The 72,089-nt window shown below is 42.6% G+C and overlaps 1 protein-coding gene across 5 annotated transcripts; it reads left to right on the top strand.

Moving 5' to 3' along the window:
- The first annotated feature begins 29,799 nt into the window (after positions 1-29,799).
- On the top strand, positions 29,800-56,510 carry LOC120041692 (fibronectin-like). 5 transcript variants are annotated; one of them, XM_038986559.1, is made up of 12 exons: positions 29,800-29,906; positions 33,007-33,049; positions 33,240-33,506; positions 33,630-33,896; positions 37,565-37,834; positions 42,140-42,176; positions 46,152-46,375; positions 48,159-48,242; positions 48,320-48,751; positions 53,995-54,134; positions 54,377-54,486; positions 55,827-56,510. In XM_038986559.1, exons 1-12 carry the CDS (start codon positions 29,904-29,906, stop codon positions 55,957-55,959), a joined length of 2,010 nt encoding a protein of 669 aa, XP_038842487.1. In that variant the 5' UTR covers positions 29,800-29,903; the 3' UTR covers positions 55,960-56,510. The 5 variants fall into 5 exon arrangements, with proteins under 5 accessions (XP_038842487.1, XP_038842484.1, XP_038842483.1 ...); XM_038986556.1 differs by having other exon boundaries at positions 42,140-42,400; positions 46,106-46,375; positions 54,010-54,134; XM_038986555.1 differs by having other exon boundaries at positions 42,140-42,400; positions 46,106-46,375.
- Positions 56,511-72,089: the final 15,579 nt, after the last annotated feature.

Raw genomic sequence — 72,089 nt, 5'->3', positions numbered from 1 at the left:
TGTTTCCTTTTAAATGGTACCAAGAATATGCATATCCTTGCTTCAGGGCAGTTAGATTTGGGTATGTTATTTTAGGCAAAAATGGAAAAAACAGGTCCGATCCTGAAGAAGTTTAAGCCAGGTCTTTTATCCTCTGTGGCACCAGGGAAGCTCTTTTACATCTTATATGTTTTCAGTTTGGTCTTAGACATTACTAACCCAGGGACATACTGGTAACTGGGTAATTCACCATCATTTCACCCATCCTCTTTATAGGCTGCGTACTTCTGGACCATATTTAGATAATGAAAAATAAGCATTTCTGACTGGATTTATAAATCTGGACGAAATAAAGAAACATGGTTGAATAATATGTGAACTTGAACCATACATGTTCAGCTCTGCTGCCAGGTCATTAACCATCTGTACCACTAGGGGACAGCTGTGGTATTGTACTATAGGTTTCTTCAGCGTAATTATGTCAATCAGGAAACAGAACACAATTTCTGAATTGATCAAATGTTCCCATCCTCTTCATTAGCTGTGTACTGGTAACACAGTATTAAATGTTCCCATCCTCTTCATTAGCTGTGTACTGGTAACACAGTATTAAATGTTCCCATCCTCTTCATTAGCTGTGTACTGGTAACACAGTATTAAACGTTCCCATTCTCTTCATTAGCTGTGTACTGGTAACACAGTATTAAATGTTCCCATCCTCTTCATTAGCTGTGTACTGGTAACACAGTATTAAATGCTCCCATTCTCTTCATTAGCTGTGTACTGGTAACACTGTATTAAATGTTCCCATCCACTTCATTAGCTGTGTACTGGTAACACTGTATTAAATGTTTCCATCCTCTTCATTAGCTGTGTACTGGTAACACAGTATTAAATGTTCCCATCTTCTTCATTAGCTGTGTACTGGTAACACAGTATTAAATGTTCCCATCCTCTTCATTAGCTGTGTACTGGTAACACTGTATTAAATGTTCCCATCCTCTTCATTAGCTGTGTACTGGTAACACTGTATTAAATGTTCCCATCCTCTTCATTAGCTGTGTACTGGTAACACTGTGTTTTATGATTTTCTTTCTCCATCACATGTGTTGAATGTCTTATGAAATGTGATTGTAGTTGAGCTTCCTTTAAATAACTTGTATTTTGGTGTAATACTACACTTCTTAAATACAGGCTCAGAACCTTCAAACTAAATCAGAAATGTTGACATTTTCTCAATTTCAATCAAAACACATACAAATGCTTGCAATACCCATTGTGAAACACTATGATACATAATGCATATCCACAAATACATTCTGGTTCAATTAAATCATATTTTCTTCATTTAAATGTCCAATGCAGCCGTTTTTATCTCAATATCAAATCATGAAGTACCTGACGGATTGTTTTCAAGTGAAACAGTAAAGGAAAAACACAATAGCAAAATCATAAGTGTGACAAGTACACAGCACATTTTAATAACTAGTTATGTTCCGTGTCCTGAATGACCATATTAGACTGGAAAACCCTGGCAAAGTCCCAGCTATCCACTGGTGGTTCAGAGGGTTAATAATCTGGCTGCAGATCTGAAGATTACAGGTTCATATATTTTATACATGTTTCTTTCAAAAACAAAGAACTAAAACAACAGTACAGCTGGACAGCCGCAACCTAACGAATGTTCTGGGAACTTTCACAGAATCAATTTTGGTTTGCTGGGAAAACATTACTGGTACATTGTGTGACTACATTACCTGGAAACCTAATGAGAACGTTTGGGGAATGTTTCTGTGGTGGTTGTTACAGATGCTCTGGACAAAATTTTTGTAACATTAGAACATTCCAAGGATATTTCTTTAAATTTTTTAAAGATTGAAAAAAAGATTTTTCCAAGGATATTGCAACAACATCTTGGGATGTTATCGTTCTAATGTTAGATAAAACCCTAACTGAAACTGAAATGGGAATCTAAGCTAATGTTGTGGGAATGTTCCTGGTTTGCTGGGAGTGCACTTGCCCTGGTCAAAAGAAGCACACTTTACAGGGAATACAGTGCCTTTTCAGACACATCCATCAAGGACATTGTGGTTGTTGTGGGCCTTCAGATGTTGACATCTGTTGTGTTTCAAGACTTTACTGTGGCGTGGATATAGAAGCATACTGTACACTGAACCCAACTGACACACAATCTTATCCTGTGGTTGTGTTGGTCTGTATGTTAGAGCATGTTTGCAGAGAGACGGCCTTAGGCATGGCGTGTGTGTGTGTGTGTGTGTGTGTGTGTGTGTGTGTGTGTGTGTGTGTGTGTGTGTGTGTGTGTGTGTGTGTGTGTGTGTGTGTGTGTGTGTGTGTGTGTGACAGAGAATGCATGAGATGTATGTGTGATACATGTAAAAGCCTATACATCCATTCTGTGTGACTGCTCAGTAACCATGCATGATAACCATGCTCACCACATCTGGCCCAGAAGCGCTACATCCTGTGCAGGCTTCAGTTCCAGTCTAGCGGAGTAATAACACAATTGATTCAGTCAACAACACAACACGAACCCCGTACACTTGGGCTCTCTCTCAGTCACCTAAAACTCAGTCCTCTCCTGCACTGATCTGAAAGAAGTGACCAGGTGAAAGCCAAGCCAGTCTAAGCTTCCTTCCACCGTTATTGTTTTCAACTGTGAAGCCAATCAGTGCAGATGAAGAGGAGGAGACAATTGAGAAATAGCCTCTGGCCACGTTCCAGTAGCCAAACGTTGTCGAACGTTGCAGAAATGCCATGAATTAAGCAGACTTGATTCCTTATTCTACACATCCGACGGGCATGTTTTTCCTACACAGCATATTTCTACCTGAACGTTCCTAAACGTTGCATCCGGCTGAACAGGGCCCTTGGTCTGGTCACATGTCCACAGGTGACGTACCAAGACTACCATCTACTGGTCAATTATTGTACTGCTATAACTTTCCTTATGAAGACTAGTTTCTATCAATGATGTGTAATAACACAAGATGACTGACAGGGAGCACTGTTTTGAAGCGACTGCACAGTCATGTTGGTACTACTCCTCCATTGTAACCCTAACCCCTACCCTTACCCTAACCATAACCCTTACCTAATCCTTACCAATTTTACATTTCAACCTCAATGGGTTAGGGAGATCCCAACGTTCCAGGAGAGCACAGACCATTTTTTAACGTCTACATTTGTTTTTGACTAATATATTCTATTACAGAAACTTTAATTAGTACTTAAAAATTATATTAAGTGACCTGAACATAAACATTATATTTCAAAAATATATAAAACCATATTCCTTAAAATATATTTTAGAGAGTACTAATGTTACTGTCCCCACTACAACAAAAACACTTAAATACATTATTGAAATATAGTAGATTTAAATTCATTCCTATGGAGGACTGCTCCTACTGGGGAGTGGCAATATGGCCGACCGGTGGCTTCAAAGACTCTCATTGGCCAATACAAAGCAATCGCAATCCAGGGTTTATATACATCATTGGTTTCCATCTGTTCAATCTGACCTTTTTTTTCACACTGCGTTGTTAACTTATAACTGACACCATTAGAAGTGAAACACTGGTGTTACTATACTATTAGTACATTACAACACTTAGTAGTACAGCATACATACATCTTTAATCCCAACGTTGTAGGATCCCTAGCTGGCCTATTGTAGGATCACTAGCTGGCCTATTGTAGGGTCACTAGCTGGTCTATAGTAGGGTCCCTAGATGGTCTATTGTAGGGTCACTAGCTGGTCTATAGTAGGGTCCCTAGATGGTCTATTGTAGGGTCACTAGCTGGTTTATAGTAGGGTCCCTAGATGGTCTATTGTAGGGTCACTAGCTGGCCTATTGTAGGGTCACTAGCTGGTCTATAGTAGGTTCCATAGATGGTCTATTGTAGGATACCTAGCTGGCATATTGCAGGATCCCTAGCAGGCCTATAGTAGGATCCCTAGATGGTCTATTGTAGGGTCACTAGGTGGCCTATTGTAGGATCCCTAGCAGGCCTATAGTAGGATCCCTAGATTGTCTATTGTAGGGTCCCTAGATTGTCTATTGTTGGATACCTAGCTGGCCTATTGTAGGGTCACTAGCTGGTCTATAGTAGGGTCCCTAGATGGTCTATTGTAGGATCCCTAGCTGGCCTATTGTAGGATCCCTAGATGGTCTATTGTAGGGTCACTAGCTGGTCTATTGTAGGGTCACTAGCTGGCCTATTGTAGGGTCACTAGCTGGTCTATTGTAGGGTCACTAGCTGGTCTATTGTAGGGTCACTAGCTGGCCTATTGTAGGTTCTCTACCCACCAGCGGGTAAGCAGAGTATCGCACTTATGAAGTGATTTGCATCTCTGGTGGGTTGATTTGTATATGGCATGAGGATTGGCATCTAAAAGTGGGCACCGTGCCAGTAGGGTGAGCAAGTATGCTGTCTCACCACCCAAAACATGTTGGAGAGCCACCTGCCTGCTGAGTGCTTGTTGATAACTGGGTAGCTAGCCTGTTGTAGAGACACCTGTCTGCTGAGTGCTTGTTGCTAACTGGGTAGCTAGCCTGTTGTAGAGACACCTGTCTGCTGAGTGCTTGTTGCTAACTGGGTAGCTAGCCTGTTGTAGAGACACCTGTCTGCTGAGTGCTTGTTGCTAACTGGGTAGCTAGCCTGTTGTAGAGACACCTGTCTGCTGAGTGCTTGTTGCTAACTGGGTAGCTAGCCTGTTGTAGAGACACCTGTCTGCTGAGTGCTTGTTGCTAACTGGGTAGCTAGTCTGTTGTAGAGACACCTGTCTGCTGAGTGCTTGTTGCTAACTGGGTAGCTAGCCTGTTGTAGAGGCACCTGCCTGCTGAGTGCTTGTTGCTAACTGGGTAGCTAGCCTGTTGTAGAGACACCTGCCTGCTGAGTGCTTGTTGCTAACTGGGTAGCTAGCCTGTTGTAGAGGCACCTGCCTGCTGAGTGCTTGTTGCTAACTAGGTAGCTAGTCTGTTGTAGAGACACCTGTCTGCTGAGTGCTTGTTGCTAACTGGGTAGCTAGCCTGTTGTAGAGACACCTGCCTGCTGAGTGCTTGTTGTTAACTGGGTAGCTAGCCTGTTGTAGAGACACCTGTCTGCTGAGTGCTTGTTGCTAAATGGGTAGCTAGCCTGTTGTAGAGACACCTTTCTGCTGAGTGCTTGTTGCTAAATGGGTAGCTAGCCTGTTGTAGAGACACCTGCCTGCTGAGTGCTTGTTGCTAACTGGGTAGCTAGTCTGTTGTAGAGACACCTGTCTGCTGAGTGCTTGTTGCTAACTGGGTAGCTAGCCTGTTGTAGAGGCACCTGCCTGCTGAGTGCTTGTTGCTAACTGGGTAGCTAGCCTGTTGTAGAGACACCTGCCTGCTGAGTGCTTGTTGCTAACTGGGTAGCTAGCCTGTTGTAGACGCACCTGCCTGCTGAGTGCTTGTTGCTAACTAGGTAGCTAGTCTGTTGTAGAGACACCTGTCTGCTGAGTGCTTGTTGCTAACTGGGTAGCTAGCCTGTTGTAGAGACACCTGTCTGCTGAGTGCTTGTTGCTAACTGGGTAGCTAGCCTGTTGTAGAGACACCTGTCTGCTGAGTGCTTGTTGCTAACTGGGTAGCTAGCCTGTTGTAGAGACACCTGTCTGCTGAGTGCTTGTTGCTAAATGGGTAGCTAGCCTGTTGTAGAGACACCTGCCTGCTGAGTGCTTGTTGCTAACTGGGTAGCTAGTCTGTTGTAGAGACACCTGTCTGCTGAGTGCTTGTTGCTAACTGGGTAGCTAGCCTGTTGTAGAGGCACCTGCCTGCTGAGTGCTTGTTGCTAACTGGGTAGCTAGCCTGTTGTAGAGACACCTGCCTGCTGAGTGCTTGTTGCTAACTGGGTAGCTAGCCTGTTGTAGACGCACCTGCCTGCTGAGTGCTTGTTGCTAACTAGGTAGCTAGTCTGTTGTAGAGACACCTGTCTGATGAGTGCTTGTTGCTAACTGGGTAGCTAGCCTGTTGTAGAGACACCTGCCTGCTGAGTGCTTGTTGTTAACTGGGTAGCTAGCCTGTTGTAGAGACACCTGTCTGCTGAGTGCTTGTTGCTAACTGGGTAGCTAGCCTGTTGTAGAGACACCTGTCTGCTGAGTGCTTGTTGCTAACTGGGTAGCTAGCCTGTTGTAGAGCCACCTGCCTGCTGAGTGCTTGTTGCTAACTGGGTAGCTAGTCTGTTGTAGAGACACCTGCCTGCTGAGTGCTTGTTGCTAACTGGGTAGCTAGCCTGTTGTAGAGACACCTGTCTGCTGAGTGCTTGTTGCTAACTGGGTAGCTAGCCTGTTGTAGAGACACCTGCCTGCTGAGTGCTTGTTGCTAACTGGGTAGCTAGTCTGTTGTAGAGACACCTGTCTGCTGAGTGCTTGTTGCTAACTGGGTAGCTAGCCTGTTGTAGAGGCACCTGCCTGCTGAGTGCTTGTTGCTAACTGGGTAGCTAGCCTGTTGTAGAGACACCTGCCTGCTGAGTGCTTGTTGCTAACTGGGTAGCTAGCCTGTTGTAGAGGCACCTGCCTGCTGAGTGCTTGTTGCTAACTAGGTAGCTAGTCTGTTGTAGAGACACCTGTCTGCTGAGTGCTTGTTGCTAACTGGGTAGCTAGCCTGTTGTAGAGACACCTGTCTGCTGAGTGCTAGTTGCTAACTAGGTAGCTAGCCCGTTGTAGAGACACCTGTCTGCTGAGTGCTTGTTGCTAACTGGGTAGCTAGCCTGTTGTAGAGACACCTGCCTGCTGAGTGCTTGTTGCTAACTGGGTAGCTAGTCTGTTGTAGAGACACCTGTCTGCTGAGTGCTTGTTGCTAACTGGGTAGCTAGCCTGTTGTAGAGGCACCTGCCTGCTGAGTGCTTGTTGCTAACTGGGTAGCTAGCCTGTTGTAGAGACACCTCCCTGCTGAGTGCTTGTTGCTAACTGGGTAGCTAGCCTGTTGTAGAGGCACCTGCCTGCTGAGTGCTTGTTGCTAACTGGGTAGCTAGCCTGTTGTAGAGACACCTGTCTGCTGAATGCTTGTTGCTAACTGGGTAGCTAGCCTGTTGTAGAGACACCTGTCTGCTGAGTGCTTGTTACTAACTAGGTAGCTAGCCTGTTGTAGAGCCACCTGCCTCCTGAGTGCTTGTTGCTAACTGGGTAGCTAGCCTGTTGAAGAGACACCTGCCTGCTGAGTGCTTGTTGCTAACTGGGTAGCTAGCCTGTTGTAGAGACACCTGCCTGCTGAGTGCTTGTTGATAACTGGGTAGCTAGCCTGTTGAAGAGACACCTGCCTGCTGAGTGCTTGTTGCTAACTGGGTAGCTAGCCTGTTGTAGAGCCACCTGCCTGCTGAGTGCTTGTTGCTAACTGGGTAGCTAGCCTGTTGTAGAGACACCTGCCTGCTGAGTGCTTGTTGCTAACTGGGTAGCTAGCCTGTTGTAGAGCCACCTGCCTGCTGAGTGCTTGTTGTTAACTGGGTAGCTAGTCTGTTGTAGAGCCACCTGCCTGCTGAGTGCTTGTTGCTAACTGGGTAGCTAGCCTGTTGTAAGGCCTTGTAGGGCCTACTGTAGGTCAACCAAGATCATGTGGTTTACAAGAAACTGTATAGGACTTTAAGAAGTCACATGTTACCAGAGTGGAGTGTTAGGTGGATTCCTTCTTATTACCCTGACACAGCTCCTCCACTTCTCCTTTTCTCACACCAAACTTTCATATTTTCATCTTTCACTTTCCTCTTTTTCTCTTTAGTTTCTGTAGAATATTTAGACGTAGGTAAAACCTAAAGAAAGTGATGCATCAGCAGACTCATGTCAGGGCCCATATTTGTCAAATGTCTCAGTGCAGGAGTGCTGAACTAGGATCAGTTTATCCTTTTTGATCATTATGAATAAGGTAATGTTGGCAGGGATGACTTGATCCCAGATCAGTATTTCTTACATGCTTGATAAATAAGGGCCCTGATCTCTAGATTTGCTCTTACATTGAGTCAAGGTTTGGTTTAATTTCACTGAAGAAGATTGCCTGCACTGTAATACACACAGACCACATTATTTCACAAAATATTTATTTGAAAGTACGGTATAGACCCATTTTGGCATTGAGCCTTCCAAGTTTTCTAACGTTAGGGCATTTTGGAGTAGCAGAATTTTCAACCATTCATAACCCCAGGATTTGTGCTTGAGAGAGGGTTGTGAAACACTTCAGTGCAGCAGCCTGCAAATTTAACTTTCAGTTGGACTTGAGCTTGACTGAACTTTAGTTACATTTCCTTCCTGTTTCCAACCAACCACACATTCTGTTGTTGTCACATGATGTATCTGAACCTATCAGACAGTGGTACATCAGTTCATTATTTTTTGGCCTATCTTAATAATTCTCCATCACTACTATTGTGTTATCAATCAAATTCATTTATAAAGCCCTTCTTACATCAGCTGATATCTCAAAGTGCTGTACAGAAACCCAGCCTAAAACCCCAAACAGCAAGCAATGCAGGTGTAGAAGCACGGTGGCTAGGAAAACTCCCTAGAAAGGCCAGAACCTACTATAGACCAGCTAGGGATCCTACTATAGACCATCTAGGGATCCTACAATAGACCAGCTAGGGATCCTACAATAGACCAGCTAGGGATCCTACTATAGACCAGCTAGGGATCCTACTATAGACCAGCTAGGGATCCTACTATAGACCAGCTAGGGATCCTACTATAGACCAGCTAGGGATCCTACTATAGACCAGCTAGGGATCCTACAATAGACCAGCTAGGGATCCTACTATAGACCAGCTAGGGATCCTACTATAGACCAGCTAGGGATCCTACTATAGACCAGCTAGGGATCCTATTATAGACCAGCTAGGGATCCTACTATAGACCAGCTAGGGATCCTACAATAGACCAGCTAGGGATCCTACTATAGACCAGCTAGGGATCCTACAATAGACCAGCTAGGGATCCTAATATAGACCAGCTAGGGATCCTACTATAGACCAGCTAGGGATCCTATTATAGACCAGCTAGGGATCCTACTATAGACCAGCTAGGGATCCTACAATAGACCAGCTAGGGATCCTACAATAGACCAGCTAGGGATCCTACAATAGACCAGCTAGGGATCCTACAATAGACCAGCTAGGGATCCTACTATAGACCTGCTAAGGATCCTACTATAGACCAGCTAGGGATCCTACTATAGACCTGCTAGGGATCCTACAATAGACCAGCTAGGGATCCTACTATAGACCAGCTAGGGATCTTACAATAGACTAGCTAGGGATCCTATTATAGACCAGCTAGGGATCCTATTATAGACCAGCTAGGGATCCTACAATAGACCAGCTAGGGATCCTACAATAGACCAGCTAGGGATCCTACAATAGACTAGCTAGGGATCCTATTATAGACCAGCTAGGGATCCTACAATAGACTAGCTAGGGATCCTATTATAGACCAGCTAGGGATCCTACAATAGACCAGCTAGGGATCCTACAATAGACTAGCTAGGGATCCTATTATAGACCAGCTAGGGATCCTACTATAGGTCTGCTAGGGATCCAACACTAGACCAGCTAGGGATCCTATTATAGGTCTGCTAGGGATCCTACTATAGGTCTGCTAAGGATCCAACACTAGACCAGCTAGGGATCCTATTATAGGTCTGCTAGGGATCCTATTATAGGTCTGCTAGGGATCCTATTATAGGTCTGCTAGGGATCCTACTATAGGTCTGCTAAGGATCCAACACTAGACCAGCTAGGGATCCTGTTATAGGTCTGCTAGGGATCCTATTATAGGCCTGCTAGGGATCCTACTATAGGTCTGCTAAGGATCCAACACTAGACCAGCTAGGGATCCTATTATAGGTCTGCTAGGGATCCTATTATAGGTCTGCTAGGGATCCTACAATAGACCAGCTAGGGATCCTATTATAGGCCTGCTAGGGATCCTACTATAGACCAGCTAGGGATCCTACAATAGACCAGCTAGGGATCCTACAATAGACCAGCTAGGGATCCTATTATAGACCAGCTAGGGACCCTACAATAGACCAGCTAGGGATCCTACAATAGACCAGCTAGGGATCCTATTATAGGCCTGCTAGGGATCCTACTATAGACCAGCTAGGGATCCTACTATAGACCAGCTAGGGATCCTATCATAGACCAGCTAGGGATCCTACTATAGACCAGCTAGGGATCCTACAATAGACCAGCTAGGGATCCTACTATAGACCAGCTAGGGATCCTACTATAGGTCTGCCAGGTATCCTACAATAGACCAGCTAGGGATCCTACTATAGGCCTGCTATGCATCCTACAATAGGTCTGATAGGGATCCTGCTATAGGTCTGCTATGCATCCTACAATAGGTCTGATAGGGATCCTGCTATAGGTCTGATAGGGATCCTGCTATAGGCCTGCTAGGGATCCTACTATAGGTCTGATAGGGATCCTACAATAGGCCTGCTAGGGATCCTACTATAGGTCTGATAGGGATCCTACAATTGGTCTGCTAGGGATCTTACTATAGGCCTGCTAGGGATCCTACAATAGGTCTGCTATGGATCCTACTATAGGTCTGATAGGGATCCTGCTATAGGCCTGCTAGGGATCCTACTATAGGTCTGATAGGGATCCTACAATAGGCCTGCTAGGGATCCTACTATAGGTCTGATAGGGATCCTACAATTGGTCTGCTAGGGATCTTACTATAGGCCTGCTAGGGATCCTACTATAGGTCTGCTAGGGATCCTACAATAGGTCTGCTAGGGATCCTATTATAGGTCTGCTAGGGATCCTACAATAGACCAGCTAGGGATCCTATTATAGGCCTGCTAGGGATCCTACTATAGGTCTGCTAGGGATCCTACAATAGACCAGCTAGTGATCCTACTATAGGCCAGCTAGTGATCCTACTATAGGCCAGCTAGTGATCCTACTATAGGCCTGCTAGGGATCCTACTATAGGCCTGCTAGGGATCCTACTATAGACCTGCTAGGGATCCTACTATAGACCAGCTAGGGATCCTACTATAGACCAGCTAGGGATCCTACTATAGGCCAGCTAGTGATCCTACTATAGGCCAGCTAGTGATCCTACTATAGGCCAGCTAGTGATCCTACTATAGGCCTGCTAGGGATCTTACTATAGGCCAGCTAGTGATCCTAATATAGGCCTGCTAGGGATCTTACTATAGGCCAGCTAGTGATCCTACTATAGGCCAGCTAGTGATCCTACTATAGGCCAGCTAGTGATCCTACTATAGGCCATCTAGGGATCCTACTATAGACCATCTAGGGATCCTACTATAGGCCAGCTAGTGATCCTACTATAGGTCTGCTAGGGATCCTGCTATAGACCTGCTAGGGATCCTACTATAGACCAGCTAGGGATCCTACTATAGACCTGCTTGGTCGTCTATAATAGGCCAGCTGACTGCAGAATGCCACATGCATTAAAGTGAAGGGGGTGGGGGGGATAAATGTTGCCTCCAGAGTGATTAATATGATGTTACCAGCTAGGCCTGTCATGGACAGTTTGGTGAATCTGTTGTTGGCTAAAACCATTCTAGCACCCTCCTCCTCAACAACCAGTTGCTGAGTTACTGTAGGTCAGGACAGGAACAGGGTTAGAAAGTTCAGAACCAAGTTTGAACACTGAACATTGTTATAAAGTGGCAGTTGACAGGGATTTAAATAAGATATAGACACATTCAGTCTTCCAAGTGTTCTAAGCTTTAGAATTCTGGAGTAACTGAACATTCAACCATTACTTTTAACCTAAAGTTTACCTTTGACCCCTATAGTTTATGTGCTTGAGAGAGAGGGGAAATGAAACACTTCTATGCAGCATTCTGTAGCTTGAACTTTCAGTTTGACTTGAGCTCTACTTACTGCCTGTTAACCACATGTTACCTTATATCTGAACCTAACATCCAGTGGTATATTAGTTCATAATTGTTTGACCAAATTTAAAGGATATGCTGACGTTGACACAAAAGGTGGGGTCTCTCAGACTATAAAAAACTTGTGGACACATTATTCCAATCTTATATTGATGCTCATTCAGTTAACATATTTGTATGTATCCGTTTTCAACTCTCAAAGACTGTGGTAAGATTGTATTTCTCTATTTCACCAGATATGATCATTTTATGAGGTGTGTTAATTGTCTGATTCTTATGTAATATGTTAGTGTCTGAGAGACTAAGCAGGTGAACTGTAACTGGGACAAAGTACATATCTACAATACATGCGGAAAGTATTCAGACCCCTTGACTTTTTCCACATTTTGTTACGTTACAGCCTTATTCTGAAATGTATTAAATTGTTTTTTCCCCCTCATCAATCTACACGCAAAACCCCATAATGAAAGTATTCAGACACTTTACTCAGTACTTTGTTGAAGCACCTATGGTGAGTCTTCTTGGGTATGACTCTACGAGCTTGGCACACCTGTATTTGGGGAGTTTCTCCCATTCTTCTCTGCAGATTCTCTCAAGCTCTGTCAGGTTGAATGGGGAGAGTCGCTGCACAGCTATTTTCAGGTCTTGCTAGAGATGTTCAATCGGGTTCAACTCTGTGCTCTGGTTGGGCAACTCAAGGACATTCAGAGACTTGTCCCGAAGCCACTCCTAAGTTGTCTTGGCTGTGTGCTTAGGGTCATTGTCCTGTTGGAAGGTGAACCTTCGCCCAAGTCTGAGGTCCTTAGCGCTCTGTACTTTGCTCCGTTCTTCTTTCCCTCGTTCCTGACTGGTCTCCCAGTCCCTGCCGCTGAAAAACATCCCCATAGTATGATGCTGCCACCACCATGCTTCACCGTAGGGATGGTGCCAGGTTTCCTTCAAACGTGACACTTGACATTCAGGCCAAAGTGTTCAATCTTGCTTTCTTCAGACCAGAGCCTCTTGTTTCTCATGGTCTGAGAGTCCTTTAGGTGCCTCTTGGCAATCTCCAAGCAGGCTGTTATGTGCCTTTTTCTACCATCTGTCTGGCCACTCTACCATAAAGGCCTAATTGGTGTAGTGCTGCAGAGTTGGTTGTCCTTCTGGAAGGTTCTCCCATCTCCACAGAGGAACTCTGGAGCTCTGTCAGAGTGACCATCGGGTTCTTGGTCACCTCCCTGACCAAGGGCCTTCTCCCCCGATTGCTCAGTTTGGCCGGGCGGCCAGCTTTAGGAAGAGTCTTGGTGGATCCAAACTATTTCAATTTAAGAATGATGGAGGCCACTGTGTTCTTGGGGACCTTCATTTTTTGGTACCCTTCCCCAGATATGTACCTCAACACAATCCTGTCTCGGAGGTCTACAGACAGTTCCTTTGACATCGTGGCTTGGTTTTCACTCTGACATGCAATGTCAACTGTGGGACCTTATATAGACAGACCGTATAATGGTCTGAATACTTATGTAAATAATGTATTTCTGTTTTTTAATACATCTGCAAAAAAATCCAAAACATGTTTATACTTGTCATTATGGGGTATTTTATGTAGATCGATGCGGATAAAAAAAAAATACAAATCATTATACAATAAGGCTGTAACGTAACAAAATGTGGAAAAAGTCAAGGGGTCTGAATACTTTCCGAATGCACTGTATGTCAAATACTGAAGTGTGCTTGATTGAGCTCTACCACCGTGTATGTGTCGCTAGTTGGGTAGAGATTGGGACTATCCTATTGTTTCCTTTGTACTGGGTAAGCTAAGTCAAGTGACCTCAAGTATTTGCCTTGACGACACATAAGGAACAGATACAAACCTACACTAGAGCTGAAGTAACAGAGGAAAATATAGCATTTCACTTCTCGAAATGTAAGAGACAATCGTTACAAACACAGGTGGAGAATCCAACAATGCAGACCATGGATATTGATGAGGACACGTATCCCAACAAGCCCAGTTTTACATTTTCAGGTATCAATTCAAGTACAAGCACACAGCTTTTGTTCCTTACAATCCTGGATGATATAAGTATTTTAACATTACCAGAGAGAGTTCAAAGATCCTACATGATATTTCCCTGTGATTCAGCTAATTTTCAGTGGTGGAAGAGACCCTCTGGAGTTGCTGCAGTGTGTCTGGGGCTGCTGTGTGTTCTTCTATTGGCTGGTATCATAGGCCTGTCTCTCTATTGTAAGTTTATAATGCTGTTTTGTAAACTTTAATGGTGTGATAGTTAAACATAATTGAATATTTGATCAACTTTTCCCTTTTACAGATGGAGTCATTGATCATCACTGCTCAACAGAGAGAGACCAACAGACCAGTTACAGCCTTCAGACTAAAGAAGGAGATCAGCAACCCACCAGCTATCATAACTTGACTAAAGAGGGACAACAGCTACAGAGCAGTTACAACACCTTGACTAAAGAGAGAGACCAGCTACAGAGCAGTTACAACACCTTGACTAAAGAGAGAGACGAGCTACAGAGCAGTTACAACACCTTGACTAAAGAGAGAGACGAGCTACAGAGCAGTTACAACACCTTGACTAAAGAGAGAGACGAGCTACAGAGCAGTTACAACACCTTGACTAAAGAGAGAGACGAGCTACAGAGCAGTTACAACACCTTGACTAAAGAGAGAGACGAGCTACAGAACAGTCTCACCACAAGGACCAAAGACAGGGACCAGCAGCAAAATAGTCTTAAAGTTATGACTGCTGAAAGGGAGCAATTACAGAATAGTCTTAACTCAAGGACCAAAGAGAGAAACCAGTTGCAGAATAATCTAAATACCAGGACCACAGAGAAAAACCAGCTACAGAATAGTCTCACAACCAAAACTAAGGAGAAAGACCAGTTGCAGAATACTCTCACCACAATAACTCGGAAGAGAGACCAGTTGCAGAATTATCTAAATACCAGGACCACTGAGAGGGACCAGCTACAGAATAGTCTGAATACCAGGACCTCTGAGAGAGACCAGGTACAGAACAGTCTAAATACCACGACCTCTGTGAGAGACCAGCTACAAAATATTCTAAATACCACGACCACTGAGAGAGACCAGTTTAAAACGAGGCTTAGGTTCTATGGTGAGTGCAGTCTTTAATTTTCTTATTTTAGAAGTATAATTTTACTTCATACTTTTACATGCCTGCTGTTCTGTTGTGTTTATCTCAGAGAAACCCTGTCTGGATGGATGGTGGAAGTTTGGCACCAGCTGTTACTATGTCTCCTCCACGATGGACACAGGCGGGGGCGGTCAGAAGGAGTGCAGAACAATGGGTGGAGATTATGTTATTATAAACAGCAGAGAAGAACAGGTAATATATAATACATTAGTAATACTATAATACTACTGTTTCATTATTATTATTATTATTATCTCTCATAAGTTTTCAACATGTTTAATTCTGTGTGGTTACAGGGTTAATTCTGTGTGGTTACAGGGTTAATTCTGTGTGGTTACAGGGTTAATTCTGTGTGGTTACAGGGTTAATTCTGTGTGGTACAGGGTTAATTCTGTGTGGTTACAGGGTTAATTCTGTGTGGTTACAGGTTTAATTCTGTGTGGTTACAGGTTTAATTCTGTGTTGTTACAGGTTTAATTCTGTGTTGTTACAGGTTTAATTCTGTGTGGTTACAGGGTTAATTCTGTGTTGTTACAGGTTTAATTCTGTGTTGTTACAGGTTTAATTCTGTGTGGTTACAGGGTTAATTCTGTGTGGTTACAGGGTTAATTCTGTGTGGTTACAGGGTTAATTCTGTGTTGTTACAGGGTTAATTCTGTGTGGTTACAGGGTTAATTCTGTGTGGTTACAGGGTTAATTCTGTGTGGTTACAGGGTTAATTCTGTGTGGTTACAGGGTTAATTCTGTGTGGTTACAGGTTTAATTCTGTGTTGTTACAGGTTTAATTCTGTGTTGTTACAGGTTTAATTCTGTGTGGTTACAGGGTTAATTCTGTGTGGTTACAGGGTTAATTCTTACAGGGGTGGTACAGGGGTGAAACCGAAACAATTCAAAAATGGTTAGTGGTTATGATTAGGGGTTAAGGTTAGGGGTTATGGTTAGTGTTTAAGGTTTGGGCTATGGGTGGGGGAATGATGGAATGTTGGGGAACTAAAATGATTAAACACAACTCTGTTTCCATCAAGTACTCTCCCAGCTTGCTAGAGCATTGTGAACTGTCGTGGTGCAGTCGTCAGAGCAGAGTGCTTGGTCTGTGTGGTCTGAGCACGCTTCCCCTCTGGGCATCATGAGTTTGCACCAGCGTTCGTTTTGTATTTTTTATGTGAGCGCTGAGGAAGGAATATATGGAAGTACTCGGGAACTTTTCAAACATCCTAAATCACCTTGTATTTCTAGTGACCAGAATGACTACATTATACTACTACTACTACTACTACTACTATTATTTATAAAATGTAAAAGTGTTTCTCTGCTGTGGAGATTAAATAATGGCCATTGTTTTTCTTCCATAATTATATTATAGATATTTATCAATGGATTTAAGAAGAATGTCTGGATTGGTACATATAAAAAAGATGGAATCTGGAAGTGGGTTGACAGCACACCATTTAACACTACGTGAGTGAACAAGTTCTGAAGGACTTTTACACTATTTTTCTGTTGTAATAAATTACTTTCTACAGTCCGATAATCTCGTCCTCAACCAGCTCTCTCTCTCCCTCTCTGTGTTGAATGGTAGCAACTGAGCCTGGGGACTAGGTCAACTGTCTGATTCTCTATGTAGAATGGTAACAACTGAGCCTGGGGACAAGGTTAACTGTCTGATTCTCTCTGTAGAATGGTAACAACTGAGCCTGGGGACTAGGTCAACTGTCTGATTCTCTATGTAGAATGGTAACAACTGAGCCTGGGGACTAGGTTAACTGTCTGATTCTCTATGTAGAATGGTAACAACTGAGCCTGGGGACTAGGTCAACTGTCTGATTCTCTATGTAGAATTGTAACAACTGAGCCTGGGGACTAAGTTAACTGACTGATTCTCTATGTAGAATGGTAACAACTGAGCCTGGGGACTAGATTAACTGTCTGATTCTCTATGTAGAATGGTAACAACTGAGCCTGGGGACTAGGTTAACTGTCTGATTCTCTATGTAGAATGGTAACAACTGAGCCTGGGGACTGGGTTAACTGTCTGATTCTCTATGTAGAATGGTAACAACTGAGCCTGGGGACTAGGTTAACTGTCTGATTCTCTATGTAGAATGGTAACAACTGAGCCTGGGGACTAGGTTAACTGTCTGATTCTCTATGTAGAATGGTAACAACTGAGCCTGGGGACTAGGTTAACTGTCTGATTCTCTATGTAGAATGGTAACAACTGAGCCTGGGGACTAGGTTAACTGTCTGATTCTCTATGTAGAATGGTAACAACTGAGTCTGGGGGCTGGGTTAACTGTCTGATTCTCTATGTAGAATGGTAACAACTGAGCCTGGGGACTAAGTTAACTGTCTGATTCTCTATGTAGAATGGTAACAACTGAGCCTGGGGACTAAGTTAACTGACTGATTCTCTATGTAGAATGGTAACAACTGAGCCTGGGGACTAAGTTAACTGTCTGATTCTCTATGTAGAATGGTAACAACTGAGCCTGGGGACTAGGTTAACTGTCTGATTCTCTATGTAGAATGGTAACAACTGAGCCTGGGGACTGGGTTAACTGTCTGATTCTCTATGTAGAATGGTAACAACTGAGCCTGGGGACTAGGTTAACTGTCTGATTCTCTATGTAGAATGGTAACAACTGAGCCTGGGGACTAGGTTAACTGTCTGATTCTCTATGTAGAATGGTAACAACTGAGCCTGGGGACTAGGTTAACTGTCTGATTCTCTATGTAGAATGGTAACAACTGAGCCTGGGGACTAGGTTAACTGTCTGATTCTCTATGTAGAATGGTAACAACTGAGTCTGGGGGCTGGGTTAACTGTCTGATTCTCTATGTAGAATGGTAACAACTGAGCCTGGGGACTAAGTTAACTGTCTGATTCTCTATGTAGAATGGTAACAACTGAGCCTGGGGACTAAGTTAACTGACTGATTCTCTATGTAGAATGGTAACAACTGAGCCTGAGGACTAGGTTAACTGTCTGATTCTCTATGTAGAATGGTAACAACTGAGCCTGGGGACTAAGTTAACTGTCTGATTCTCTATGTAGAATGGTAACAACTGAGCCTGGGGACTAGGTTAACTGTCTGATTCTCTATGTAGAATGGTAACAACTGAGCCTGGGGACTAAGTTAACTGTCTGATTCTCTATGTAGAATGGTAACAACTGAGCCTGGGGACTAAGTTAACTGACTGATTCTCTATGTAGAATGGTAACAACTGAGCCTGGGGAGTAGGTTAACTGTCTGATTCTCTATGTAGAATGGTAACAACTGAGCCTGGGGACTAAGTTAACTGACTGATTCTCTATGTAGAATGGTAACAACTGAGCCTGGGGACTAGGTTAACTGTCTGATTCTCTATGTAGAATGGTAACAACTGAGCCTGGGGACTAGGTTAACTGTCTGATTCTCTATGTAGAATGGTAACAACTGAGCCTGGGGACTAGGTTAACTGTCTGATTCTCTATGTAGAATGGTAACAACTGAGCCTGGGGACTAGGTTAACTGTCTGATTCTCTATGTAGAATGGTAACAACTGAGCCTGGGGACTAGGTTAACTGTCTGATTCTCTATGTAGAATGGTAACAACTGAGCCTGGGGACTAGGTTAACTGTCTGATTCTCTATGTTGTATTGGATGATTTTCTACTCTGATTCTCTGTGTTGTTTATAGCTATTGGATGGAAGGGGAACCTAATAACTTGAATGACAAGATGAATTGTGTTGAGATCTCACAGACGGCATCAGACCCATTGAAGAGTTGGAAGGCTGCACCATGTACTTCAAATTACTGGGTGTGTGAAAAACCGTTCACACCATAGTCTAATTATAGTAGCTAATGTAAGTTCTTTCACTGTGTTAGGCTGAACCTGTTTTTGTTTCTATGTGTTTGAAAGATGTATTTGAAAAATGTATTCATGTCTTTAAAGAGACCAGAGCTATGTGGAGTTTGTTCACTGTTCATCAGGCTCAGGGGAGTGGAACTGTTGTTTAGTAGACTAATTGTGTTTAATTATTTTATTTCTTTACCATATTTACAATGGTTGTGGTGTGCATAATAACAATTTAAAAATATACTGTTTTCAAGTTTTTACAGTTATCAATCCATTTAAAATGTAGCAGTGTTCTATGTTTGCTTCCATTCTGTTCCATATGTACCATGTGTTCATTCTACTGATTAAATACATCTATATACTGTGATCCAGGTATCTAATTTACCTGTCAGGTATACTGTATTACTAAGTGTTGTTTTGTACTAATAGTAACTCCAGTGTTTTCCTTCTAAATGGTGTCAGTTATAAGTTGACATAGCACAGTAAAAATACTTTAGTTAATAGATAGAAAATAGTCTTTATAAGTAAAGTTATAGCAATACCAGAATGGACACTAGATGGGTTGTGTCATCCATGGACATGTGACCAGAGCCCGTATTCACAAAGAGTCCCAGAGTAATAAGAGTGCTGATCTAGGATCAGTTTTGTCTTTGACCTCTCTCTGGTTATGTCAGTATATATTTTTTACTGATCTTACCCAGTGCAAAGGAACCAATGGGATAGTCCCAAAAGTGCAAACTCTGCCCAACCAGCAACACAATACTCCTGTTGGATAAAATATTCACATTTAAAAATCTGTGCAGTATTCTGTAACATGAACTTTCAGTTGACTGTGAACTTTAGTTACACATAGTGTCTGTTTCCAACCACCCACACATTTTCTGAATAAGCCCAAGTTAACCACATGTTACTGTATATCTGAACCTATTGTCCAGTGGTATATTAGTTCATAATTGTTTGTGGTATATTAGTATATTAGTTAATTGTTTGTCTAAAGAAGATAATATTACACCCAGTGTAGGTTACTGACCCACAAGGACACTTTACTCCAATATTACACCCAGTGTAGGCTACTGGTCCACACGGACACTTTACTCCAATATTACACCCAGTGTAGGTTACTGACCCACAAGGACACTTTACTCCAATATTACACCCAGTGTAGGTTACTGACCCACAAGGACACTTTACTCTAATATTACACCCAGTGTAGGCTACTGGTCCACAAGGACACTTTACTCCAATATTACACCCAGTGTAGAATACTGACCCACAAGGACACTTTACTCCAATATTACACCCAGCGTAGGCGACTGGTCCACAAGGACACTTTACTCCAATATTACACCCAGTGTAGGCTACTGACCCACAAGGACACTTTACTCCAATATTACACCCAGTGTAGGTTACTGACCCACAAGGACACTTTACTCTAATATTACACCCAGTGTAGGCTACTGGTCCACAAGGACACTTTACTCCAATATTACACCCAGTGTAGGCTACTGACCCACAAGGACACTTTACTCCAATATTACACCCAGTGTAGGCTACTGGTCCACAAGGACACTTTACTCCAATATTACACCCAGTGTAGGCTACTGGTCCACAAGGACACTTTACTCCAATATTACACCCAGTGTAGGCTACTGGTCCACAAGGACACTTTACTCCAATATTACACCCAGTGTAGGCTACTGACCCACAAGGACACTTTACTCCAATATTACACCCAGTGTAGGCTACTGGTCCACAAGGACACTTTACTCCAATATTACACCCAGTGTAGGCTACTGACCCACAAGGACACTTTACTCCAATATTACACCCAGTGTAGGCTACTGGCCCACAAGGACACTTTACTCCAATATTACACCCAGTGTAGGCTACTGACCCACAAGGACACTTTACTCCAATATTACACCCAGTGTAGGCTACTGGTCCACAAGGACACTTTACTCCAATATTACACCCAGTGTAGTCTACTGACCCACAAGGACACTTTACTCCAATATTACACCCAGTGTAGGATACTGACCCACAAGGACACTTTACTCTAATATTACACCCAGTGTAGGCTACTGACCCACAAGGACACTTTACTCCAATATTACACCCAGTGTAGGCTACTGGCCCACAAGGACACTTTACTCTAATATTACACCCAGTGTAGGCTACTGACCCACAAGGACACTTTACTCCAACATTACACCCAGTGTAGGTTACTGGCCCACAAGGACACTTTACTCTAATATTACACCCAGTGTAGGATACTGACCCACAAGGACACTTTACTCTAATATTACACCCAGTGTAGGCTACTGACCCACAAGGACACTTTACTCCAATATTACACCCAGTGTAGGTTACTGGTCCACAAGGACACTTTACTCCAATATTACACCCAGTGTAGGTTACTGACCCACAAGGACACTTTACTCCAATATTACACCCAGTGTAGGTTACTGACCCACAAGGACACTTTACTCCAATATTACACCCAGTGTAGGCTACTGGCCCACAAGGACACTTTACTCCAATATTACACCCAGTGTAGTCTACTGACCCACAAGGACACTTTACTCTAATATTACACCCAGTGTAGTCTACTGACCCACAAGGACACTTTACTCCAATATTACACCCAGTGTAGGTTACTGACCCACAAGGACACTTTACTCCAATATTACACCCAGTGTAGTCTACTGACCCACAAGGACACTTTACTCCAATATTACACCCAGTGTAGGTTACTGACCCACAAGGACACTTTACTCCAATATTACACCCAGTGTAGGCTACTGGCCCACAAGGACACTTTACTCCAATATTACACCCAGTGTAGGCTACTGGTCCACAAGGACACTTTACTCCAATATTACACCCAGTGTAGGTTACTGGCCCACAAGGACACTTTACTCCAATATTACACCCAGTGTAGGCTACTGGTCCACAAGGACACTTTACTCTAATATTACACCCAGTGTAGGCTACTGGTCCACAAGGACACTTTACTCCAATATTACACCCAGTGTAGGCTACTGGCCCACAAGGACACTTTACTCTAATATTACACCCAGTGTAGGCTACTGACCCACAAGGACACTTTACTCTAATATTACACCCAGTGTAGACTACTGACCCACAAGGACACTTTACTCTAATATTACACCCAGTGTAGGTTACTGACCCACAAGGACACTTTACTCCAATATTACACCCAGTGTAGGCTACTGGCCCACAAGGACACTTTACTATAATATTACACCCAGTGTAGGTTACTGGCCCACAAGGACACTTTACTCTAATATTACATTTTGTTACGTTCCTTTTAACAAAACACCAATATAAAAAAATGTTATGCTTTTATTTCAACTCTAATAGACTGGTAAGATTTATTTTCTCCAATTCACCAGATATGATCATTTTATGCATTGTCTGATTATGTTGAAATATGTTAGTGGTTCTGGGGGACTGAGCAGGTGGAACCACAACTGTTGTCACGGCATTCAAGAGAAGAAGATGAGGACCAAGGTGCAGCGTGGTGCGTGTTCATATTTAATTTAATAACAACCGAACACTAAACACGAAAATGCCAAAAAGAATAACCGAAACAGTTCTGTCTGGTACAGATACGAAACAAAAAACAACTACCCACAAACACTGGTTGGAACAGGATACCTAAGTATGGCTCCCAATCAGAGACAACGATAGACAGCTGCCTCTGATTGTGAACCACACCAGGCCAAACACATAGAAACACCACAACATAGAAAAAAGAACATAGACTGCCCACCCTAGTCACACCCTGGCCTAACCAAAATAGAGATTAAAAAGCCTCTCTATAGCCAGGGCGTGACAACTGTGCCAAAGTTCAGTACATAGCTATGTCAAATACTGTGCTTTATTTGGGGGGGGGGATACGTACAGGACAATCAGTTTTAGAGATATTTTACTCAATAAGAGTAATGTGTTTCTAGTTGCGCAGAGTTTGCACTTTTGGGACTATCCCATTGGTTTCTTAGTACTGGTTAAGCTAAGTCAAGCTCAATTATTTACATAAGAAATAAATATAAAAGTAAGAGATGATCTATGCAAATGCAGGCGGAGAGGAAGTGGAGAATCCAACAATGCAGACCGGCTATTGATGATGACACGTACATGTACGCAAACAAGCCCAGGAAAAGGGGTGATGGCGTTTATGTTAAATATTAATGTATCAATCAATGCACACAAATGGAAACACACACACACACACACACACACACACACACACACACACACACACACACACACACACACACACACACACACACACACACACACACACACACACTTTAACAGGTGAGAGTACTGCAGTCAATATATGTTTCTTAATGATCAATAGAGCAACTAAACCCTTACAACCAGAGAAAAGACACAAGTATCTGACATAATACTCTGTGATTCAGGACATGTTCTGTGGTGGAAGATGCTGTTAGCAATTTATGTTATTCTTCAATAACACAAACTCCAAAGCAAATCAGGGGGAGAAAAATAGGTTTATTCAGAGAGGACAAATCAAGATGTTATGCTGGGAGGTAGATGTTCAGTCTCCCCTGTCCTCAGCTTTTCCCCACTGTACAAAGGAACAGGATGCCATTTATAACCCCCCACCCTAGCCTGGGGTTGGCCAATCAGAAGTCCTTGCAATACAACTTGGCCAATGGCCAAATAACCATATTCTTATAATACCCTCTAGAGTTTCTACACTGGGATCATAGTCTCGTTTGTCTACTGTAAGTTTACTATACATTAATAGTGAGTTACTGTTTGTTTTGACTGAAATATTTATCAGATTCAATGGTGTGACAGTTAGAGTTTGATGAACTTTTCCCTTTTACAGAATGTTGGGTTAAAAGGTTATTAAGGTTTGGGTTTGCTAAAAGGGTTAAGGGAAGGGTTAGCTAAAAGGGTAAAGGTTAGGGTCAGGGGAAGGGTTAGTTAAAAGGGTTAAGGTTAGGGTCAGGGGAAGGGTTAGTTAAAAGGGTTAAGGTTAGGGTCAGGGGAAGGGTTAGTTAAAAGGGTTAAGGTTAGGGTCAGGGGAAGGGTTAGCTAAAACGTTTAAGGTTAGGGTCAGGGGAAGGGTTAGCTAAAAGGGTTAAGGTTAAGGTCAGGTTAGGGTTAGCTAAAATGGTTAAGGTTACGGTTAGGGTTAGGGGAAGGGTTAACTAAAATGGTTAAGGTTAGGGTTAGGTGAAGGGTTAGCTAACAGGGTTAGGGTTAGGGTTAGCTAAAAGGGTTAAGGTTAGGGGAAGGGCTAGGGTTAGCTAACAGGTTTTGTGAAGGGTTAGCTAAAATGGTTAAGGTTACGGTTAGGGGAAGGGTTAACTAAAATGGTTAAGGTTAGGGTTAGGTGAAGGGTTAGCTAACAGGGTTAAGGTTAGGGTCAGGGTTAGCTAACAGGGTTAAGGTTAGGGTAAGGTGAAGGGTTAGCTAAAAGGGTTGTGTTCCAATAGATGTTGGAACATTGCTGCAGGGACTTGCTTCCATTCAGCCACAGGAGCATTTGTGAGGTCGGGCACTGATGTTGGGCGATTAGGCCTGGCTCGCAGTTGGCATTCCAATTGATCCCTAAGGTGTTCGATGAGGTTGAAGTCAGGGCTCTGTGCAGGACAGTCAATTTCTTCCACACCAATCTCGACAAAACATTTCTGAATGGACCTCACTTTGTGCACGGGGGCATTGTCATTCTCAAACAGCAAAGAAAATTGTTCCTCCTCCACCAAACTTTACAGTTGGCACTATGCATTGAGGCAGGTAGCGTTCTCCGGTTATCCCCCAAACCCAGATTTGTCCGTCAGACTGCCAGATGGTGAAGCGTGATTCATCACTACAGAGAACGCATTTCCACTGCTCCAGAGTCAAATGGCGACAAGCTTTACACCACTTCAGCCGATGCTTGGCATTGCGCATGGTGATCATATTCTTGTGTGCGGCGACTCTGCCATGGAAACCTATTTCATGAAGCTCCAAACGAACAGTTATTGCACTGTAATTGCTTCCAATTAAAGGTGACAGTCTGCACCTCAACCTTATAGTCATTGTTTGATTTCAAATACAACATTTTGGAGTATAGAGCCAAAATAATATAAAATGCTTCCCTGTCCCAATAATTACAGAGGACACTGTATCTCAAACCCGTTTTCAAACACTTTGAGCTGACCTGGTTAGGCATTTACATAATTGCTGGAACCGTGCTATAAAGGACTGTAATGTTCTGTATACGTTCCTACGGTGATCATAGGACCACTCATGATATGCAGGAAGCATGAGCTGTAATTATTGGCTTAATTAAAAATGATTCTAATTTGAGAATTCATGATGGTGACTTCACTAGTGAATATTATAAGGACAGTTTGTACATAGTATGGTTGGAGTCTGAGTCAGTCAGCATGATAGTGTGAAAAGGGTCAACTCTGTTTAATTTGGATAATGTCAACATGAATACATTGTCAAGATGTATTTAAATGTCCTTTGTGCCATTGGCACCATTTTCTCTTTGTTACAAAGAGTAGAAAGAAAAAAAGTTCCTGAATTCTCTCCTCTTTGGATACTCAAAAGCCTGGCTGGTCGTTTACCCAGTAAAACACTAGGGATGACGGCTAGTCTAGCGGTTAGGAACGCTGGGCCAGTAACACACTAGGGATGACGGCTAGTCTAGCGGTTAGGAACGCTGGGCCAGTAACACACTAGGGATGACGGCTAGTCTAGCGGTTAGGAACGCTGAGCCAGTAACACACTAGGGATGACGGCTAGTCTAGCGGTTAGGAACGCTGAGCCAGTAACACACTAGGGATGACGGCTAGTCTAGCGGTTAGGAACGCTGGGCCAGTAAAACACTAGGGATGACGGCTAGTCTAGCGGTTAGGAACGCTGGGCCAGTAACACACTAGGGATGACGGCTAGTCTAGCGGTTAGGAACGCTGGGCCAGTAAAACACTAGGGATGACGGCTAGTCTAGCGGTTAGGAACGCTGGGCCAGTAACACACTAGGGATGACGGCTAGTCTAGCGGTTAAGAGCATTGGGCCAGTAACCGAAAGGCAGTTAACCCCCGAACAACATCTGCTCCCCGGGTGCCGATGACATGGACGTTGATTAAGGCAGCCCCCGCACCTCTCTGATTCAGAGGGGTTGGGTTAAAAGCAGAAGAATGCATTCAGTTGTTTACCTTAGCAGCTATCCCCTTTCCCCACATGCAGATCAGAAGACGGTCTGATGATTTTCTGTAGCGCCTAGAGGTCAGATGCCAAGCAGTTGCCATAACAAGCGGTGATGCAGCCAGTCAAGATGCTCTCAATGGTACATCTGCAGAAATTCTTGAGGATCTGAAGACCAATGCCAAATATTTTCATCCTCCTCAGCAGGAAGAGGCATTGTCGTGCCCGCTTCACGACTGTTGGTGTGTGTGGACCACGATAATCCCTTAGTGTTGTGGACACCGAGGAACTTGAAGCTCTCAACCTGTTCCCCTACAGCCCTGTTGATGTGGATGTCTCCGTTTCCTGTAGTCCAAGATCAGCTCCCTTGTCTTGCTGACGTTGAGGGAGATGTTGATGAATATTCCTTAATTCCATTATTTTACTTTTAGATTTGTATGTATTGTGTGTATTGTTGTGAATTGTTAGATAGTACTGCACTGTTGGAGCCAGAAACACAAGTACTTCGCTACACCCGCAATAACATCTGCTAAAAATGTGTATGTGACCACTACATTTGATTTGGATTTGTTGTCCTAGTACCACACAGCCAGGTCTCTGACCTCCTCCCTGTTTCATCGTCGTCTGTGATCAGGCCTACCACCATCATGTCGTCTGCAAACTGCAAACTTAATGATAGTGTTGGAGTTGTTCACGGCCACACAGTCGTGGGTGAACAGGGAGTACAGGAGCGAGCTAAGCACGCACCCCTGAGGGGCCCCCGTGTTGAGGGTCAGCTTGGTGGATGTATTGTTGCCTACCCCCACCACCTGGGGTGGCCCGCCAGGAAGTCCAGGATCCTGTTGCAGAGGGAGGTGTTTTATCCCAGGGTCCTTAGCTTAGTGATGAGCTTTGAGTGCACTATGGTGTTGAACACTGAGCTGTAGTCAATGAATAGCATTCTCATGTTGCTTTGGTGTTCTTGGGCACAGGGAATAAGGTGGTCTGTTAAAAACGTGGGTATTACAGACTGGTTCAGGGTTGAAAATGTCAGTAAAGACATTTGCCATCTGTTCAGTGCATGTCCTGGTAATCCGTCTTGTGAATGTTAGCCTGTTTAAAAGTCTTACTCACACTGCCTTCAAAGAATTGGAACATAGTCTCCCGGAACAGCGAGTGCTCGCTTGCATGGATCAGTGTTACTAGACTCGATGCGAGCATAGACGGAATTTAGCTCGTCTGGTGGGCTCGCATCACTGGACAGCTCGCGGCTGGGTTTCCCTTTGTAATCCGTGATAGTTTGCAAGCCCTGAAGTCGGAGATTTCCGAGTTCCCAGGTGTTTTGAACGCGGCAATCGGGGATCTGTTCTCCACCAGCCACAACCTTCCTGGGTACATTTCTACATTTTGTCATTAAAAATATGAAAATAAATGTCCTAAGAAAGTGCTGCTCAATGACATAATCAAGCTGTAATAGCTCCAAAGGGAGCTGTTATTAGATTAGATATGGTAATTTATGAGATCAGATATGATATGGCAATTTATGAGATCAGATATAGTACACTGCCGGCCCAGACGGCATCCATAGCCGCGTCCTCAGAGCATTCGCAGACCAACTGGCTGGTGTGTTTACGGACATATTCAATCAATCCTTATCCCAGTTTGCTGTTCCCACATGCTTCAAGAGGGCCACCATTGTTCCTGTTCTCAAGAAAGCTAAGGTAACTGAGCTAAACGACTACCGCCCTGTAGCACTCACTTCCGTCATCATGAAGTGCTTTGAGAGACTAGTCAAGGATCATATCACCTCCACCCTACCTGACACCCTAGACCCACTTCAATTTGCTTACCGCCCCAATAGGTCCACAGACAATCGCAATCACACTGCACACTGCCCTAACCCATCTGGACAAGAGGAATACCTATGTAAGAATGCTGTTCATCGACTACAGCTCAGCATTTAACACCATAGTACCCTCCAAACTCGTCATTAAGCTTGAGACCCTGGGTCTCGACCCCGCCCTGTGCAACTGGGTCCTGGACTTCCTGTCGGGCCGCCCCCAGGTGGTGAGGGTAGGAAACAACACCTCCACCCCGCTGATCCTCAACACTGGGGCCCCACAAGGGTGCATTCTCAGCCCTCTCCTGTACTCGCTGTTCACCCATGACTGCATGGCCATGCACGCCTCCAACTCAATCATCAAGTTTGTAGACAACACTACAGTGGTAGGCTTGATTACCAACAACGACGAGACGGCCTACAGGGAGGAGGTGAGGGCCCTCGGAGTGTGGTGTCAGGAACATAACCTCACACTCAACGTCAACAAAACAAAGGAGATAATAATTGTAATTGTTTACCAAGATGACATTGAATGTTCCCGAATGGCCTAGTTACAGTTTTGATTTAAATGGGCTTGAAAATCTATGGCAAGACTTGAAAATGGCTCTCCAGCAATGGTCAACAATTTTTAAAATAATAATGTGCAAATATTGTACAATGCAGGTGTACAAAGCTCTTGGCAGTTTACCCAGAAATGCTCACAGCTGTAATCCCTGCCAAAGGGGATTCTAACATGTAATGAGTCAGGGGTGTGAATACGTATGTCAATTTGATAGTTCTGTACGTTCAATACATTTGCAAAAACATATTTTCACTTTGTCATTATGGTGTATTGTGTGTAGTTTAGTGAGATTTTTAAAATTATTATTAATTTTGAATTCAGACTGTAATTCAACACAATGTGGAATAAGGGCTATGAATCCTATCTGAAGGCACTGTACATTCAACTGTGTTTGGTATTATAGCACTGCAATCACTGAGCTGTTTGAATATATGGATTATTGCTGCAAGGACTCTGATTCATATAAGCATAATGACACAACTATACAGTATGGTAGAGAAAAGTGGATTGATTCTTTGTTCAAAATCTCAGCATTCTTTTATTGTAGAAAAGTGCATGAAACCTATTTCGATTAATCTGTTAAACATTAAACAAACAAAGATGTACACGATTTATAATTGAATACTTTTTAAAATAACAATTGTTTATAGGAAAATAAATGAACACATAAAAAATAAATACAACTCTTGAACATTATTTTGGTGAATGTTCCCAAATAAACTACAATAAGTCTGAATAAATAGAGAGGAAATGGAAAGAAAAAGGATGGAGGGAGAGAGAGAGATGAAAGAGAGAGGGAGAAAGGTGTAGAAAGAGCAGGTTGAGAGAAAATAAGTTCTGTCATTTCATCTCTGTGACCACTCTCTTTATTTCATAAACGCATTGAATATAATGAATATTTTATTGGGTCTCTGTACTGCTTTGAAATCATCCCTGAGCTTCTTCGCTCTTATCATGTCTGCTTTCTGACAACGTTTTAGGACCATCAGCTCCACAAAGACCTCTGCTCCCACCTGGAGGAACAACGGAGTGATTACAACTGTCACAGGAATGACAAAAAAAACAAGGAGGAATACTGTATGTTTTCTGGTCTGTTTGTTTGTATGTTAACAGCATTTAACCAAGAGCTGAAGACATTTCAACTTTATCAAATATTTTCATGTATAATAAATATTTTAAATAGAGTGCCAAGATGTATAAGCTGTTTTGTTATTTCCAGATGTTTTTAATTAGTTTGACTCCATTTTCGACACCACAAAAATGACAAATATCAGAACTACATACTCTGCCTCTTAGAAAACGTAGACGTGTTTTTTTTTACGGGGGGAGGTTGTATGTCCAAGTTCTTTCCTGTAAGAAACTGAAAGTAAATTCGACAACTATTTTATGTAGCTTCACCCGAGACTGCTCGACAGCAGGAGAAATGGTAGGTTAATATTTGTATTATATAAGTCAGGTGTCAGATCTTTAGGCGTCACTTCTTATTTATCCCAACGAAACGTGAAGATAATAAGGCCGATGCTCAACTTCTTGCTAATAAATGGCAGGTAAAAATATAGAATACCCAACTAGGCCCAGTATGGCGGAGGGCGCACAAAGAAGTCTACGAAACGTGTTCTCTTTTACACAGCGATCTGACGCTGATATGTCATCTATTATGCCGATATATTAATATATTTATTCAGTGTATTTCTTCCACACTTTGAAAGGAGGTCATGTCATTGACTGCGCTATAAGCAGAATTGAGTTCCGTTACATTTGTTCAGTGTATACCCATACTTGCTTTTAATTAGTAGGCATTTTAGAATGGGCGAAAATAGGGACTTTTATATTATGTGTGTGTTGTTATGTGTTAATAAAATTTAGACTACGTTACCCAGCAGGCTATGCGGGCGCGGGTTAAAGAATGCCTTGCATGGCTAAACATGGAGTTTTCTATCTGAAGTATATGTTCATTAAAAGTAGTTAAACCTACGCCCCGGTTTGTCATTATATAAGGAACAAACATAACAATGTGAAATTAGGAAAATAATGTAAAATTTCAAAATGTGAGTACTTTAAATGCCAGGATTTTATACTAATTTCGGCTGTGGTAGATTTCGACGAAGAGAATCTTCTTTACACACTCAGGTATTTACTTACTGCATACTTTTTTTTATTAAACAGTAAGTTCTATATAGTATTGTAACGACCCTGGGTTTATAAGCGCGGAAATCGACTCTGCCGCACGAGCATGCTTTTGCGGCACAGTCGATAGCGCGCCGGACCTCGGGCTAGAAGGTCGAGGGTTCGAGACCTGCTTCCTGCTGTTTCATTACAGTATGTAGATTTCAGACATGGCCTATGACTTCCCATACCAGCTGCTCCCAGTCAACCCAGACAAAACGGATGCGTAAAAACGGTAAAAATGCAGACAATTTTGGGGTTGAAGGTGGGACCATGGAGATAGATAGAGGACTCAACTTTGTATCTATGCCATTTAACATCTGAAATCATGGGCAACGCCATGGGGTATCTCCATTTTAAAGTAGTACATTTTCTTCTTCAGCCAGTGAAGTTGGAAGTCCCACCCAGTTGACTACATTAATACGATGAAATCCCTCAATGGCGCTGCTCATTTATAACATATATCTTTGGCCACTAGAGGCCTCTATTATTCTCTATGGTTGGGGCAGGTTGGAACATTTGGGCTAGAAAGGTACAACTTTGACGTCAATTATACATAAACTGTATCCCATCTAGCCATGACAAGGTTCGGGCAGATAGGTGTCTAGCCTAGGCCTGGGTCATTTCTACAATGCAGTGCGTTTTCTGTCTCCAGGAAATATCACTTTTTATTTAGTTTCAAATGTGGATTCCAAAATGCTTTAAATATAAGGTCCTTAAAAACTAAAATATGCATTCTGAAAGGGAATCGTATGTATTTTGAACATTATTCTTCAGTGGATGAAAGTGTTTTTGCCATGTCCCTGGGTGTTATTCATCAACTTCCGCAAGAAATATAAGCAATACAATATTGTATCTTTCTTCATTATTTTATAGTCCTAGTTAAATTCTCTCATCAATAATGTTTTTTAAATTATTTGGATTATTGCATTAATTATTATTGTGTTTAAGATGTTCTGTGTGTCCCTGATATCACTTTCCACCCTGTTAGTTTGTTGTAAATCTCCATTTAAGAAAACAACCATTTCCTAAAATGACACCACATTCAGGAAGTGTCATCATTTCTTTGGTGGGAAAACAATGGTCTAAATCTACATAAATATTAACACTCAGTTGTATCTATTTTTCATGATGTTAGTCTGTATGTCCCACTCATACATGTCTACCCTGTTAGGTTAAATAGAGAAAATTCACCAAATGTCAAAATGTTTGATAGAGAAGTTAAAATCCTGTTCAAGTGTCCACCATTGTGCTAGCTCAAACTTGCTCAGTCATACATGTCCTTTTTCTGATAGAATACTACAAAATATATTATAATTTTTTTCTCCAAAAGTTATGAGGTCCAAAAGGCACCACATTGTAGGAATGACCTGCCTAACACAATTTCCTAAAAGACAACAAAATAACCTAATTACATAATGACTAGAATTATTTATATAAAGTGGGCTAAACTTGCTTATTTATTTCATCTTTGGCTACCATTACAAGATAGCCTAGGTTACCATTACAAGACAGGTAGCTACTGTTTTATCTTGTTTCATTACTCAGGGTTGTACAGTACAGTTCTGAGGACGCTGAAAAGTTAGGTCAGGTACCGTATCAACAGAACTATTGTTGCCATGGGTGACGACACCGTCAGTGTTTTTTCCGAACATAATTTTTTTTAGAACACAATGAAACGTGCAATTGTGCTCGTTTCCTGGCACACTCTCCTTCACCGTGGCAAAACATTCAGGAGAACTTCAGTGCCCGTATAAGGGGGAACTCTGGGAAGGAATATACAGGTATCTGACAACATAAAGTATCTTAACAAGGAGCCACCATGAGCCAGAACAGCTTCAATACACCTTGGCATACATTCTAGAATAGTCTGGAACTCTATCAGAGGGATGCGACACCTTTCTTCCATGAGAAATTCCATCATTTGGTGTTTTGTTGATTGTGGTGTAAAACGCTGCCTCAGGCGTGGCTCCAGAGTCTCCTATAAGTGTTTCATTGGTTTGAGATCTGGCGACACACACCCTTTAAAGACCATATGCTCCTTTGAGACCCCTCTTTCAAAGTCACTGAGATCTCTTCTAGCCATTGTAGCCAAAATAATGGGCAACTGGACATTTTTATACATGACCCAAAGCATGATGGGATGTTTTAATGGCTTAATTAACTCAGGAACCACACCTGTGTGTATATACTTTGTGTCCCTCATTTACTCCAGTGTTTCCATTGTTTTGTAGGTTACCTGTATGTCAAAAGCAGTTGATGTGTCTTGACTTTAAAATATCTGTTGTACATTTAGCAAAGTAACAATTTCTATGTTGTTAAAGAAATGACTGATTCTTATTTTGTTCTCACACTTTAAGAGTTGTTACGGCGACCAGCACACAATGCTGTCCTCAGATGATGGTAGGTATGGAAACACAGAATAAACTGACACAAACTATATTATTTAATTTAAATCTACATTTAAGATGATACATTTACTAAGATATAAATTGTTGTCCCTTTACTGCTGGGATGAATAATACACATTTGTTTATGTAATTTTATTTTCAATAAATGCTGGTTTCACTCTCTCTCATTATTCCTTCACCAGTGCTGCCCCCTCCTGGTGACTTCCAGGTCCTGTTGCTGACATTAGATTCTGTGTCTCTGAGCTGGAGTTCTCCTCAGGGGCTGACAGGACCACAGACATTCAGAGTGACCTGGGGGTTTGACGGTGAAACAAGCTCAACAAGAGTGAAAGGTGGGCATCATCTTGAAATAAGCAGTCTCAAACCTGGTGAAAAGTACCAGTTCAACATGGCTACAGAGGGAGAAGATGGAAGACAAAGCAGATGGGTCTCAGCATCCCTATCCACAGGTACAGTAGGCTAACTTTTGTTTTTATTCAGACTACATCAGTCATTCATTACTAGAGACATTTTTGGACTCTGTCAAAAACAGCACATCCTCTATTCTAAACAAATCTTGGTTTTTGTTCCAGTGGTCCCACCCAGAGATTTAAAGATAGACCATTTGGGAGATACCTCATTCACTCTCCACTGGTCCAAGGCTGAAGGGATGGAGAAAGTCCCACAGCACTTCTTCATATCCAACTGCATCCCAGGAACAGACACCCTCACAGCCATTACTGACGACTGCCACAAAACTTTCTCAAACCTGCAACCTGGCACCGAGTACACTGTTAGTGTTACAACTGTGCTGAGCAATGGGGAACAGAGTGAATCTGTCTCTACAACAGTCTGCACTAGTAAGAGCTCTTCCCCCAATTACAGCTCATTATCTCTTTACCAGTAACTAGAGAGATTTTGTTACTTTACAAATAACATTTTTGTTTTGTTGTTAGTGATCTGTTTTTTTTGTGTGTGTTTTTCCCCCCATATCTAAAGCCTTGGCTTTATTCTACTTTTCCACCCTTAAGGCTATAAACATTTTATTAAATGTTTAAGTGATAAATATTTGTGAATATGAGGTGAACTAAAATGTTAAGGTAGAAATAGGGCTGTTGCGGCATATTGCATGTACAGTAACACACAGTTACATGACCTTTCAACATCATCAAATCAGAACCATGGACAGTGTAGTGACTTGACTTAGATAACAGTCCTCAGATTAATGTTAAACTAATCAATGAACTATGTTTCATTGTTACCCAATAAAATGAATCATGTAACACCTAACTCATTAGGATTTGGGGCACCACGAGAGCGGTTCTTTAAAGAGTTACCATCTCCCGAATTAAACTCTTAAAGGTCTTTACCTATCACATCTATAAACAGTCAACTTATGAATCATGACCTCGTATCATATCACCATTCGTAAACTCGTTGCATCTGCAAAAACCTGAGCCTTACTTATGTTTCAGAACTACGGAAATTGGTTTAATTATTTATTTAGATGCTAATTAAATGGGAACACAGGTGAAAACACACCCACTGTACAGGTTATTGACTGGAGACATAATGCGATGAAAACAGGTCCCTAGCGGAATTACAACTTTGATGCTCGTGAACAGTCATTACAACAGCCATATCATATGTGTCACTGTAATAGACTTTGCAGAGGTGATATGATGTTGAAATGTTGCTGAAATAGTAAAGGCAGCTCCTGTTTTCTTTGCGACTTCCGATAACTCTCCATGGTTCTAAATCAATAGTTGTTTAGTGATCCAAACATTTCTGAAACATTACTTTGGGGGGGGGGGGGTGCTTCCCCTGTGATTTTACCCACACACAGCTACTGAAATCGAAACAGATTTGACGTATTATACTGAACAAAAATATAAACGCAACAATTTAAATCATTTTACTGAGTTAAAGTTCATATAAGGAAATCTGTCAATTGAAATAAATTCATTAGGCCCTAATCTATGGATTTCACAAGACTGGGCAGGGGCCAGGCCCCCCCTTGGGAGCCAGGCCCACCCACTTGGGAGCCAGGCCCAGCCAATCAGAATGAGTTTTTCCCCACAAAAGGGCTTTATTACAGACAGAAATACTCCTCAGTTTCATCAGCTCTCCAGGTGGCTGGTCTCAGACAATCCCGCAGGTTAAGAAGACAGATGTGGAGGCACTGGGCTAACGTGGTTGCACGTGGTCTGTGATTGTGAGGCCGGTTGGAAGTACTGCAAAAATCTCTAAAACGATGTTGAAAGCGGCTTATGGTAGAAATATGAACATTCAATTATTTGTCAACATCTCTGGTAGACATTCCTGCAGTCAGTATGCTAATTTCACAATCCCTCAAAAGTCATCTGTGGCATTGTGTTGTGACAAAACTGCACATTTTATAGTGGCCCAATATTGCCCCCAGCACCTGTGTAATGATCATGCTGTTTAATGCCATGCCTGTCATGCTGTTTAATGCCACGCCTGTCAGGTGGCAAAGGAGAAATACTCACTGACAGGGATGTAAACAAATTTGAGAGAAATTAGCTTTTTGTACGAATGGAACATTTCTAGGATATTTTATTCCAACGAATGAAACATGGGACCAATGTTGCCTTTACATGTTGCTTTTATATTTTTGTTCAGTATTGTAAAGGCAAGATTAAATTGAGAATAGTCTGATGGGTGAAAATATGATCACTTGATGAGAGAACAGTGTGTGCAGTCTGAAGCTTTTTTGCTTGCATTCTGTCCCTATAGTCCTATCATGCAGCCCATATATGTTTTGATTTCTAAGACATTCTAAGGTTTCTATAGTTCACAACTAAAGTTGCCAAATAACTTTAAATCTAGCATATAGGACCTGTTTCAAATGATCACTTTTACACTCAACATAGCCACTTCATATGCGCACCGGCTCTGGATTGGGAAAAATATCCTCTCTATTTTATTCAGCTAAGTTCAATTATATTCTTCTTACTATAAATGTATATAATATAAAATAATCGCACAGGACTTAAGCATATCTTGTCTGCTAAATGAGCAAGCCTACAGTCTATGGCATGGCACATGGCCAGATAACATACAGTAGGTCAAATCTTCTGTTCTTCTGAAATACATTGTCTTCATATCATAATGTTTCTTTAGTCCTCCTAACATAAATCATTGATTATTGTGATGGTGTATATTCAATTATTTTGACTTTAAAAAAAAAGATATAGATATTGCAAAGCTATGCATCATATCCCAGGCGTTTATTTGCATATATCACTGGACACAACAGGCAATTATCAGAGCCAGGCTTCTATTTGAGCCAGGCGTCTATTTCCTTTATGTACACAGCTTTTGCTCATTTGCATAGTTTAATTCGAGGATTCACTTCCAGCATTGTAATACATGTATTTATTTCCTGTACTAAATGAGTTATCATTTACACGTCACATTTATTTGGTCTTAGTATGCCTCTATTTCGATTCTAAAAAATTACTTCCTTTGACAGAATAATTATTCTCATCTTTGACTGTGCATTTTCAGCAGTTCTTACTTGCACCACTAGAGGGCGATCAGCCGATTTCTTGGAGTCTACTCCCGAAGCTCTTCACTTTTTGTGCTTGCCAGTTAGCAGTTGGCAGCTGTTAGCAGCCAGTGGCTAGCAGTTTCTTACTGACTATAAACATGGATGATTTCCATAATGATTGCATAACCAGCTGACAAAATGTCATGACCTCCACATCCCTAGCTAGAACATCTTAAAATATTACAGCAATCTTAGTGAAACACCTAGCAGCCTAATCAAGATATGTTGTACTGTTGGGGAGGCTGAAAGAGGCCTAGTTCAGCTATTATCTGAGAGGAAGTTATGTATGTCTTTATCAAAAGCTTGAGGACTTTCTTTTTTTTACAAGTTTTACATTTTTCTGATTATACAATTTGTGAGAAATGTTAAGTGGAACATCTATTAAACATTTCATTACATTTGAGTGTACAAAACATTTTTCCCTCAGAAGAGCCTCAATACGTTGGGTCATAGACTCTACAATGTGTGGTAAGCGTACCACAGGGATGCTGGCCGAAGTTGACTGGCCAAATGTTTCCTACAGTTGGGTCAAGTTGGCTGGATGTCCTTTGGGTGGTGGAACATTCTTGATACACACTTGAAACTGTTGAGCGTGAAAAACTCAGCAGCATTGCAGTTCTTGACCCAAACTTATGCTCCTGGAACATACCCTGTTGAAAGGCACTTAAATATTTCTGTCTTGCCCATTCACCCTCTGAATGGCACACATAAAATACGTCTCAATTGTCTCAAGGCTTGAAAATCCTTTAACATGTCTCCTCCCCCTTCATCTACACGGATTGAAGTATATTTAACGAGTGACATCAAAAAGGATCATAGCTTTCATCTGGATTCACCTGGTCTGTCATAGAAAGTCTGTCATGGAAAGTGCAGGTATCCTTAATGTTTTGTACCCTCAGTGTATATCTGGACTTAAACTGTAACCCTGACAATAATGTATTGATTTTCCCTTAGTACTTCCTGCTCCAGAGCTGCTGAATGTTGACTCAGTGGACACCACATCAGCTGCTGTTAGCTGGAGCCAGCCACCAGGATTGGACCAAACCCAACATCATTACCAGATCTCTTACCGCTGTCCAGGGACAGAACTACACATCACTACCACATCTTCACCCAGCATCACTCTCTCTGACCTGAAACCTGCTACTGAATACTCAGTCACTGTCTGCACTGTGCTGGAAAATGGAAAGCAAAGTCAACTCGTGTTAACAACCTTCACCACAGGTAAGTACCCTACTTAAGCATTATTTCTGGTTATCAAAATGACTATATGTGAATTCCCCAGATCTCAAAATGCAGTTTGGTTGTGAAATTAGTAAAAGTTGTTTATGCAGTGCATTCTTAAAGTATTCAGACCACCTGACTTTTTCCACATTTTGTTGCATTCCAGCCTTATTCTAAAATGGATTTAATATATTTTGCTTGTCAATCTACAAACAATACCCCATAATGGCAAAGCAAAAAATGGTTGAGAATTTGTTGCAAATTTATTACAAATAAAAAACAAATACCTTATTTACATAGGTATTCAGACTATTTGCTATGAGACTTGAAATTGAGCTCAGGTGCATCCTATTTCCACTGGTCCTCCTTGATATGTTTCTACAACTTGATTGTAGTCCACCTGTGGTAAATTCAATTGATTGGACATGATTTGGAAAGGCACACACCTGTCTATATAAGGTCCCACAGTTGACAGTGTATGTCAGAGCAAAAACCAAGCCATTTGGTGGAAGGAATTGTCCATAGAGCTCGGAAACAGGATTGTGTCGAGGCACAGATCTGGGGAAGGGTACCAAAAAACGTCTGCAGCATTGAAGGTCCCCAAGAACACAGTGGCTTCCATCATTCTTAAATGGAATAAGTTTGGAACCACCAAGACTCTTCCTAGAGCTGGCCAAAACTGTGCAATCAGGGGAGAAGGGCCTTAGTCAGGTAGGTGACCGAGAAACCGATGGTCACTCTGACAGAACTCCAGAGTTCCTCTGTGGAGATGTTAGAACCTTCCAGAAGGACAACCAGCCCTGCATCACTCCACCAGTCAGGCCTTTATGTTAGATTGTCCAGACGGAAGCCGTTCCTCAGTAAAAGGCACATGAAAGCCCATTTGGAGTTTGCCAAGAGCCACCTAAAGGACTCTCAGACCATGAGAAACAAGAGTCTCTGGTCTGATGAAACCAAGATTGAACTGTTTGGCCTGAATGTGAATCGTCATGTCTGGATGAAACCTGGCACCATCCCTACGGTGAAGCATGTTGGTGGCAGCATCATGCTGTGGGGATGTTTTTCAGCGGCAGGGACTGGGAGACTAGTCATGATCGAGGAAGAGATTAACGGAGCAAAGTACAGAAAGATCCTTGATGAAAACCTGCTCCAGAGCGCTCAGGACCTCAGACTGGGTGGAAGGTTCACCTTCCAACAGGACAACGACCCTAAGCACACAGCCAAGACAACGCAGGAGTGGCTTCGGGACAAGACTGTGAATGTCCTTGAGTGGCCCAGCCAGAGCCCGAACTTGAACCCGATCGAACATCTCTGGAGAGACCTGATAATAGCTGTGCTTTGATGCCCCCCATCCAACCTGACAGGGCTTGAGAAGATCTAAAAAGAATGGGATTAACTTCCCAAATACAGGTGTGCCAAGCTTGTAGCGTCATACCCAAGAAGACTCGAGGCTGTAATCACTTCCAAAGCTGCTTCAACAAAGTACTGAGTAAAGGGTCTGAGTATTAATGTAAATGGGATGTTTCAGTAGTTTTTTTCATCAAATGTGCAATATAAAAAATAAAAAAATGTTTTGTCATTATGGAGTATTGTGTGTAGATTGACAAGGGGGGAAAAAATTATTTAAAACATTTTAGAAAAAGGCTGTAACGTCACAGAATGTGGAAAAGTTAAGGGGTCCGAATACTTTGCGAAAGCACTAATATCAGAGTTCACACTTTCACGCTTTTCACGCTTTCATGCTTTCGAATAGCCCCGACGATATGCAACTTTTCAGGGAAGTTAGAAACCAATATACACAGGCAGTTAGAAAAGAAAAGGCTAGCTTTTTCAAACAGAAATTTGCATCTTGTAGCACAAACTACAAAAAGTTCTGGGACACTGTGAAGTCCATGGAGAATAAGAGCACCTCCTCCCAGCTGCCCACTGCACTGAGGCTAGGAAACACTGTCACCACCGATAAATCTGAGATAATTGAGAATTTCAATAAGCATTTTTCTACGGCTGGCCATGCTTTCCACCTGGCTACCCCTACCCCGGTCAACAACTCTGCACCCCCCATAGCAATTGCCCAAGCCTCCCCAGCTTCTCCTTCACCCAAATCCAGATAGCTGATGTTCTGTAAGAGCTGCAAAATCTGGACCCCTACAAATCAGCTGGGCTAGACAATCTGGACCCTCTCTTTCTAAAATTATCCGCCGCAATTGTTGCAACCCCTATTACTAGCCTGTTCAACTCTCTTTTGTATCGTCTGAGATCCCCAAAGATTGGAAAGTTGCCGCGGTCATCCCCCTCTTCAAAAGCAGAGACACCCTAGACCCAAACTGTTACAGACCTATATCTATCCTACCCTGCCTCTCTAAGGTCTTCGAAAGCCAAGTTAACAAAGCATTTCGAATCCCACCGTACCTTCTCCGCTATGCAATCTGGTTTCCGAGCTGGTCATGGGTGCACCTCAGCCACGCTCAAGGTCCTAAACGACATCATAACCGCCATCGATAAAAGACAATACTGTGCTGCCGTATTCATCGACCTGGCCAAGGCTTTCGACTCTGTCAATCACCGCATTCTTATCGGCAGACTCAATAGCCTTGGCTTCTCAAATGACTGCCTCGCCTGGTTCACCAACTACTTCTCAGATAGAGTTCAGTGTGTCAAATCGGAGGGCCTGTTGTCCGGACCTCTGGCAGTCTCTATGGGGGTGCCACAGGGTTCAATTCTCGGGCCGACTCTCTTCTCTGTATACATCAATGATGTCGCTCTTGCTGCTGGTGATTCTCTGATCCACCTCTACGCAGACAACACCATTCTGCATACTTCTGTCCCTTCTTTGGAGACTGTGTAGACTAACCTCCAGACGAGCTTCAATGCCATACAACACTCCTTCCGTGACCTCCAACTGCTCTTAAATGCAAGTAAAACTAAATGCATGCTCTTCAACCGATCGCTGCCCGCACCTGCCCGCCCGTCTTGCATCACTACTCTGGATGGTTCTGACTTAGAATATGTGGATAACTACAAATACCTAGGTGTCTGGTTAGACTGTAAACTCTCCTTCCAGACTCATATTAAGCATCTCCAATCCAAAATTAAATCTAGAATCGGCTTCCTATTTCGCAAACAAAGCATCCTTCACTCATGCTGCCAAACATACCCTCGTAAAACTGACTATCCTACAGATCCTTGACTTCGGCGATGTCATTTACAAAATTGCCTCCAACACTACTCAGCACATTGGATGCGGTCTATCACAGTGCCATCCGTTTTGTCACCAAAGCCCCATATAGATGACCTGGACGAATATGAAGCGAGGGCCAGCCAACGAGAGCATACAGGTCGCAGTGGTGGGTAGTATAAGTCTTTGCTTGGTAAAGCCCCGCCTATCTCAGCTCACTGGTCACCATAGCAGCACCCACCCGTAGCACGTGTTCCAGCAGGTATATTTCACTGGTCACCCCCAAAGCCAATTCCTCCTTTGGCCGCCTTTCCTCCCAGTTCTCTGCTGCCAATGACTGGAACGAAGTGCAAAAGTCACTGAAGCTGGAGTCTCATATCTCCCTCTCTAACTTTAAACACCAGCTGTCAGAGCAGCTTACATATCATTGTACCTGTACATAGCCCATCTGTAAATAGCCCACCCAACTACCTCATCCCCATACTGTATTTATTTGTTTATCTTGCTCCTTTGTACCCCACTATCTCTACTTGCACATCCATCTTTTGCACATCTATCACTCCAGTGTTTAATTGCTAAATTGTAATTATTTCGCCACTATGGCCTATTTATTGCCTTAACTCCCTAATCTTACCTCATTTGCACACACTGTATATATACTTTTCTATTTTGTAATTGACTGTACGTTTGTTTATTCCATGTGTAACGCTGTGTTGTTCTTTGTGTCGCACTGCTTTGCTTTATTTTGGCCAGGTTGGCCAGTTGTAAATGAGAACTTGTTCTCAACTGGCCTACCTGGTTAAATAAAAAAAATAATTCCGTTCCTGTGAGTCATTATGTCATAGGAATTGATCTGCTTGCTTTAACGTTATCAGTAGTACAGTATTAAACACGTGTTATTGTGGAGAGGATTTATAAATTACACCATTCTTTTCATTTATATTAATTAATGAATATAGCAGAAACTCTTCATTTTTTTTACATTACATATCTGACCTCTGTTCTGACTTCTGCTTTTGCTTCTTTTATCAAAAGGAATTGCAAGCTTATTTTTCAAGTACTATTCTACTTTTCCTTCTGTAGTTTCTAGAGATAAACAATAGCCCTGACAAAAGTTTATTTCCCCTTAGTACCCACTGCTCCTGTCCAGCTGACTGTTGACACCACATCAGCTGCTGTTAGCTGGAACCAGCCACCAGGATTGGACCAAACCCAACATCATTACCAGATCTCCTACCACTGTCCAGGGACAGAACCCCACTACACTACCACGTCTTCACACAGCATCACTCTCTCTGACCTGCAATGTGGTACTCAGTACTCTGTCACTGTCTGCACTGTGCTGGAAAATGGAAAGCAAAGTCAACTGGTGTCAACAACCCTCACCACAGGTAAGGAAGTACCCTACTTAAGTATTCTGTCTGGTGTCAAATTTTGACTAGTTATCAAAAAGACAAATGTAAATGAACAAATCATAATTATGTGTCTGTTTTATGTTCCCAGAAGACAAATACAGTCATCACTCCCAGAAAAGGGAACTAACAAAGATAATCACTTAAACAACCAAACACAGAAAGGGTTTCAAAAGGGGTTCTGAACGACACCAAGGGGTGCACACTGAAAGATGGCAAAGCCACTAGTAAGGGGTTCGAAAAGCCACCCACCATGGATGCCCACTAAGGTTTGTCTCAGATAAGCAAACACCAACTCAGGATCTGGAGTAAAAAGGATATGGAGCTAAATAAACAGGAGTTTGTCTATATGCCGTGGCCACCCTAACATGAGGTGTAGGTCTCCATACATCTCCATCTGATGAACTGAACCAGCAGCTCTTAAATACCAGCAGGGCCATATTTTGGCCACAAGATGGCAGCGGTGTATTTTAAACGTTTTGTGCTGATCCAATGAACCATTGCATTTCTGTTAAAAAAATTGTATCAAGACTGCCCAAATGTGCCTCATTTGTTTATTAATAAGTTTTCATGTTCAAAATTATGCACTCCTCAAACAATAGCATGGTATTCTTTCACTGTAATAGCTGCTGTAATTTGGACAGTGCAGTTAGATTAACAATAATTTAAGCTTGCTGCCAATATCAGATATGTCTACGTCCTGGGAAATTTTCTTGTGACTTACAACCTCATGCTAATCGCATTGGCCTATGTTAGCTCAACCGTCCCATGGAAGGGACACCGATCCCAAAGAAGTTTTAAATACCAGCAGGACCAGCAGCTCTTAAATACCAGCAGGACCAGCAGCTCTTAAATACCAGCAGGGCCAGCAGCTCTTAAATACCAGCAGGACCAGCAGCTCTTAAATACCAGCAGGGCCAGCGGCTCTTAAATACCAGCAGGGCCAGCGGCTCTTAAATACCATCAGGGCCAGCAGCTCTTAAATACCAGCAGGGCCAGCGGCTCTTAAATACCATCAGGGCCAGCGGCTCTTAAATGCCAGCAGGGCCAGCAGCTCTTAAATACCATCAGGGCCAGCGGCTCTTAAATACCAGCAGGGCCAGCAGCTCTTAAATACCATCGGGGCCAGCGGCTCTTAAATACCAGCAGGGCCAGCGGCTCTTAAATACCAGCAGGGCCAGCGGCTCTTAAATACCATCGGGGCCAGCAGCTCTTAAATACCAGCAGGGCCAGCGGCTCTTAAATGCCAGCAGGGCCAGCAGCTCTTAAATACCATCGGGGCCAGCAGCTCTTAAATACCAGCAGGGCCAGCAGCTCTTAAATACCAGCAGGGCCAGCAGCTCTTAAATACCAGCAGGGCCAGCAGCTCTTAAATACCAGCAGGGCCAGCGGCTCTTAAATGCCAGCAGGGCCAGCGGCTCTTAAATGCCAGCAGGGCCAGCGGCTCTTAAATAGCAGCAGGGCCAGCGGCTCTTAAATACCATCAGGGCCAGCGGCTCTTAAATACCAGCAGGGCCAGTGGCTCTTAAATACCAGCAGGGCCAGCAGCTCTTAAATAGCAGCAGGGCCAGCGGCTCTTAAATAGCAGCAGGACCAGCGGCTCTTAAATAGCAGCAGGGCCAGCGGCTCTTAAATACCAGCAGGGCCAGCGGCTCTTAAATACCAGCAGGGCCAGCGGCTCTTAAATACCATCAGGGCCAGCACAGCTGTAACAAATACTGACTAACAAGGTGACTCCAATCAGAGCGCCCAGCCTAGTCAACCTCTAAATGGACAGAGAAACTGAAACTCGTAACAAAACCGAAACCCGTAACAGTCAGCATGGGATGTAAAGGTCCAGTATCTTCCCTGATGATAAATATATGATGGTGAATTCCCCAGATCTCATCATGCAGTTTGGTGCTGAAATCATTAAACGTTGTTTATAATACAGTGTCTGAGTTCAGGATTTCTTCCATTTCTGTGAGTCATTATGTCAAGGAGTTGATCTTCCTCTGCTTGTTTTAACTTTATCAGTAGTACATTATTAAAACACTATTTATTGTGGAGGGATCTAATATTACAACATTCTTTTCATTTATATTTATTCTTGGTGTGGCGGCAACAATCTTTCAGCAGGACAACACCGTTACTAAATGAATATAGCAGACACCCTTCATTTGTGTTACTTTACAAATCCTACTAAATGAATATAGCAGAAACCCTTCATTTGTGTTACTTTACAAATCCTACTAAATGAATATAGCAGACACCCTTCATTTGTGTTACTTTACAAATCCTACTAAATGAATATAGCAGACACCCTTCATTTGTGTTACTTTACAAATCCTACTAAATGAATATAGCAGAAACCCTTCATTTGTGTTACTTTACAAATCCTACTAAATGAATATAGCAGAAACCCTTCATTTGTGTTACTTTACAAATCCTACTAAATGAATATAGCAGACACCCTTCATTTGTGTTACTTTACAAATCCTACTAAATGAATATAGCAGAAACCCTTCATTTGTGTTACTTTACAAATCCTACTAAATGAATATAGCAGACACCCTTCATTTGTGTTACTTTACAAATCATACTAAATGAATATAGCAGAAACCCTTCATTTGTGTTACTTTACAAATCCTACTAAATGAATATAGCAGACACCCTTCATTTGTGTTACTTTACAAATCCTACTAAATGAATATAGCAGACACCCTTCATTTGTGTTACTTTACAAATCCTACTAAATGAATATAGCAGACACCCTTCATTTGTGTTACTTTACAAATCCTACTAAATGAATATAGCAGACACCCTTCATTTGTGTTACTTTACAAATCCTACTAAATGAATATAGCAGAAACCCTTCATTTGTGTTACTTTACAAATCATACTAAATGAATATAGTAGACACCCTTCATTTGTGTTACTTTACAAATCCTACTAAATGAATATAGCAGACACCCTTCATTTGTGTTACTTTACAAATCCTACTAAATGAATATAGCAGACACCCTTCATTTGTGTTACTTTACAAATCCTACTAAATGAATATAGCAGACACCCTTCATTTGTGTTACTTTACAAATCCTACTAAATGAATATAGCAGAAACCCTTCATTTGTGTTACTTTACAAATCCTACTAAATGAATATAGCAGAAACCCTTCATTTGTGTTACTTTACAAATCCTACTAAATGAATATAGCAGAAACCCTTCATTTGTGTTACTTTACAAATCCTACTAAATGAATATAGCAGAAACCCTTCATTTGTGTTACTTTACAAATCCTACTAAATGAATATAGCAGACACCCTTCATTTGTGTTACTTTACAAATCCTACTAAATGAATATAGCAGACACCCTTCATTTGTGTTACTTTACAAATCCTACTAAATGAATATAGCAGACACCCTTCATTTGTGTTACTTTACAAATCCTACTAAATGAATATAGCAGACACCCTTCATTTGTGTTACTTTACAAATCCTACTAAATGAATATAGCAGACACCCTTCATTTGTGTTACTTTACAAATCCTACTGCTGTTGTGACATCTGTTTTTAGCTTATTTCTTCCCAGATCTAAAGGAATTGCAAGCAGCCTGTTCTACTTTGTCTACTGTTCTACTTTGTCTACTGCAGTTTATTTCTGGAGTTAAACTGTAACATTAACAATAATGTGTTTCCTCTTAGTACTTCCTGCTCCAGACCAGCTGACTGTTGACTCAGTGGACACCACATCAGCTGCTGTTAGCTGGAACCAGCCACCAGGATTGGACCAAACCCAACATCATTACCAGATCTCCTACCACTGTCCAGGGACAGAACCACACATCACTACCATGTCTTCACACAGCATCACTCTCTCTGACCTGCAAGGTGGTACTCAGTACTCTGTCACTGTCTGCACTATGCTGGAAGATGGAAGGCAAAGTCAACTGGTGTCAACAACCCTCACCACAGGTAAGGAATTACCCTACTTAAGTATTAGTTAGTGTCAAAGTTAATTACATTTTAACTAGTTATCAAAATGACTGAAGTAATCATAATGGATGTGTCAGCATGAGATGTAAAGGTACATTATCTTTGACTACTATTCTACTTTTCCTCCTGTTAAAGAGGATAGAAATCCTCATTTCATGATTTTCAATTTGAGCGTAATCATTTCTATATAGTCTATACTTTCTCACTCTGAACTTCTAACGCCAGTGGGATGGGTGTGACTTCTTGACAATGATCACAATGGCTCCAACGTACAACGCCCCTGGAGGAATTAGGATGAAGTGCCTTGTTTTTTGACATCCACTTTTGACATCCACTAGTTGTCAACAGTCTTTATTCAAGGTTTCGGGCTTGTTTCTTCACCAAAACTCAAAATTGTTGCTCGTTTTTGAAGAGACCACCGGAACAATATCAGTCTTTCGCGCGCAAGGAAAAGGGGACGCACTTACTAATTTTACTTTCCTATTGAACATACTAATTTCGGTATGAAATATTATAGTTTATTTACATGTTAGAGTACCTGAGGATTAAACAGAAACGTCGTTTTACTTGTTTGGACGAAGTTTAGCGGTAGCTTTTTGGATTCCTTTGTCTGCATGTTGAACGAGTGGATTACTGAAATCGATGGCGCCAACTAAACTGACTTTTTGGGATATGAAGAAGGATTTTATCTAACAAAACGACCATTCATGTTGTAGCTGGGACCCTTGGGATTGCTAACAGAGGAAGATTTTCAAAAGGAAGTGATTTGTTTAATCGCTATTTGTGATTTTGTGAAGCCTGTGCTTGTTGAAAAATATGTTGATGTGGTGCGCCGTCCTCAGACAATCGCATGGTATGCTTTCGCTGTACAGCCTATTGTAAATCGGACAACACAGTTAGATTAACATGAATTTAAGCTTTTAAATGATATAAGATATTTGTATGTTCATGAATGTTTAATATTACGATTATTTATTTGAATTGCGCGCCCTCCAATTTCACTGGATGTTGTCGACTAGCCTTAAGAAGTTTTAATATTGAGTCTACCAGCCTCTACCTTACTCCTACCTACCTACAGTGCCCTCTGTTAATATTGAGGCTACCTGCCTCTACCTTACCTCACCTACAGTGCCCTCTGTAGTTATTGGGACAGTGAAGCATGTCTTCTTCTTATGACTTGTCGTGTCTTTACTATCATTAAATGAAGACTTTTAGTTTTTATCAAAGATTCTCTGTAATTAGTATTACGCGATTAAACTGATTAATCATGTAACTGTAATTAACTAGAAAGTCGGGGCACCAAGGAAAATATTCAGATTACAAAGTTATAATTTCCTAATATAACTTTTCAGATATTTTATATCTGATCAATTAGTCTTCGAATTATTATCCTGTTGACCTGACCGTTAGCTTTAATTTGAGGGTATTTTCATCCATATCGGGTTAACCAATAAATTAACAGCATGTGTAATAAACATTTTGTATTCTCAGACTAAAATCTACATTTTCACATTTTCTTTAGAGGAAACTCAAATTAACTTTGAGCGCTTTAAAAATTATTTTCACATTGCAAACAGTAACAAATATTTTTCATGCCATGAGAGGTAGCGGATCCAGCCAGATAGGTTCTGGAATGCATCAGTCCAAACTGAGAGGTGCCGGATCCTGTTCCCGCAGGATCCAGCTCAAATGAAACACGGATGATACAGTAAAACACGTTAACACATTACCAAAGATCTGACTTTAATAACTTGTTATTCAGTACATTTTCAGTGGTGGAGGAGACCCTCCAGAGTTGCTGCAGTGTGTGTTCTACTGGCTGTCATCATAGGCCTGTTGGATTCCTGTAAGTGAACATAGTTTTTTATTAAACATTTGTAGTCAATGTTGTGACAGTTACACATTGACTTTTCCCTTTTACAGATGCAACTTCAGAGAGAGACCAGCTACAGGCCAGTTACAACACCCTGACTAAAGAGAGAGACCAGTTACAGAATAGTCTAAATACCAGGACCACCGAGAGAGACCAGCTACAGAATAGTCTAAATACCAGGACCACTGAGAGAGACCAGCTACAGAATAGTCTAAATACCAGGACCACAGAGAGAGACCAGCTACAGAATAGTCTAAATACCAGGACCACCGAGCGAGACCAGCTACAGAATAGTCTAAATACCAGGACTACAGAGAGAGACCAGCTACAAAATAGTCTAAATACCAGGACCACAGAGAGAGACCAGCTACAGAATAGTCTAAATACCAGGACCACTGAAGTAGACAAGTTGATGAAGAGTCTGAACACTACAACTATGGAGCGTGACCAGCTACAGAAGGAGATAGAACGACTGAACAAAGGTAAGGACAGCCCCCCCACAGTTTTGGTAGTTGACCTGTTATCTCACACATAAACATATTCAAGAAGTATTATCAGCGCTAGCCATGGCCATTAGGACCAGAAACAAATGACAGGAACTGTGTTTTGCCTTAGCTCTCAACACTTGACACAGGAGATCAGAGGTCATCAGAACTACCTACCTACAACTCCCTCAGATTTTGTTTTATCAGTCAAGGAAGTTTGATATATAATGTAGTTCTACATATTTTATCATTCACTGTGGCATCGTTTAGAATTCACCAGTGACCTTGTGGTTAGTGTCCGCCTTGAGATTGGAAGTTTGATCCCCCACAGAGTCATATGAAAGGCTGTACAATGTTACCTGATGAGTGTCTGCTTGGTACTCAGCATTAAGGAGATAAAGTGGAGGTAAGGTCCTACGATAAACTAGTGTCCAGCGGGTGTACTTACATTTTAATTTTATTTAAACAGGATCAACTGAGACCAAGGTCTCATTTGCAGTAGAGCCCTGTTTTCAATACAAAGAAATAAACATATACAGTGGCAAGGAAAAGTGTGAATTGGTCATTAAATGTGAACTGGTCTTCATCTAGGTCACAACAATAGACAAACACAGTATGCTTAAACTTTTAACAAACAATTATTTTCATGTCTTTATTGAACACACCGTGTAAACATTCACAGTGCAGGGTGGAAAAAGTATGTGAACCCTTGGATTTAATAGCTGGTTGACCCTCCTTTGGCAGCAATAACCTCAACCAAACGTTTTCTGTAGTTGCGGATCAGACCTGCAAAACGGTCAGGAGGCGTTTTGGACCATTCTTCTTTACAAAACTGTTTTAGTTCAGCAATATTCATGGGATGTCTGGTGTGAAGCTCTCTCTCTCTCTCTCTCTCTCGAGGTCATGCCACAGTATCTCAATCGGGTTGAGGTCAGGACTCTGACTGGGCCACTCCAGAAAGCGTATTTTCTTCTGTTGAAGCCATTCCGTTGTTGATTTACTTATGTGTTTTGGGTCGTTGTCTTGTTGCATCACCCAACTTCTGTTGAGCTTCAATTGGCGGACAGATAGCCTTACGTTCTTCTGCAAAATGTTGATAAACTTGGGAATTAATTTTTCCGTTGATGATAGCATGCTGTCCAGGCCCTGAGGCGACAAAGCAGCCCCAAACCATGATGTTCCCTCCACCATACTTTAAAGTTGGGATGAGGTTTTGATGTTGGTGTGCTGTGCCTTTTTTTCTCCACACATAGTGTTGTGTGTTCTTTCCAAACAACTCAACTTTAGTTTAATCTGTCCACAGAATATTTTGCCAGTCGCGCTGTGGAACATCCAGGTGCTCTTTTGCAAACTTCCAACGTGCAGCAATGTTTTTTTTGGACAGCAGTGGCTTCTTCCGTGGTGTCCTCCCAAGAACACCATTCTTGTTTAGTGTTTTATGTATCGTAGACTCGTCAGAGATGTTAGCATGTTCCACAGATTTCTGTAAGTCATTAGCTGAAACTCTAGGATTCTTCTGAACATCATTGAGCATTTTGCTCTGTGCTCTTGCAGTCATCTTTGCAGGATGGCCACTCCTAGGGAGAGTTGCAACAGTGCTGAACTTTCTCCATTTATAGACAATTTGTCTTACCGTGGACTGATGAACATTGAGGCTTTTAGAGATACTTATGTAACCCTTTCCAGCTTTATGCAAGTCAACAATTCTTAATCTTAGGTCTTCTGAGATGTCTTTTGTTCAAGGCATGGTTCCCATAAGGCAAATCTTCTTGTGAATGGCAAACTCAAATTTTGTGAGTGTTTTTTATAGGGCAGGGCAGCTCTAACCAATAGCTCCTATCTCGTCTCATTGATTGGACTCCAGGTTAGCTGACTCCTGAATCCAATTAGCTTTTTGAGAAGTCATTAGCTCAGGCTTAGTTTAAGCAGACTGTGTTTGTCTATTGTTGTGACTTAGATGAAGATTAGATCAAATTTGATGACCAATTTATGTAGAAATCCAGGTAATTCCAAAAGGTTCACATACTTTTTCTTGCCACTGTATGCACAACTACACAGACACAATACATATACACCTTAAGAAAAACAATCACAGTTAACATTTAAAAGATCAGAAATCTATTTTTGGAATTTCCCAAGAGGCACCAGAACATCAATTCTAAGAGTTTTTTTGTAAATTGTTCCACATGCAGTTGAAGTATGAAGTTTACATACACCTTTGCCAAATACATTTAAACTCAGGTTTCGTAAAAATTCCCTGTCTTAGGTCAGTTAGGATCACCACTTTATTTTAAGAAAGTGAATTGTCAGAATAATAGTAGAGAGAATGGTTTATTTCAGCTTTTATTTATTTCATCACAATCCCAGTGGGTCAGAAGTTAACATACACTCAATTAGTATTTGGTAGCATTGCCTTGAAATTGTTTAACTTGGGTCAAACATTTCAGGTAGCCTTCCGCAAGCTTTCCACAATAAGTTGGGGGAATTTTGACCCATTCCTCCTGACAGAGCTGGTGTAACTGAGTCAGGTTTGTAGGCCTCCTTGCTCGCACACGCTTTTTCAGTTCTGCCCACAAATGTTCTATAGGGTTGAGGTCAGGGCTTTGTGATGGCCACTCCAATACCTTGACTGTGTTGTCCTTAAGCCATTTTGCCACAACTTTGGAAGTATGTTTGGGGTCATTGACCATTTGGAAGACCCATTTGCGGCCAAGCTTTAACTTCCTGAATGATGTCTTGAGATGTTGCTTCAATAAATCCACATAATTTTCCTTCCTCATGCCATAATTTTCCTTCCTCATGCCATCTTTGCCATCTATTTTGTGAAGTGCACCAGTCGCTCCTGCAGCAAAGCACCCCCACAACATGATGCTGCCACCCCCGTGCTTCATGGTTGGGATGGTGTTCTTCGGCTTGCAAGCCGTCCCCTTTTTCCTCCAAACATAACGATGACCATTATGGCCAAACAGTTCTATTTTTGTTTCAGCAGACCAAAAAGTACAATATTTGTCCCCATGTGCAGTTGCAAACCGTAGTCTGACTTTTTTATGGAGGTTTTGGAGCAGTGGCTTCTTACTTGCTGAGCGGCCTTTCAGGTTATGTCGATATAGGACTCGTTTCACTGTGGAAATAGATACTTTTGTACCTGTTTCCTCCAGCATCTTCACAGGGCCCTTTGCTGTTGTTCTGGGATTGATTTGCACTTTTCGCACCAAAGTACGTTGATCTCTAGGAGACAGAACGCGTCTCCCTCCTGAGCGGTATGACGGCCGCGTGGTCCTGTGGTGTTTTTACTTGCGTACTATTGTTTGTACAGATAAACGTGGTACCCTCAGGCGTTTGGAAATTGCTCCCTAGGATGAACCAGAGTTGTGGAGGTTTACAATTTTTTTCCTGAGGTCTTGGCTGATTTCTTTTGATTTTCCCATGATGTCAATCAAAGAGGCACTGAGTTTGAAGGTAGGCCTTGAAATACACCCACAGGTACAAGCTGTTTAAAGTCACAGTCAACTTGGTGTTTGTAAACTTGTGACCCACTGGAATTGTGATGCAGTGAAATAATTTGTCTGTTAACAGTTGTTGGAAAAATTACTTGTGTCATGCACAAAGTAGATGTCCTAACCGACTTGCCAAAACTATAGTTTGTTAACAATAAATTTGTGTAGTGGTTGAAAAATGAGTTTTAACCAAACTAAGTGTATGTAAACTTCCAACTTCAACTGTATAAGTTGCATCATAACTGAAAGGGCATGTTCTGATCTGTGTAGAAACTGTGGGGATCTGAAGTGTAATGTAATACATTGACCCAGTTTTATAATTAGTAATTCTAGAAGAGACTAGAGATGTCAGATACATTGGAAGTTATTACTTGTACATCAAGCTGCCTCTACAGAAACAGGAGCAGGAGCCTATGAGCTGTTCTGGCCTCTCATAAGACAAGGCTCATGCAAAGCTACTTACTTATTGAATGTGGGAATAAATAATGGTTGCAAAGTTATGTTTAACTTGAAAATGTCACTGAACAAAAATATAAACGCAACATGTAAAGTGTTGGTCCCATGTTTCATGAGCTGAAATAAAGTATATCAGAAATGTTCCATATGCACAAACAGCTCAAATGTTGTGCACAAATTTGTTTACGTCTCTGTTAGTGAGCTTATCTCTTTTGCCAAGATAATCCATCCACCTGACAGGTGTGGCATATCGAGAAGCTGATTAAACAGCATGATAATTACACAGGTGCACCTTATGCCGGGGACAGTAAGAGGCCACTCTAAAGTGTGCAGTTTGGTCCACAACACAATGCTATCTATGTCTCAAGTTTTGAGGAAGCATGCACTTTGCATGGTGACTCCCAAGAATGTCGACCCGACCTGTTGTCAGAGATTTTTATGTTAATTTCTCTACATTAAGCCTCCTCCAACGTCGTTTTAGAGAATTTGGCAGTACGTCCGACCGGCCTCACAACTGCAGACAACGTGTAACCTCGCCAGATCAGGACCTCCACATCTGACTCCTTCACCTGCCACCCGGACAACTGATGAAACTGTGGGTTTGCACAACCGATGAATTTCTGCACAAACTGTCAGAAATCGTCTCAGGGAAGCTCATCTGCATGTAGCAAGGATCTGTACACATTTCATGGAAGATGAAAATGTCCCAGTTCTTCCATGTCCTGAACTCACCAGACATGTCACCCATTGAGCATGTCTGTGATGCTCTGGATTGACGTGTACAACAGTGTGTTCCAGTTCCCGCCAATATCCAGCAACTTTGCACAGCCATTGAAGTGGAGTGGGACAACATTCCACAGGTCAAAATCAACAGCCTGATCAACTCTATGTGAAGGAGACAAATGGTGGTTTTCTGATCCACACCCCTACCTTTTATTTAAGATATCTGTGACCAACAGATGCATATCTGTATTCCCAGTCATGTGAAATCCATACATTAGGGCCTAAAAAATGTATTTCAATGGACTGATTTCCTTATATGAACTGTAACTCAGTAAAATCTTTGAAATGGTTGCATGTTGCGTTTATAATTTTGTTCAGTGTAAAAGCTGTAGACAAACAGGCAATTCACACAAACGATTGCTGTGGGAAATCACCAGAACAGTATAATTCTGGTGAAGAATCTCAATCAGCTCATTGGAAGGGTTCATTAGCTTTATCTGTGTCATGCTCTTTTTATTTTTCATAACATTTGAGTGTCAAATATGGTAAATGTCAAACTTCTAGCGTCTTGTCCTGAAGGATGGAGAAAGTTTGGCTCCAGCTTTTACTACCTCTCTACTGAGAAGAAAACCTGGGAGAACAGTAGACAGGACTGTCTGGAGAGAGGAGCAGACCTGGTAATCATTAACAGTGAAGAGGAGCAGGTGAGAGACAGACATGTATCTAGCACTGCATCTCACTAGACACTCTGGTTCGATTCCAGGCTGTATCACAACCAGCCATGATTGGGAGTCCCATAGGGCGGCGCACAATTGGCCCAGCGTCGTCTGGGTTTGGCCAGTGTAGGCTATCATTGTAAATAACAATTTGTTCTCAGCTGATTTGCCTGGTTGAATAAAAAATACATGAGTTAAACTGTACCAATGCTTTTTCTGTTCCTCAACAGACATTTATCAATGGGTTTGAGTCAGTCAAGTGGGTCTGGATTGGTCTGACTGACTCTGTTACTGAGGGAACCTGGAAATGGGTGGACGGCACCCCACTGACCACCCCAAGGTAAGAGACTACTGCTCTATAATAACACTGACCACCCCAAGGTAAGAGACTACTGCTCTAATAACACTGACCACCCCAAGGTAAGAGACTACTGCTCTAATAACACTGACCACCCCAAGGTAAGAGACTACTGCTCTAATAACACTGACCACCCCAAGGTAAGAGACTACTGCTCTATAATAACACTGGCCACCCCAAGGTAAGAGACTACTGATCTAAAATAACACTGACCACCCCAAGGTAAGACACTACTGCTCTATAATAACATTGATCACCCCAAGATAAGAGACTACTGCTCTAATAACACTGACCACCCCAAGGTAAGAGTCTACTGCTCTATAATAACACTGACCACCCCAAGGTAAGAGACTACTGCTCTATAATAACACTGACCACCCCAAGGTAAGAGACTACTGCTCTATAATAACACTGACCACCCCAAGGTAAGAGACTACTGCTCTATATTAACACTGACCACCCCAAGGTAAGAGACTACTGCTCTATAATAACACTGACCACCCCAAGGTAAGAGACTACTGCTCTATAATAACACTGACCACCCCAAGGTAAGAGAATACTGATCTATAATAACACTGACCACCCCAAGGTAAGAGAATACTGATCTATAATAACACTGACCACCCCAAGGTAAGAGACTACTGCTCTATAATAACACTGACCACCCCAAGGTAAGAGACTACTGCTCTATAATAACACTGACCACCCCAAGGTAAGAGACTACTGCTCTAATACCACTGACCACCCCAAGGTAAGAGACTACTGTTCTATAATAACACTGACCACAGTGGAAGGAGTAGGACTGATTATCTGTTGTTCATACTCTAGGTTCTGAGAGAGTGGTCAGTCTAACTCTGTGTTGTTCATACTCTAGGTTCTGAGAGAGAGGTCAGTCTAACTCTGTTGTTCATACTTCTGAGAGAGTGGTCAGTCTAACTCTGTGTTGTTCATACTCTAGGTTCTGAGAGAGTGGTCAGTCTAACTCTGTGTTGTTCATACTCTAGGTTCTGAGAGAGTGGTCAGTCTACCTCTGTGTTGTTCATACTCTAGGTTCTGAGAGAGTGGTCAGTCTAACTCTGTGTTGTTCATACTCTAGGTTCTGAGAGAGTGGTCAGTCTAACTATGTGTTGTTCATACTCTAGGTTCTGAGAGAGTGGTCAGTCTAACTCTGTGTTGTTCATACTCTAGGTTCTGAGAGAGAGGTCAGTCTACCTCTGTGTTGTTCATACTCTAGGTTCTGAGAGAGAGGTCAGTCTACCTCTGTGTTGTTCATACTCTAGGTTCTGAGAGAGAGGTCAGTCTAACTGTTGTTTCTACTGCAGGTATTGGTGGAGTGGAGAGCCTGATGGTGGTACAGACCAGAACTGTGTGGAAATCTATTACATATCGTCAGGCCAAGGAGTATGGAGGGATTTTGATTGTTCCTTTTCACAAGAATGGATCTGTGAGAAATAGGCTTCTCATAGGTACTTACTCTGCACTGCTGATTAATGAACTCTCTACTGTATGTTAATGATGGTCTGAAGACTGGTGGGATTTGATAGAATGAAACTCTGAACTACAGCTAGGAGCGAAACACATACAAACACATTCACACACACGAAGATAGCGATCTGAACCAGAGTCTCCCGCAGGAGTAACCAACGTCTTAATTAGACAAAGAGGAAATTCCCTTTTGGGCCGAGAGCGGACACTGATTTTGACATTTTAGGCGGGGCTACCTCATGACATGACTATGAGCAACCAATCATGACGGACTCATGTCCGCTACACAAGCTTTCACACAATGTATTCATTTGTCAAACAATGATGTGTAGAATAGGGGTGTAATATCATTCAATAGCCGCTGTCAATCAATTACTGTTGTTTTACACTTCAAATACATTTAAATTGACTATATGTTTATCAGATATACAGCATGTTTGCTTCTTGTGCTTTTATCATTCTGAACATAAACAATGTGTACTTCCTGCTAATTCAATAAATCATTCAACCGATATTAAAGATATTTCCTGTCTATAACATTATTGTTCTCTACTATGTTTTATCTAACATGGAATCGAAAAGGACAAGACACCTCTCTGCCACTTTAGGATAGAGAGTGAATGTTACTTTTTACATTTGAACTTATCTTGTTAACTTACTGTTAACGGTGACAACACCAGGATGAAGGGTTGGATCATAAATAACCATCAGTTATCAAAACAGTATGGTTTTGTTACTAAACTAACAAATGGGACCAATCATTGACTACAGTAGGGCAGGTGGCAATGACCTCCAGTTATGAGAGACAGCCGTAGGCAGGGTTTTGTGTGTGATTGACAGAATGCATGAGATTCCTCTAAAAGCGTATAAATCAGAGGCTGCTGAGGGGAGGACGGTGTCATGACGTTGCCCTCTTTGGGTACAACAAGCCCCATCTCCCTCTCCCTGCCTCCTACACACAGGCTGCTGTGGTCAGAGAGGTTGTAAATTCCTGGAGGAGATAATCTCCTCATGGCCACAGTATAGAGACAGAGTGAATTTTCATAGAGAACAAAGGAATTTATTCCACCTCACAGAACTTGAGGTCCGAACAACATTTATGTTCCAGAGAAGGTATAAAAGATCGGTGAAGAATCCAGCTACGAACTGGTCCGTTTGTTACAGCTTGGTGAAACTCATGGGAGATAATAGGACCACATTACCATAACGCTGTTTATATAATAGCCTCAGATATGAGGTCTACATCTAATTGTTGTATAAGATGAATGAGTGAGGATGATACTGTTTGTAAAATTGTGATGTGGTTTTGGACTGTTTAATGAAGGAAACTCCAATTCCCTTTTGAGTTGAACTAAATCAGAGTACCGCCCATGAGCCCAGTTAGGGTCGGGCATCCTGGGAAAGGCCCTTTTCTGCAACTCCCGAGTAAAACCCCAACTTTGACAATTTCTCAACAGACCATGTTTTCTCTCAATCACGAGAGGACAAAGGTTGCAGACCAGCTTACCTCGATAAAGAGAGGGCCAAGGTTTGAGACGATTGCTGAATCTTTTAACCATACCACGTGGCTAAACTCTTAGACTATCGATACCGACAGCATAAGAACAAGTCTTTGATATTCATTACTAGTCCGCAGCTAGGAATTCGGTATCATTGAACGCGAGGATCGAAGACCGCCGAAACATCTATAACGAAATGAATGAATGAATGTCACTCTGAACTATCCATTCTAACCACGACAGAAAGAGAGAGGACGGAAACTCTCCAACAGAAACGAACCTTTCAGCAGAGATCCCGACGACACACTGAGCGTAAATATATATATTGATTGCAGTTGTTCCCGAATGAGTGAGTGTTCATGTGCAAAGGATTAGCATGTCAATTGTTATAATTATGAACTCTGTAGTGACTTCTTAGTCACTACAGAGTGGTTCGAGCAGATAACCAACAATTTACGACGTTTGGAATGAGACTAACGTGAGGTAAAATAAATAAATAATTAATTTGAATACTAATTGATCAGATATAAAATATCTGAAAAGTTATATTAGGAAAATTATAACTTTGTAATCTGAATATTTTCCTTGGTGCCCCGACTTCCTAGTTAATTACAGTCACATGATTAATCAGTTTAATCTGTAATACTAATTACAGAGATTCTTTGATAAAAACTAAGTCTTCAATTTAATGATAGTAAAGACAAGACAACGGCTTGTAATAATGTCTGGAACAGAGCAAATAGAATGGGATCAAACACATAAAAACCATGCCTGTGATGTATTTGATACCATTCCACTAATTCTGCACCAGCCATTACAAGCCCGTCCTCCACACTTAAGGTTCCACCTATAAACATCCATTCCGTGTGACTATGTATGACTGGCCTAGAAGAGCTACGGCCTGTGCTAATTCAACAACACAACACTAACCCCATACACTAGGGCTCTTTTCCTCAGTCGTCTAAAAATAGGTTCTCGTCTGTCCTCTCCTTCACTGATCTGAAAGAACTGACCAGGTGAAAGTTAAACCAGTCTAATGATGAGCTTCCTTCCACCACATTGTTTTCACCTGTTAAGCCAATCAGTGTAGATATAGGGGAGGAGACAAGGACAGAGAGACTATAGTGAAAAAGCCTCTGGCCACATTCAGGAGCCAAACTTGGTCAAAAGTTGCAGATATAAATGATATCAACAAAGCAGACATGATTCCTAATTCTACAGGTCAGAGAGGCATGTTTTTATTACATACTATATTTCAGTTCCTGAACACTGCATCCTGCTGAATTGGCCCCTTGGTCTGGTCACATGTCCATATTTTTCATTTCACCTTTATTAAACCAGGTAAGCTAGTTGAGAACAAGTAATCATTTACAACTGCGACCTGGCCAAGATAAAGCAAAGCAGTGCAACACAAACAGAGTTACACATAGATGACATACCAAGTCCACCATATAGTGGTCAGTTATTGTACTGCTATAACTTAATGTATATTAGACAAATGCATATTTTAAAATGATATTAAATTAAGAAATTAAAATATAACAGGTGGGTTCGTCGTTCAACAAGAAAATTAATGAGCAACCATGAGGCATAACTGACAGGGTTGGCTTGGGTTGGCTTAGATTGTTGACAGCATGTAAACTATATTTCATCTCCAATGTTAGAAAACAAATATATTTGAACAATGAGCCCTTGTCTCAAATACATCATTACATTTGTTGGTGAGACAGCTAGCAAATAATACCCATATTAACGTTAAATCAGTCAAGACACCTAAAACAAGAAACGGTATCAATAATGATGAAACGAGCTGAAACAATTCATCACATGAAAGTTTGTCAATCTTGCTAGCATTTTGGTCATCCAGATTCACAACCACTTACGTTCTCCAGCAAGAACAGAATAATGTAGCTCAAACAGAAGTGGAAACTAGCAAAGAGTCACTGACCAACAACCAACAAGAAAGAGGTGGGCTTTAGGAGGGGTTCTGAAAGACACTCATGGGGGAATCCACTGGAAGTTGACTAGCAACATCAACTGGTACCTAAAAGACACCCACCATGAGCACACAACTAAATTTGCCCAAGAACAGGCAAACAAAATAAAATTTCACAGCAAACTGAAAGACAAGAAGAAAACAAAAAGTGGAGCAAAATGAAAACAGAGAAGATCAGATAAAGGAATGTTTTTCTATCAAATAGGGAGCACCAACTAAATGTGTTGACCCTCCACATCTCTCAACACAACTGGAATACTGGGCCAGCCACTCTTAAATATCACCTGGGCCAACACCGTCGACTAACGAGATGGAACAGCCAGCACAGGTGTAACACATACTGACTAACAAGATGGACCAGCCAGCACAGGTGTAACATATACTGACTAACAAGATGGACCAGCCAGCACAGGTGTAACACATACTGACTAACAAGATGGACCAGCCAGCACAGGTGTAACATACACTGACTAACAAGATGGACCAGCCAGCACAGGTGTAACATATACTGACTAACAAGATGGACCAGCCAGCACAGGTGTAACATATACTGACTAACAAGATGGACCAGCCAGCACAGGTGTAACATACACTGACTAACAAGATGGACCAGACAGCACAGGTGTAACATACACTGACTAACAAGATGGACCAGACAGCACAGGTGTAACATATACTGACTAACAAGATGGACCAGCCAGCACAGGTGTAACATATACTGACTAACACGATGGACCAGCCAGCACAGGTGTAACACATACTGACTAAGAAGATGGACCAGCCAGCACAGGTGTAACATATACTGAATAGCAAGATGGACCAGCCAGCACAGGTGTAACATACACTGACTAACAAGATGGACCAGCCAGCACAGGTGTAACATACACTGACTAACAAGATGGACCAGACAGCACAGGTGTAACATATACTGACTAACAAGATGGACCAGCCAGCACAGGTGTAACACATACTGACTAACAAGATGGACCAGCCAGCACAGGTGTAACATATACTGACTAACAAGATGGACCAGCCAGCACAGGTGTAACATACACTGACTAACAAGATGGACCAGCCAGCACAGGTGTAACATATACTGACTAACAAGATGGACCAGCCAGCACAGGTGTAACATATACTGACTAACAAGATGGACCAGCCAGCACAGGTGTAACACATACTGACTAACAAGATGGACCAGCCAGCACAGGTGTAACACATACTGACTAACGAGATGGACCAGCCAGCACAGGTGTAACATATACTGACTAACGAGATGGACCAGCCAGCACAGGTGTAACACATACTGACTAACGAGATGGACCAGCCAGCACAGGTGTAACACATACTGACTAACGAGATGGACCAGCCAGCACAGGTGTAACACATACTGACTAACGAGATGGACCAGCCAGCCCAGGTGTAACACATACTGACTAACAAGATGGACCAGCCAGCACAGGTGTAACACATACTGACTAACAAGATGGACCAGCCAGCACAGGTGTAACATATACTGACTAACAAGATGGACAAGCCAGCACAGGTGTAACATATACTGACTAACAAGATGGACCAGCCAGCACAGGTGTAACACATACTGACTAACAAGATGGACCAGCCAGCACAGGTGTAACATACACTGACTAACAAGATGGACCAGACAGCACAGGTGTAACACATACTGACTAACAAGATGGACCAGCCAGCACAGGTGTAACATATACTGACTAACAAGATGGACAAGCCAGCACAGGTGTAACATATACTGACTAACAAGATGGACCAGCCAGCACAGGTGTAACATACACTGACTAACAAGATGGACCAGACAGCACAGGTGTAACATATACTGACTAACAAGATGGACCAGCCAGCACAGGTGTAACACATACTGACTAACAAGATGGACCAGCCAGCACAGGTGTAACACATACTGACTAACAAGATGGACCAGACAGCACAGGTGTAACATACACTGACTAACAAGATGGACCAGCCAGCACAGGTGTAACATATACTGACTAACAAGATGGACCAGCCAGCACAGGAGTAACATATACTGACTAACAAGATGGAACAGCCAGCACAGGTGTAACATATACTGACTAACAAGATGGACCAGCCAGCACAGGTGTAACATATACTGACTAACAAGATGGACCAGCCAGCACAGATGTAACATACACTGACTAACAAGATGGACCAGCCAGCACAGGTGTAACATATACTGACTAACAAGATGGATCAGCCAGCACAGGTGTAACACATACTGACTAACAAGATGGACCAGCCAGCACAGGTGTAACATATACTGACTAACAAGATGGACCAGCCAGCACAGGTGTAACACATACTGACTAACAAGATGGACCAGCCAGCACAGGTGTAACATATACTGACTAACAAGATGGACCAGCCAGCACAGGTGTAACATATACTGACTAACAAGATGGACCAGCCAGCACAGGTGTAACATATACTGACTAACGAGATGGACCAGCCAGCACAGGTGTAACATATACTGACTAACGAGATGGACCAGACAGCACAGGTGTAACATACACTGACTAACAAGATAGACCAGCCAGCACAGGTGTAACATATACTGACTAACAAGATGGACCAGACAGCACAGGTGTAACATATACTGACTAACAAGATGGACCAGCCAGCACAGGTGTAACATATACTGACTAACAAGATGGACCAGCCAGCACAGGTGTAACATACACTGACTAACAAGATGGACCAGCCAGCACAGGTGTAACATACACTGACTAACAAGATGGACCAGCCAGCACAGGTGTAACATATACTGACTAACAAGATGGACCAGCCAGCACAGGTGTAACATATACTGACTAACAAGATGGACCAGCCAGCACAGGTGTAACACATACTGACTAACAAGATGGACCAGCCAGCACAGGTGTAACACATACTGACTAACGAGATGGACCAGCCAGCACAGGTGTAACATATACTGACTAACGAGATGGACCAGCCAGCACAGGTGTAACACATACTGACTAACGAGATGGACCAGCCAGCACAGGTGTAACACATACTGACTAACGAGATGGACCAGCCAGCACAGGTGTAACACATACTGACTAACGAGATGGACCAGCCAGCCCAGGTGTAACACATACTGACTAACAAGATGGACCAGCCAGCACAGGTGTAACACATACTGACTAACAAGATGGACCAGCCAGCACAGGTGTAACATATACTGACTAACAAGATGGACAAGCCAGCACAGGTGTAACATATACTGACTAACAAGATGGACCAGCCAGCACAGGTGTAACACATACTGACTAACAAGATGGACCAGCCAGCACAGGTGTAACATACACTGACTAACAAGATGGACCAGACAGCACAGGTGTAACACATACTGACTAACAAGATGGACCAGCCAGCACAGGTGTAACATATACTGACTAACAAGATGGACAAGCCAGCACAGGTGTAACATATACTGACTAACAAGATGGACCAGCCAGCACAGGTGTAACATACACTGACTAACAAGATGGACCAGACAGCACAGGTGTAACATATACTGACTAACAAGATGGACCAGCCAGCACAGGTGTAACACATACTGACTAACAAGATGGACCAGCCAGCACAGGTGTAACACATACTGACTAACAAGATGGACCAGACATCACAGGTGTAACATACACTGACTAACAAGATGGACCAGCCAGCACAGGTGTAACATATACTGACTAACAAGATGGACCAGCCAGCACAGGAGTAACATATACTGACTAACAAGATGGAACAGCCAGCACAGGTGTAACATATACTGACTAACAAGATGGACCAGCCAGCACAGGTGTAACATATACTGACTAACAAGATGGACCAGCCAGCACAGATGTAACATACACTGACTAACAAGATGGACCAGCCAGCACAGGTGTAACATATACTGACTAACAAGATGGATCAGCCAGCACAGGTGTAACACATACTGACTAACAAGATGGACCAGCCAGCACAGGTGTAACATATACTGACTAACAAGATGGACCAGCCAGCACAGGTGTAACACATACTGACTAACAAGATGGACCAGCCAGCACAGGTGTAACATATACTGACTAACAAGATGGACCAGCCAGCACAGGTGTAACATATACTGACTAACAAGATGGACCAGCCAGCACAGGTGTAACATATACTGACTAACGAGATGGACCAGCCAGCACAGGTGTAACATATACTGACTAACGAGATGGACCAGACAGCACAGGTGTAACATACACTGACTAACAAGATGGACCAGCCAGCACAGGTGTAACATATACTGACTAACAAGATGGACCAGACAGCACAGGTGTAACATATACTGACTAACAAGATGGACCAGCCAGCACAGGTGTAACATATACTGACTAACAAGATGGACCAGCCAGCACAGGTGTAACATACACTGACTAACAAGATGGACCAGCCAGCACAGGTGTAACACATACTGACTAACAAGATGGACCAGCCAGCACAGGTGTAACATACACTGACTAACAAGATGGACCAGCCAGCACAGGTGTAACACATACTGACTAACAAGATGGACCAGCCAGCACAGGTGTAACATATACTGACTAACAAGATGGACCAGCCAGCACAGGTGTAACATACACTGACTAACAAGATGGACCAGCCAGCACAGGTGTAACATATACTGACTAACAAGATGGACCAGCCAGCACAGGTGTAACATATACTGACTAACAAGATGGACCAGCCAGCACAGGTGTAACACATACTGACTAACAAGATGGACCAGCCAGCACAGGTGTAACACATACTGACTAACAAGATGGACCAGCCAGCACAGGTGTAACATATACTGACTAACAAGATGGACAAGCCAGCACAGGTGTAACATATACTGACTAACAAGATGGACCAGCCAGCACAGGTGTAACACATACTGACTAACAAGATGGACCAGCCAGCACAGGTGTAACATATACTGACTAACAAGATGGACCAGCTAGCACAGGTGTAACATATACTGACTAACAAGATGGACCAGCCAGCACAGGTGTAACATATACTGACTAACAAGATGGACCAGCCAGCACAGGTGTAACATATACTGACTAACAAGATGGACCAGCCAGCACAGGTGTAACACATACTGACTAACAAGATGGACCAGCCAGCACAGGTGTAACATACACTGACTAACAAGATGGACCAGCCAGCACAGGTGTAACACATACTGACTAACAAGATGGACCAGCCAGTACAGGTGTAACACATACTGACTAACAAGATGGACCAGCCAGCACAGGTGTAACACATACTGACTAACAAGATGGACCAGACAGCACAGGTGTAACATACACTGACTAACAAGATGGACCAGACAGCACAGGTGTAACATATACTGACTAACAAGATGGACCAGACAGCACAGGTGTAACATATACTGACTAACAAGATGGACCAGCCAGCACAGGTGTAACACATACTGACTAACAAGATGGACCAGACAGCACAGGTGTAACATACACTGACTAACAAGATGGACCAGCCAGCACAGGTGTAACACATACTGACTAACAAGATGGACCAGCCAGCACATGTGTAACATATACTGACTAACAAGTTGGACCAGCCAGCACAGGTGTAACATATACTGACTAACAAGATGGACCAGCCAGCACAGGTGTAACATATACTGACTAACAAGATGGACCAGCCAGCACAGGTGTAACATATAGTGACTAACAAGATGGACCAGCCAGCACAGGTGTAACATACACTGACTAACAAGATGGACCAGCCAGCACAGGTGTAACATATACTGACTAACAAGATGGACCAGCCAGCACAGGTGTAACACATACTGACTAACAAGATGGACCAGCCAGCACAGGTGTAACACATACTGACTAACAAGATGGACCAGACAGCACAGGTGTAACATACACTGACTAACAAGATGGACCAGCCAGCACAGGTGTAACATATACTGACTAACAAGATGGACCAGCCAGCACAGGAGTAACATATACTGACTAACAAGATGGAACAGCCAGCACAGGTGTAACATATACTGACTAACAAGATGGACCAGCCAGCACAGGTGTAACATATACTGACTAACAAGATGGACCAGCCAGCACAGATGTAACATACACTGACTAACAAGATGGACCAGCCAGCACAGGTGTAACATATACTGACTAACAAGATGGATCAGCCAGCACAGGTGTAACACATACTGACTAACAAGATGGACCAGCCAGCACAGGTGTAACATATACTGACTAACAAGATGGACCAGCCAGCACAGGTGTAACACATACTGACTAACAAGATGGACCAGCCAGCACAGGTGTAACATATACTGACTAACAAGATGGACCAGCCAGCACAGGTGTAACATATACTGACTAACAAGATGGACCAGCCAGCACAGGTGTAACATATACTGACTAACGAGATGGACCAGCCAGCACAGGTGTAACATATACTGACTAACGAGATGGACCAGACAGCACAGGTGTAACATACACTGACTAACAAGATAGACCAGCCAGCACAGGTGTAACATATACTGACTAACAAGATGGACCAGACAGCACAGGTGTAACATATACTGACTAACAAGATGGACCAGCCAGCACAGGTGTAACATATACTGACTAACAAGATGGACCAGCCAGCACAGGTGTAACATACACTGACTAACAAGATGGACCAGCCAGCACAGGTGTAACATACACTGACTAACAAGATGGACCAGCCAGCACAGGTGTAACATATACTGACTAACAAGATGGACCAGCCAGCACAGGTGTAACATATACTGACTAACAAGATGGACCAGCCAGCACAGGTGTAACACATACTGACTAACAAGATGGACCAGCCAGCACAGGTGTAACACATACTGACTAACGAGATGGACCAGCCAGCACAGGTGTAACATATACTGACTAACGAGATGGACCAGCCAGCACAGGTGTAACACATACTGACTAACGAGATGGACCAGCCAGCACAGGTGTAACACATACTGACTAACGAGATGGACCAGCCAGCACAGGTGTAACACATACTGACTAACGAGATGGACCAGCCAGCCCAGGTGTAACACATACTGACTAACAAGATGGACCAGCCAGCACAGGTGTAACACATACTGACTAACAAGATGGACCAGCCAGCACAGGTGTAACATATACTGACTAACAAGATGGACAAGCCAGCACAGGTGTAACATATACTGACTAACAAGATGGACCAGCCAGCACAGGTGTAACACATACTGACTAACAAGATGGACCAGCCAGCACAGGTGTAACATACACTGACTAACAAGATGGACCAGACAGCACAGGTGTAACACATACTGACTAACAAGATGGACCAGCCAGCACAGGTGTAACATATACTGACTAACAAGATGGACAAGCCAGCACAGGTGTAACATATACTGACTAACAAGATGGACCAGCCAGCACAGGTGTAACATACACTGACTAACAAGATGGACCAGACAGCACAGGTGTAACATATACTGACTAACAAGATGGACCAGCCAGCACAGGTGTAACACATACTGACTAACAAGATGGACCAGCCAGCACAGGTGTAACACATACTGACTAACAAGATGGACCAGACAGCACAGGTGTAACATACACTGACTAACAAGATGGACCAGCCAGCACAGGTGTAACATATACTGACTAACAAGATGGACCAGCCAGCACAGGAGTAACATATACTGACTAACAAGATGGAACAGCCAGCACAGGTGTAACATATACTGACTAACAAGATGGACCAGCCAGCACAGGTGTAACATATACTGACTAACAAGATGGACCAGCCAGCACAGATGTAACATACACTGACTAACAAGATGGACCAGCCAGCACAGGTGTAACATATACTGACTAACAAGATGGATCAGCCAGCACAGGTGTAACACATACTGACTAACAAGATGGACCAGCCAGCACAGGTGTAACATATACTGACTAACAAGATGGACCAGCCAGCACAGGTGTAACACATACTGACTAACAAGATGGACCAGCCAGCACAGGTGTAACATATACTGACTAACAAGATGGACCAGCCAGCACAGGTGTAACATATACTGACTAACAAGATGGACCAGCCAGCACAGGTGTAACATATACTGACTAACGAGATGGACCAGCCAGCACAGGTGTAACATATACTGACTAACGAGATGGACCAGACAGCACAGGTGTAACATACACTGACTAACAAGATGGACCAGCCAGCACAGGTGTAACATATACTGACTAACAAGATGGACCAGACAGCACAGGTGTAACATATACTGACTAACAAGATGGACCAGCCAGCACAGGTGTAACATATACTGACTAACAAGATGGACCAGCCAGCACAGGTGTAACATATACTGACTAACAAGATGGACCAGCCAGCACAGGTGTAACACTATACTGACTAACAAGATGGACCAGCCAGCACAGGTGTAATACTGACTAACAATGACCAGCCAGCACAGGTGTAACATACTGACTAACAAGATGGACCAGCCAGCACAGGTGTAACACATACTGACTAACAAGATGGACCAGCCAGCACAGGTGTAACATATACTGACTAACAAGATGGACCAGCCAGCACAGGTGTAACATACACTGACTAACAAGATGGACCAGCCAGCACAGGTGTAACATATACTGACTAACAAGATGGACCAGCCAGCACAGGTGTAACATATACTGACTAACAGATGGACCAGCCAGCACAGGTGTAACACATACTGACTAACAAGATGGACCAGCCAGCACAGGTGTAACACATACTGACTAACAAGATGGACCAGCCAGCACAGGTGTAACATATACTGACTAACAAGATGGACCAGCCAGCACAGGTGTAACATATACTGACTAACAAGATGGACCAGCCAGCACAGGTGTAACATATACTGACTAACAAGATGGACCAGCCAGCACAGGTGTAACACATACTGACTAACAAGATGGACCAGCCAGCACAGGTGTAACATATACTGACTAACAAGATGGACCAGCTAGCACAGGTGTAACATATACTGACTAACAAGATGGACCAGCCAGCACAGGTGTAACATATACTGACTAACAAGATGGACCAGCCAGCACAGGTGTAACATATACTGACTAACAAGATGGACCAGCCAGCACAGGTGTAACACATACTGACTAACAAGATGGACCAGCCAGCACAGGTGTAACATACACTGACTAACAAGATGGACCAGCCAGCACAGGTGTAACACATACTGACTAACAAGATGGACCAGCCAGTACAGGTGTAACACATACTGACTAACAAGATGGACCAGCCAGCACAGGTGTAACACATACTGACTAACAAGATGGACCAGACAGCACAGGTGTAACATACACTGACTAACAAGATGGACCAGACAGCACAGGTGTAACATATACTGACTAACAAGATGGACCAGACAGCACAGGTGTAACATATACTGACTAACAAGATGGACCAGCCAGCACAGGTGTAACACATACTGACTAACAAGATGGACCAGACAGCACAGGTGTAACATACACTGACTAACAAGATGGACCAGCCAGCACAGGTGTAACACATACTGACTAACAAGATGGACCAGCCAGCACATGTGTAACATATACTGACTAACAAGTTGGACCAGCCAGCACAGGTGTAACATATACTGACTAACAAGATGGACCAGCCAGCACAGGTGTAACATATACTGACTAACAAGATGGACCAGCCAGCACAGGTGTAACATATAGTGACTAACAAGATGGACCAGCCAGCACAGGTGTAACATACACTGACTAACAAGATGGACCAGCCAGCACAGGTGTAACACATACTGACTAACAAGATGGACCAGCCAGCACAGGTGTAACATATACTGACTAACAAGATGGACCAGCCAGCACAGGTGTAACATACACTGACTAACAAGATGGACCAGCCAGCACAGGTGTAACATATACTGACTAACAAGATGGACCAGCCAGCACAGGTGTAACATATACTGACTAACAAGATGGACCAGCCAGCACAGGTGTAACATATACTGACTAACAAGATGGACCAGCCAGCACAGGTGTAACACATACTGACTAACAAGATGGACCAGCCAGCACAGGTGTAACATATACTGACTAACAAGATGGACAAGCCAGCACAGGTGTAACATATACTGACTAACAAGATGGACCAGCCAGCACAGGTGTAACACATACTGACTAACAAGATGGACCAGCCAGCACAGGTGTAACACATACTGACTAACAAGATGGACCAGACAGCACAGGTGTAACATACACTGACTAACAAGATGGACCAGACAGCACAGGTGTAACACATACTGACTAACAAGATGGACCAGCCAGCACAGGTGTAACATATACTGACTAACAAGATGGACCAGCCAGCACAGGTGTAACATACACTGACTAACAAGATGGACCAGACAGCACAGGTGTAACATGTACTGACTAACAAGATGGACCAGCCAGCACAGGTGTAACTACTACTAACAAGATGCGACCATGCCACAGGGTAACATATACTGACTACAGATGGACCAGCCAGCACAGGTGTAACATACACTGACTAACAAGATGGACCAGCCAGCACAGGTGTAACACATACTGACTAACAAGATGGACCAGCCAGCACAGGTGTAACATACACTGACTAACAAGATGGACCAGACAGCACAGGTGTAACATATACTGACTAACAAGACGGACCAGCCAGCACAGGTGTAACATATACTGACTAACAAGATGGACCAGCCAGCACAGGTGTAACATATACTGACTAACAAGATGGACCAGCCAGCACAGGTGTAACACATACTGACTAACAAGATGGACCAGCCAGCACAGGTGTAACATATACTGACTAACAAGATGGACCAGCCAGCACAGGTGTAACACATACTGACTAACAAGATGGACCAGACAGCACAGGTGTAACATACACTGACTAACAAGATGGACCAGCCAGCACAGGTGTAACATATACTGACTAACAAGATGGACCAGCCAGCACAGGTGTAACATATACTGACTAACACGATGGACCAGCCAGCACAGGTGTAACACATACTGACTAACAAGATGGACCAGCCAGCACAGGTGTAACATATACTGAATAGCAAGATGGACCAGCCAGCACAGGTGTAACATACACTGACTAACAAGATGGACCAGCCAGCACAGGTGTAACATATACTGACTAACAAGATGGACCAGCCAGCACAGGTGTAACATACACTGACTAACAAGATGGACCAGCCAGCACAGGTGTAACATATACTGACTAACAAGATGGACCAGCCAGCACAGGTGTAACACATACTGACTAACAAGATGGACCAGCCAGCACAGGTGTAACATATACTGACTAACAAGATGGACCAGCCAGCACAGGTGTAACATATACTGACTAACAAGATGGACCAGCCAGCACAGGTGTAACATATACTGACTAACAAGATGGACCAGCCAGCACAGGTGTAACACTATACTGACTAACAAGATGGACCAGCCAGCACAGGTGTAACATATACTGACTAACAAGATGGACCAGCCAGCACAGGTGTAACATATACTGACTAACAAGATGGACCAGACAGCACAGGTGTAACATATACTGACTAACAAGATGGACAGCCAGCACAGGTTGTAACACATACTGACTAACAAGATGGACCAGCCAGCACAGGTGTAACATATACTGACTAACAAGATGGATCCAGCCAGCACAGGTGTAACATATCACTGACTAACAAGATGGACCAGCCAGCACAGGTGTAACATATACTGACTAACAAGATGGACCAGCCAGCACAGGTGTAACATATACTGACTAACAAGATGGACCAGCCAGCACAGGTGTAACACATACTGACTAACAAGAGGACAGCCAGCACAGGTGTAACATAACTGACTAACAAGATGGACCAGCCAGCACAGGTGTAACACATACTGACTAACAAGATGGACCAGCCAGCACAGGTGTAACATATACTGACTAACAAGATGGACCAGCCAGCACAGGTGTAACACATACTGACTAACAAGATGGACCAGCCAGCACAGGTGTAACATACACTGACTAACAAGATGGACCAGCCAGCACAGGTGTAACACATACTGACTAACAAGATGGACCAGCCAGCACAGGTGTAACACATACTGACTAACAAGATGGACCAGCCAGGCCAGGTGTAACACATACCTGACTAACAAGATGGACCAGCCAGCACAGGTGTAACATATACTGACTAACAAGATGGACCAGCCAGCACAGGTGTAACATATACTGACTAACAAGATGGGACCAGACAGCACAGGTGTAACATATACTGACTAACAAGATGGACCAGCCAGCCACAGGTGTAACATATACTGACTAACAAGATGGACCAGCCAGCACAGGTTGTAAACATACACTGACTAAACACGATGGACCAGCCAGCACAGGTGTAACCAATACTGGACTAACAAGATGGACCAGCCAGCACATGGTAACAATACTGAAAAGATGGA

Source organism: Salvelinus namaycush, unplaced genomic scaffold, assembly GCF_016432855.1.
Source record: "Salvelinus namaycush isolate Seneca unplaced genomic scaffold, SaNama_1.0 Scaffold508, whole genome shotgun sequence".
Classification (NCBI taxonomy): domain Eukaryota; kingdom Metazoa; phylum Chordata; class Actinopteri; order Salmoniformes; family Salmonidae; genus Salvelinus; species Salvelinus namaycush.
This window is presented reverse-complemented; position numbering and strand designations above follow the sequence as displayed.

What these genes read in the sequence shown, in the direction of transcription:
- LOC120041692 (XM_038986555.1), top strand. An exon ending in CATAGGCCTGTTGGATTCCT is followed by an intron (nt 48,243 to 48,319) that starts GTAAGTGAACAT and finishes TCCCTTTTACAG; the next exon opens with ATGCAACTTCAGAGAGAGAC. An exon ending in TTAACAGTGAAGAGGAGCAG is followed by an intron (nt 54,135 to 54,376) that starts GTGAGAGACAGA and finishes GTTCCTCAACAG; the next exon opens with ACATTTATCAATGGGTTTGA.